General features: G+C 37.9%; 6 protein-coding genes and 2 long non-coding RNA genes across 9 annotated transcripts in view; 5 read left to right on the top strand and 3 right to left on the bottom strand.

Annotated features, from left to right (window-relative positions):
* Positions 1–17,780: 17,780 nt before the first annotated feature.
* LOC103445361 (probable glucan endo-1,3-beta-glucosidase A6) lies at positions 17,781–20,638 on the bottom strand. Its single transcript, XM_008384359.4, has 3 exons — positions 20,121–20,638; positions 18,736–20,034; positions 17,781–18,155 (listed from the first exon to the last, which is right to left on the bottom strand). Exons 1-3 carry the CDS (start codon positions 20,173–20,175, stop codon positions 18,118–18,120), a joined length of 1,392 nt encoding a protein of 463 aa, XP_008382581.3. The 5' UTR covers positions 20,176–20,638; the 3' UTR covers positions 17,781–18,117.
* A 3,623-nt stretch (positions 20,639–24,261) lies between these two features.
* On the top strand, positions 24,262–26,173 carry LOC103445362 (pentatricopeptide repeat-containing protein At3g25210, mitochondrial). Its single transcript, XM_008384360.4, has one exon. It carries the CDS (start codon positions 24,390–24,392, stop codon positions 25,578–25,580), a length of 1,191 nt encoding a protein of 396 aa, XP_008382582.3. The 5' UTR covers positions 24,262–24,389; the 3' UTR covers positions 25,581–26,173.
* A 978-nt stretch (positions 26,174–27,151) lies between these two features.
* LOC103445363 (peptidyl-prolyl cis-trans isomerase FKBP15-2) lies at positions 27,152–30,140 on the top strand. The gene is made up of 6 exons (XM_008384363.4): positions 27,152–27,424; positions 27,527–27,570; positions 28,172–28,234; positions 28,950–29,040; positions 29,604–29,708; positions 29,837–30,140. The coding sequence occupies exons 1-6, from the start codon at positions 27,376–27,378 to the stop codon at positions 29,914–29,916; spliced, it is 432 nt and encodes a 143-aa protein (XP_008382585.1). The 5' UTR covers positions 27,152–27,375; the 3' UTR covers positions 29,917–30,140.
* A 12,860-nt stretch (positions 30,141–43,000) lies between these two features.
* On the top strand, positions 43,001–46,670 carry LOC103445358 (peptidyl-prolyl cis-trans isomerase FKBP62). Its single transcript, XM_029109883.2, has 13 exons — positions 43,001–43,397; positions 43,500–43,586; positions 44,110–44,370; positions 44,465–44,539; positions 44,639–44,719; positions 44,811–45,005; positions 45,092–45,184; positions 45,264–45,439; positions 45,553–45,675; positions 45,761–45,907; positions 45,993–46,120; positions 46,215–46,335; positions 46,436–46,670. Exons 1-13 carry the CDS (start codon positions 43,217–43,219, stop codon positions 46,484–46,486), a joined length of 1,719 nt encoding a protein of 572 aa, XP_028965716.2. The 5' UTR covers positions 43,001–43,216; the 3' UTR covers positions 46,487–46,670.
* A 546-nt stretch (positions 46,671–47,216) lies between these two features.
* Positions 47,217–51,098, bottom strand: LOC103445357 (probable xyloglucan glycosyltransferase 6). The gene is made up of 5 exons (XM_008384354.4): positions 50,148–51,098; positions 49,533–49,841; positions 48,686–48,976; positions 48,493–48,606; positions 47,217–48,305 (listed from the first exon to the last, which is right to left on the bottom strand). The coding sequence occupies exons 1-5, from the start codon at positions 50,871–50,873 to the stop codon at positions 47,670–47,672; spliced, it is 2,076 nt and encodes a 691-aa protein (XP_008382576.1). The 5' UTR covers positions 50,874–51,098; the 3' UTR covers positions 47,217–47,669.
* A 9,189-nt stretch (positions 51,099–60,287) lies between these two features.
* LOC139188461 (uncharacterized) lies at positions 60,288–62,811 on the top strand. Its single transcript, XR_011571886.1, has 4 exons — positions 60,288–60,518; positions 60,695–60,832; positions 61,451–61,509; positions 62,392–62,811. It is a non-coding gene; the product is annotated as an uncharacterized lncRNA (long non-coding RNA).
* Positions 62,812–66,596: 3,785 nt separating this feature from the next.
* On the top strand, positions 66,597–68,769 carry LOC139188460 (uncharacterized). The gene is made up of 4 exons (XR_011571885.1): positions 66,597–66,831; positions 67,008–67,145; positions 67,764–67,822; positions 68,705–68,769. It is a non-coding gene; the product is annotated as an uncharacterized lncRNA (long non-coding RNA).
* A 1,005-nt stretch (positions 68,770–69,774) lies between these two features.
* Positions 69,775–70,908, bottom strand: part of LOC103445359 (transcription factor bHLH62) — a 3,595-nt gene continuing 2,461 nt past the window's right edge. Inside the window, exons 6-8 of one of the 2 annotated variants that reach the window (XM_008384358.4) lie at positions 70,679–70,882; positions 70,402–70,486; positions 69,775–70,300 (exon numbers count right to left, since the gene is read on the bottom strand). In XM_008384358.4, coding sequence (XP_008382580.3) covers positions 70,263–70,300; positions 70,402–70,486; positions 70,679–70,882 — 327 coding nt within the window. In that variant the 3' untranslated portion in view covers positions 69,775–70,262. Of the gene's footprint in view, positions 70,301–70,401; positions 70,883–70,908 lie in introns of those variants that run through there. The other variant, XM_070805915.1, reaches the window with a different exon arrangement.

The following is a 70,908-nucleotide window of genomic DNA, read 5'->3' as shown; positions in this document are numbered from 1 at the left end:
ATCCATGCTCAAGCTGCACGGCACCTTCTGCACAACCATCGCTGGGTGGCCGTGAAAATCTTGGGTTTATTCTTAAGGATTATAGGAATTACTTACGTTCTAAGCAAACAACTGAAATGATATTTGCAACAAATGCAATTGAATGACCCAATTTTTTTTTTTTTTTATGCAATACAAGTGGATGAAGGTGATCTAATAACAAATATTTTTGGGCAGATGCAAAAATGATGGTTGATTACGATTATTTAAGTGATGTGGTACGTTTTGATACAACCTATAGGAAAAATAAAGGAGGAAGACCTTTTGCTATGTTTGTTCGTGTGAATAATCATAAGCAAACAGTTATACTTGGTGCTGCATTGTTGTATGTTGAGATTGCCTCAACTTTCATGTGGTTGTTTGACATTTTTGGCAAGGTCATGTCAGGAAAGAGACCACAAACCATTCTTACCGACCAAGATGTTGCAATGGCTAAAGCGTTGCTTGAAACATGGTTAGAGACATGTCATCGATTATGCATTTAGCATATATATCAAAATGTTGCGAAGTACCTTAATAGTGTTTTTGAAGAGTTTAAGGATTTTTTGAAAGACTTTAGCCATTGCATATATGATTATGAAGAGGAATAAGAGTTTATAAATGCTTGGAGTAACATGCTTGAAAGATATAATCTCAAAAATGATGATTGGTTACGTGGAATGTTTCGCATAAAAGAGAAATGGACTTTGGTTTATGGGTGACATCATTTTTGTGCTGATATCAACACCACCCAACGTAGCGAAATCATGAATAGTTTTCTAAAGAGGTATACCAATTACAAACATGATTTGCTGCATTTTTTTAACCACTTTCAGAGACTAGTTGAGGATCACCATTATGAAGAATTAAAGGCCAACTTTAAAGCAAGTCAAAGTTCTCTAGTGTTGTCATTTCCTATTGAAGTCTTGAAGCATGCAGCTGGTGTTTACACACCAAAAATGTTTACTGGTAATGAGCTATGTAAAGCTCATGATTGTGTGTTGAACTTCTTGAGCAAGAGTGGTACAATGAGCGAATATGGACTTGCTCCTAATGGAAGGCATGTATACCATACTATCACATATAACTCAATCGACAACACCATATCTTGTAGTTGGAAGAAGTTCGAGTTTGCCAGAATGTTGTGTGCTCATGCTTTAGAGGTACACTCTACAAAAAATATCAAGAGCATTCATACTCAATACATTATGAAGAGATGGGCAAGAAATGTTAAGGATAAAAGTATGAAATGAAATCTACTTGCATGACTACAAGTGAAAGTGACCCAAAGTTAGAAATACCAAGGCGCTATAGAGAGATATGCCAGTTGAATATTCAACTAGCAACAAGGGTAGCAGAATCTCAACAAGCATATGAAATTGCTATAAGGGCACTTACAATCACATTGGCAGATGTTGATGCATCCTTCAAAGAACACAAAATTCAAAAGCTCCTCAAGTCCTTTACCCAGCCGTCAATAATGTGTCTCCGCTTGAAGAAAGTATTTATGTGGATGGCGATCATAACACTAGAGTAAGAGAAGTTAAAACTAAAGAAAGATTAGTTAGTGGATCTAGTAGGCCAAAATATGCTTTGGAAAAGGCCACAAAAAAGAAAAGTTCTAGAAAAAAAAAAGGCATTGCGTACATCAAGTGCTCCTGCCACACAAAGGGTTAAGGCTTCCACCCTCCCAATCCAACATGAATGTTTTATCTTTAATTTGTTGACATAATTTCATAAGGGTGCGTTAAAGTTAGTTACTTATTTGTATTAATCAACTACCATAAACAGATTGCTTGTAATTTAACCATGGGTGTGCCAATCCAAAATATGAATTAGTTACCTACAAACTTTGTTCAGGTATTCCTCAAGTTTCATTATCAATTTTTAACTTGTCTTTGCTTATTATTTCTTTTTCTCTTAAATTTTGAGTCAATTTTTTTATTTTGTCCAACCCATGCACTACATAGCTTCCTAATGGCAATAATTTAAACATGAGTTTTCCAATCCATGAGAAAAATGTAATGCCTCTTTAGACAACTATTTCAATTTGCTCAGGTATTATCACTTTAAAGTGTATTTAGTAATTCCCTTTATCATTATTCTAAGTATATTACCCGCTGAACTTATTTTTATTTATGTTGTTTGCCTTCTTATATATATGCCAACAAAACCACATGGGAGGTTATATTACCGTAGGCAATTATCGGCAATGTTTCTCGAACATGGCTACCTTATCATAGGTAATATAGTTCATCTAAAAACTTAAAACTATTTTATTTTGAGTAATCTGTACATAGACAATGATGCATTTTATTTCATTCCATGTTTTATGAATGCAGACACAACTGGAAGAAGAACTAGATTTGTTTGTATGTCAATTTACAAGCCAAGAAGAGTCATCAAACGGACGTGCAAGACAATAAGTAAGATGAGAGTAAAGAATGAGTGGAAATGGATTGTAGCATTGATGATTGTGTCCCTGTATTTTTCAAAGAGTCATGCTAATATGTTCTGGACGCATGCTAGAGTATGAGTGAGCAAAACTACTTAGGTTTAAAATCAGGATTTCACTCAATTCTTGTCATGGTCTTGTGATGCTTGTAAGCTGATAAGCACATGAATTGTTGCCATCAATTTATTAATGCAATTTCATGACCTTCTCAAGTATCCAATTTTGTTGCTACCAGAACTATTGGCATTTTCATCTATTATGGTTATATCAAGGTATTGTGATTTGTCAGTTTGTATTAACACGGATTAGTCGATATCAATTAGTAGTTAAGTTTCTTTGGATGAGACCATGACGTATTATGTGATAAAAACTCCAGAATTTGAACATACTGATGATGAGGATTTTTCAAAAGTTAACTCTATTGACAAGAAAACAACTAAGGCCCCGTTTGGGATTGAGGTGATTTTAAAAAAAGCCACTGTGAAAAAAAGCTGAGGGTCATTTTTGTGTTTGGTAAACTGAAAAAAAAGGGCTTATTTTGGAAGCTGCTGTGAGAATAAGCTGAAAATCAAAGGAAAAGCTGAAGCTGCTATTTGCTGCTTTGAAAAAAAGCCAGTTTTTTCAAAGCACACAGAGCTACAGTGCTCCTTTAATGAAAAGACACACTATCATCCTGCTTTTTTTTCCAAAAGCAATTTCACAAAAAAGTTTACCAAACACTCTACTGGCTTTATTTCACAGCCGCTTATTCTCACAGCACAGCCGCTTATTCTCACAGCAGCTTTTTTTCAAAGCACAGCAATACCAAACCAGCCCTAAAAGCCTCTTCATTCGTGGTTGTTCATCACACTTCAATTGTAATTGAATACCCATTTGTGCTCGATTAAAACCATGCACCACATCGAAGGTTTCGATGAACCTTTTCTTGGCGCTTCTATGAACTTGTACTCTACTTGGGCATTTGCAGGAGGAAGGTCAATATATGACTCTCTTTGCATGGGCTTTTTTGCCTCCATGGTCCAGCTTTTATTGTTATATGTCGTGCACCACACTTTGCACATGAATATTTCACTCCACGATACAATGCTTGGACATGGAAACTAAGAATTTGAAATGGAATTAAAGACCAAAATTTGGGCAAAGGCTAGCAATAAAAAAAAAAAAAAAACAGCCATCTCCGCTGACTAATTTATCTCAACCCGTTCACATGTCCCATTCACAAATAAAATCTAGGCAAAGGGCAGCAAGGAAAAAAAAACAAACAGCCATCTCTACTCTATGCATGGGATTTTTGGCTCCATGGTTCAATGCTTGGACATGGAAACAGATAACTTTGGAAGCCATAGTGAGGAAGAAGGATAGTTGTGCGATAGAGGGATACTTGGAAGAGTCCAAACGTCGTATGCCTTCTACAATTTCTGTTTCCAAAAATTTAGCAAATAATAGAAGTTAACAGAAGTTTAAGGATAACAAAAAAAATAACAGAGTTAGAATTAGTGAGTGGGTGGACACGTGTCACATATTTACAAGGGCCACAAAGGGGCCACATAGGCATTTGGGTGTAGAAAATATGGACTCCTCTTCATGTATGAAAAGACATTATTCATAAATTAATAATTACTTTTCAACTTGGTTTAGTGAAGAGTTTTTCTTCCTATCACTAAACTCTTTTCTCTATGGTGGATTCTTTAGAGTGGTAAGTTCTTTATCTATGAGTGTTCACTTATAGTTTCTCTTTGATCTCCATCATCCTGTGTCAAATTGGTATCAAAGCTTTAATTGATTCTTGGGTTATCATGTCTACTATCAGTTTTTGACGAAATCAATAATTTAGTCAATTGAAATTCCCTACCAATTTATAATGAATATGATAAAGATTACATGGTTGCGATTAAGGTGGCTAATAAAATTCAGTTTGTTCTGTAACTAGAAACTGATTGGGATTCCACCATGATTCTTGATGAATACAATGGTGATTTGGGTTTAATGGTTGAAGCACTAGCAGTAAAATTTGTTCTACATTTCCATAATGTTTATGATTAGGGTTTATATAAAAAATGGTTCCTGAAATTGATCTACATCATCAAGATGGTCCCTAAAATTGATCCACACCATTAAGATGACCCTTGAAATTGAAAATCGATCAATGTAATCTTTGAAAATAGGTGTCACAAATCAACATGGTCCTTCTATTACAATTTTGTCAAAAATTTTGTTATGTACTTATGTGACACATAAATGGGGGCCTAAAGATGTAAGAGTTTGGGTAAAGTACAAAAAACTACCTCAACTATTGGTGTCACGACACTTTTATACCTCATCTTTTATAATTGACAATATCATACCTCATCTTACGAATTTGTGCCAATGTTATACCTTCCGTTAGTTTGGCGGAAATTTCTAAGTTAAATGCTGACGTGGCTTGATCCGTGACCTATTTTTTATTAAAAATTAATAAAATATTATTAAAAACTAAAAAAAATTATTTAATATTTTTTAAATAATAAAAAAAGTTAAAAAAATTATTAAAAAAAACCCTGTTTCGTCCCTTCCCCCCTCTCTCTCTCTTCTCCCCCTTCATCTTCTTCCCCTACCTGCTTAATCTTCAATAGAAAAATAAAATAAAATAAAATTTGGAAACTTTTCAACCCCCCTGAAATCCATATCTGAACCCCCCACCCAAATCCCGTCACACCCCCCCCCCCCGCCCAGATCCCGTCAAACCCCATCCTCCCTTCCCCCTCTCTTTTCTCGCCAAACCCCCCCCCCCAGGCCCAAATTTGAAAACTCATCTTCTTCCCTTACCTGTTTTTTTTTTTTTTTCTTTCTTTTCTTCTCTCTTTTCTTCTTCTACTTCTTCTTCTTCTTCTGCAGGTTGGGTGGGTTGGGGGGCGAACGAACTGGGTTTTGGGTTTCCTTTTTTTTTTTTTCTTCTTCTCTTTCTTCTTCTTCTTCTTCTTCTGCAAGTTAGGTGGGGTGGGGGGAGAGGAACAGACGAAATGGGTTTTAGGTTTCCTTTTTTTTTTCTTCTTCTTATTCTTCTTCTTCTGCAAGTTGGGGGTGGGGGGTGGGGGGGACAGACGAACGAACTGGGCATTTTTATTTATTTTTTCTTTCTTTCTTCTTCTTCTTCTGTAGGTTGGGGGGTGGTGGATTTGGGTTGCAGGTGTGGGAGGGATCTGGGCGGGGGTGTTTAGGAATGGGGTTTCAGGGTTTATGGGTTTTCAATTTTTTTTATTTATTTTTTTGTTGAAGATTAAGCAGGTAGGGGAAGAAGATGAAAGGGGGAAGGGACGAAGGGGGGGGAAGGACGGATGAACCCTTCAACTGGGTTTCCTTTTTCTTTTTTTTTCTCTCTCTCTCTCTTCTTCTTCTTCAGGGGGTGGGGAGGGGAAAAACAAACTGAGGGTGGCTGAGGGGAAAGACAAATTTGTTTATTTTTTTTCTCTTCTTTTTTTCTAGATCACAAGAAGAGGGAATAAGATGAAGATGGGGGAGAAGAGATAGGGGGAACTAGGGAAGGGGACGAACTTGGGATTTTTTTTTTTTTTTTTTTTTTTTTTACTTTTCTTTTTTTTTGGGTTGCAAGAAGGGAGCTGGAATGGGGAAGAAGATGAAGATAGGGGAGAAGAAAGAGAAAATGTTAGGGGAAAGGGCACGAACAGAAGATTTTCCTTTTTTTTTATTACTTTTCTTTATTATTTTAATATTTAAAAATTATTAAATGATTTTTTTTAGTTTTTAATAATATTTTATTAATTTTTTAATAAAACGTGGGTTCTGGAGCAAGCCACGTCAACATTTAACTGAAAAGTAAACGGCCAAGTAACGGAAGGTATAACATTGGACTAAATTCTAAAGATAAGGTATGAGCCTGTCATTCTCTATGCAGAGCCTGTCATTCTCTACGCCACCAAGATCACTGATGGATCACCTAACAAGCTCTCCAAGATTAAGATTGTGAGGATGTCGATCACCCAAATGTTGATGGAGTCACAAAAGTCGTCACCAATCCAAGCCGTCTCGATCCTAGTCCAATTCAATGAAAGGTTCCAGGGGTGTAAAGATAGATGAGAATTTTATTTTAGAGAAGAGACGGCAAAGGCTACCACAGATGGAGGTAAGGGAGTATGGGTTGGGATCAGAATGATTGAGGGACTGAATTTATGGGTTGACAACTTTTTAATTAATTATTAAAATATTAGACCTATGTTTAAAATATTTTTTATTTAGTTAGACTTGTTGGTCCATTTACGTACAACATCAGCACAAAACAAATTTTTTTACAGAAACACGATGGAAGAATCACATTGATTTGAAATATCTATTTTAGGACTACATTGATCAATTTTCAATTTTAGAGACGATATTGATGGAATGGGTCAATTTCACTATTTGTGATAAAAAAAATTACTTGTGGGATCCATTTACGTGTAACATCAGCAAATAACAATTTTTTTTTTCTTTTTTATAGAATTATGATGGAATGACATCATTAATTTGCGACATCTATTTTCAGGGACTACATTGATCGACTTTTAATTTTAAAAATCATCTTAATAATGTGGGTCCATTTCAAGACCATTTGTAATATAAACCCATATGATTATGTATGAGATTCATTCATTGCATGTCACATCAGAATAAAATTGTCTCCTTTCTTGGGAAAGGTTTTCCATCAGAATAGTCTGTTTGGTTTCAAATAATTTTTCCAATGTCATAATCCAAAAAGCATTGAAAGGAACGTTGAATTGAAGAAATGGCAATTAATATTTGTCACATTCTTTGTTGTTGGACACTTGGACAAGAAGAAGACGTTCCTATATGCCGATATCAATTCGAGTATTCACCCAATTTTCAATAGGTAAATAATAAATTCACACTTTTTCTTATTTTTTTTTTGTATGTTTTTATTTAATTTTAACCGTTAAATTGTCAAAAATAAAAATAACTACCGGGGATTGGGAGAAGCATAAGGTGTATGGATATTATTTCCGTCTTTAGTGATAATTATAGCCTATTTTTATATCTACCACGTTGTAGGCCTAATTAACTAAACGATCTAAGGAATAGAGGGAGGGGCCGACGGCAACAAAAGAGAAAAAGAGAGATTTAATTTTGAAGTGTGTGTTGTATCACCTCATTATGCCTTTATTTATAATAGTAGGAAGGGTAAAATCCTTACCCTTATAGGATTACATATCTTAATAGGGAATCAACTCCTAATAGGTAACTACAAGATACTCTAGATATACTAGAATTTACACAATCACATTCCTAATCAAATAGGGCTGCAACACTCCCCCTTAAGTGTGTAAATACTCAAACAAAACGTAGCATCAGATCTTCAGTAGATGAGGTAAGTTGTCGACATAAAGGGTGAACGCGAGTCTCAAACACAGGTAACGTAAGTATGCATTGGTAGTAAAACTTACAAAACATCGCTATGGTAAAACCCAAGGCATAGGGAAAACTCATAGACTAAGGAGACAAGTGAGAAGTATGCATAATGTCTAAAACAAACGTCAAACAGGACAAAAGTAGTGAACTCAACGGAGTATGATCATCCCAGGATGGGTGCCTCATTAAAACCTCATTAGGTAGCAAAAATCCAGTGGGAAAAATACTCCTAATCATAGGAAAAAGAGTACATTAAGATCAAGTGAGTATGTTTCAGGATACTCCCCCTGAGTTAGACATAACTTGTGAATAAGACTACAAGTGATTCAATTCAGATAATTTACGCATACCAATTCCTTAGACGAACTTATGAAAAGTAGTCTTGGGTAGTGACTTCGTGAAGAGGTCGGCTAAGTTGTCCTACGAACAGATTTGCTTGACTTCAATGTTCTAATGTTGTTGTTGCTGGTGAGAGTAAAAGAACTTCGGCGTTATGTGCTTGGTGTTGTCTCCCTTGATGTATCTCTTCTTTAATTGCTCGATACATGATGCATTGTCTTCAAAGATCGTCGTAGGAAGGTAAACGACAAAAGAAAGACCACTAGTGTTTCGAATATATTCCATAACTGCTTTCAACCAAAAGCACTCTCGCGAGGCTTCATGCAGGGCGAGAATCTTAGCATGGTTCAAAGAAGTCACAACTAACGTTTGCTTGGTAAACCTCCAAGATATAGCGGTCTCTTTAATGGTAAAGACATAACCCGTTTGAGAACGTGCCCTATAAGGGGTCAGACAGATAACCAGCATCTGCGTAACCAACGAGGTAAGAATCAACCCGAGGACCTAAGGGGGATGCGGCTTTTTCGAGGATTCATGGGTGTAGAACAAGCCCAAATCCGCCATACCCTTGAGGTAGTGGAAAATGTATTTAATACCATTCCAGTGTCTGCGTGTAGGTGCGTTACTGTATCTAGCCAAAAGATTAATAGCAAAGGAAATGTCGAGTCTAGTGCATTGAGCTAAGTACAATAAAGCACCAATTGTACTTAGGTATGGAACTTCAAGCTCCAAAAGTTCTTCCTCATCCTCCTTCAGACGGAAGGGATCTTGTTTAGCTTCTAAAGTTTGAACGACCATAGAAATACTCAAAGGCTTCGCTTGATCCTCATTAAAATGACGCAACACCTTCTGGGTGTAGTTTGATTGATGTACTAGGATTCCCTCTAAACAATGTTTGATCTCTAGGCCGAGATAATATCAAGGTTTCTAAAGATCTTTCATCTCAAATTCCGATTTCAAGTACATGGCAATTTCCTCAAGCTATACGGGAGTTCCGATGAGGTTTATGTCGTCAACATAAACTGCAACGATCGCAAATCTGGAATGTGACTTCTTAATGAACATGCATGGGCATAGTTCGTTGTTCACATAACCCTGACTTGTCAAATATTCACTCAGACAGTTATACCACATCTGCCCAAATTGCTTCAATCTGTAAAGTGACCTCCTCAATCTAATCGAGAGATTGTTTCATGGTCTAGAACTATTTGAACCAGTCAATGGAAGTACTTTTGGAACTTTCATGTACATTTCCGTATCTGGATCCCTATAAAGATATGCAATTACCACGTCCATAAGCTGCATATTCAATTTTTCGAAAACTACCAAACTTATAAGGTAGCGGAACGTTATGATGTTGATTACGAGTGAATACGTCTCCTCATAATCAATCCCAAGGCGTTGAGAAAAGCCTTGCGCTAAGAGGCGTGCTTTGTATCGCACTTTTTCATTCTTCTCATTACACTTCCTCACAAAAACCCATTTGTAGCCCATGGGCTTCACATGTGGTAGAGTAGGAGCTACGAGCCCAAACACATTTCGTTTCGCGAGCGAATCAAGTTCAACCTGGATTACTTGTTTCCAGTTTTAATCCGTTCTACGTCAACATTCATCAACGAAATGTGGTTCAATGTCATCACTAAGCATGATATTGGAAGTAACAGTATATGCGAATGCATCATTGACTATCATCTCATTCTGATTCCAAACCTCATCCAAAATTGCGTAATGGACTGAAATCTCACAATTCTCGGAAGGCTGGCATGTTTCATCTGAAGCATCACCATAATCTAGAATAACCTCATAAGTTGGAATGGATGAGTAAGCAATGGTCAGATTCAGACTAGGTTCACTAGTTTGTGCCGTTTTCCTCTTTCGAGGTTGTGAATCCTTTGAACCAGAAAGCATGCCATGCTTCAAGGTAAGAGCAGGTGATTGGCCAGCCATCAGTGTACCATGTCATGTGGGAGGTACGGCCATCCCACCATCAGCGACGATTTGGCCTTCGACGATGGTGTTACGGCGTACGATCTATATGTCCATCCTTGCAGGTGCATTTGCAGCAGGTATATGCGATCTCGTCACCTTCACTAGATCAGTAAAAGCATCAAACATGCTTTGAGCAATGCTCTGAAGATCTAGAATGTGTCGCACTTCAGTTTCAAACTGAGTCATGTGGGGATCTAAATGAGAAATAGTGGAAGTAATCCACGACAATTCGCAACGTTCTATAGGAAAGTTAGTGATCTTATCTCCCTCTAACGACGGAAAGACTGTCTCATCGAAGTAACAATCTGCAAAATATGCGGTAAAGAGATCTCCTGTCAAGGGTTCTAAGTAGCGTATAATCGATGGGGAATCCTAACTGACATAGATTCTCATTTTTCTCTGATGACCCATTTTGATACGTAATGGTAGCGCTACTAGTACATAGATTATGCACCCAAACACACATAAATGAGAGACGCCAGGCTCGTATCCAGTAACCAACTGTAACGGTGAATGAGGTTGGGTAGCAGTGGGCCTTAAACGAACCAACATAGATGCGTGCAATATTGCGTGGCCCCAGGCAGATACCTGCAAGTTGGTTCTCATAACCAAAGTATGAGTTATTGTTTAAAGGCTCTTTATGAAAGCTTCTGCTAGGCCATTTTGGGTGTGAACATGGGGTACAAGATGTTCAACTTCAATCCCAACAGACATGCAATAATCGTTAAAGGTTTATGAAGTAAACTCTCCAACATTATCCAGTTGAATCGACTTAATCGGATAATCAGGGTGGTGAGCCCTAGGCTTAATGATTTGTGCCAAGAGTTTCTCAAATACAACATTATGTGTGGATAATAAGTAGACATGTGGCCATCGTGTCGATGCATTAACCAACATCATAAAGTATCTAAATGGTCCGCACGTTGGTTGGATAGGTCCACAAATATCCCCTTGAATCCTGTGAAGAAATTTAGAGGGGTCGTGAATAATCTTTGTAATTGAGGGTTGAATGTTCAACTTCCCTAAGGAACATGCTTTGCAAAGTGGATAGTCGGGATAAGATTTCAAGTAATGCCCATGAGATGCTTTGAGGATACAGCGCATCATATCTTGTCTGAGGTGTCTCATTTGATCATGCCAAACCAGCAAAGTGTCCTAGAACCGAGCACTAAGGCCGGCCATATGGTGTTTCTACAGCTCGAATAGTTGTTATGTACAACCCACTCGAGAAACGTTCCAGCTTCTCATGAATATGCTTCCGGCCATATTCGTAATAAGTGATACAAAGAAATTCAGAACCATTTTCTTCAGTGGTTTCAATATGATATTTATTATCTTGAATGTCTCTAAAACTCAGTAGCATTCTTTCAGAACCATTTTCTTCAGTGGTTTCAACATTATACGGGCTTTTCCGTATCCTTTTATCAGGTTGGATGGGCCTGAAAGGGTTGTCAGAGGTGCATTCTTAGGTACAAAGTTAGTAAAATAGTGTTTCTCAAGCAATATGGTGTGTGGAGTTGCACTATCTACTAGACAACTAACTTCCCCACTAGTCATACCTAGAACTAAATTAATTGAATCGATCACATGCATAAATATAATTTCATTCATTCCATTAGTCAATTCGAGAAATAATATCCGTAAAATAATATCCAAAGTTCAAAACAAACCAAACCAAACCAAACAAATAATTCCAAGGACTTAGAAAAATTGTCCAAAAATTAAACCATAAACCTAGAAAATAGGGAGGGGGTTCGGCACTAGGGGTGAAACGCCCTTAAAAAATGTCTAAATTTATTCTTCCATAGGAGCAGATGCCTCCTGAAAATTTGAAACCTTCAGAGTTGTAGTAGCCACTTCGAGGATTTCTACATGCGCAAAGTTGGACTCACGAAGGGAATGATACTTGGCAATGGTCTCAGGGGTAGCTCGGCATACACATGACCAATGATCCCTTGATCCATAGTGGTAGCACATGTCCAGTTCAGTGGAATCCGATTGAACATTAGTTTTTCCCTTGTTCTTGAAGTTTGAGGCCTTCGGGGCAAGGGTTTAACACTTTTGGGTTAAGTTTCCTACCTTGGATGGGCATATGTTCGGTGGACCTTAGGCCTGTGGTGGAGCTTCCCGCCCTTTCCCACGACCACGACGGTATCTCCGTCAATTATGGCTGTTCGAAGTTGTCGCATGCGCTTCAGGCGCAGCATTCGAGCCGATAGGTTGAGCTTGATGGTTCTTCATCAAAAATTGGTTCTGCTTTTCAACAAGAAGTAGAACAAATATCAAATCTGAAAATTTTGTGAACTTTTGTGCCCTATATTGTTGCGAGAGGACAATATTGGTGGCATTGAAAGTCCAACAGGTATTTTCCAGGAAATCTTGTTCGGTTAAGTCATCGTTACAGAACTTAAGCAGTGATTAGATTCTACAAACTTCAAAGTTGTACTCATTCACAGACTTAAAGTCTTGGAAGCGTAAATGATGCCAGTTGTGTTTTACTTCAGGTCAGAAGATGTCTTTCTGGTGATTGAAACGATTCGCTAGAGCGAGCCAGAAGGAACGAGGATCCTTCTCTGCAAGGTACTCGGTTTGCAATGCATCATGGATGTGTCTTCAGATGAAGATCATAGCAGTAGCTTTCTGAGCTTTGTCGACAGGTACATCGTCGGTTGGTTCCTCAATGGTAGCTCTAAGACTCTTTGCAATGAGATGGAATTTCACGTCTTGAACCCACTTCAGGTAGTTTCTTCTAGAGACTTCTAGAGCAGTGAAATCAAGCTTGTTCAAGTTCAACATGTCTCTAAGACAGAGGGTACACCAAAACTTGGTTAGTCGTATAGACATATATCGTAGAACATTCGAGTTCTATAGACATGTATTGGTTTAATTTATGCATGAAAGCTACAGGTTTCATGTGGTAAGTTTTGAATGAAAACTTCAGGTTTCAAAGGTACTAAATTCGAAACTACAGGTTCGATTTAGTTTATGAACGTTTAGTTCATATATAGGGGTACCTGAAAGAACACATAATACAATATACAATAAAGTGTAGTGGATTTGTGGATTGCTTCAGGAACCCAAGTGTGAGTGCTTCAGGACTACGAAAGATAATCAATTGTTCAATAGATTGAGACCATTCGGGGTCGATCATAGAAACAAAATAATTATAACATTAGGGTTAATATTATTTAGAATGCCAAAAATTAGCATTGGGTTCGAAAAACCATAGCCCAAGCATGGTGGGCATGGGTGCCGTGACTAGGGCAAGGCCCTATAAGGTTTATTGGGCTCGGGTTATGGCTGCAAAAGCAACCCACATGTGGCTGCAAGCCACGGGCCGAGAGACAGTAAGCCCAGCAGCAAGCTCGTACAGGGTGCCGATGCTCAGCCGCAAAAATTCCCAGTTTTTTCTTCTTCTTTTTTTCAAATTCTAGGGTTAAAACCCCTAATTGCTTCTAAATTGATTTCAATTCTTTGACTCACAATTCCACATATCATATATGCATGAACAATTATATATATTGACAAAATATATGAACATATATACGATATATATAATTAGAAGGAAAATATAAATATAAGGGGTTCATGCATCATGGGGAATGTTTTCATGCTTCAAGGTTTTTTCAAATATCTTAATTTATTTTAAAAGAACCTGATTGGCAGAAAACGATTGAGAGCCTTTGAATTTGTAGAAGATAATCTCCTCCTACGATGCATCAATTCCTCAACTCCTGGTAAGTGCGTGTTGATAACGTGTTGTAGGCCTAATTAACTGAGAGATCTAAGGAATAGAGAAAGGGGGGCCGACGACAACAAGAGAGAAAGAGAGAGATTTAATTTTGAGGTGTGTGTTGTATCACCCCCTTATGCCTTTATTTATAGTAATAGAAAAGGTAGAATCCTTACCCTTATAGGATTACATCTCTTAATAGGTAACCAACTCCTAATAGGTAACTACAAGATACTCCTAGATATACTAGGATTTACACAATCACATTCCTAATCCGATAGGACTGCAACATACCACAATTTCTTTATTTTTTTTGGTTTATGTTGATCTTTTAAAAAAAAAAATCTATTAATATAAAACTTGAAACCAATTATTAATCATCTAGAGTTTCATTCGAGAAAACCTATTATTGTTACGTAATGATGAGAATGAATCTCACATTTATGGAGAATGGATATTGCATAAACTTATAAGTAATTGAGCTATTTTCCATATTGTCAATTGGTTAATAGTGGATCCTCAACTTTTTTCATGGTCACATAGCAAGTTGTTCCATGTTTGAAGTCCAAGGGCGTTCGTGCTCCACCTCAGCTTCCTTAAGATATATTCCAAATAGAAAGAAAAAATAAACTAAAAATAGTTATGACAAATCTTTGAGAGATTTTAAAGATTCTAATTACATGTTTATTGCGTCGTGCATTGTATTCGAGCTGTCGATGAGATATTTGTTTAAGCTTTAACCATGTCGTTGACACAGAGATAACTGTTCAACCATTGACATGTAACTGTTGTTATACATATACTCTCAAGATCAACAATAAATATACCTGTAAAAAAACATAAAAATCCGTTAAAACCCAATGTCTCCGACTCGTCCGTGGAAAAAAACTCTTGTAAATTGACTATTCCATCTATTCCTTTTAATGAATACAAATACAAACTATTAGAGACATTGAAAATAACAATCATGGGCATTTCAAACATGAAGTCATTCATCCTCTGCTTCCTCCTCCTTGGCATGGTGGTGCTAAACTCTGGAGTTAAAACTGAAAGGAACCGCATTAACCTTGGATTCCTCGACACATGCAAAAGGCCAGGGGGCCACATCCTGGTTGTAACTAAGGATGGGCAACGGTTATGGCTGGCAGGTAACCACGATATTTATTTATAACCGTTTATTCTCATACCTGCATAACCGTTTAGTACCCGTTTACCTATTTATCATTTTTTAACCCGTTTATACTTTCTTTTTTTTTTACCATTTACTCATTTTTCACCCGTCTACATATTTTTTTAACAACTTGAAAATTAAAAAAAATGTCATAATTTTCTTTTTCTAACAATTAAACACCATGATACATTTCCGCATTTTAATTTTTTAAGTCCTTATATCATTCCAATAATTGAAATAAAAGTTTACGGACAATAATTTTAACTGTTAATAATGAAGGTAATATAAAATTTTCTAAGTATTCTTGGGTTATGAAAACTGTTAAAAGACAATATTCTTGGGTTATTTAACTCAGAATATAAAGTATTAACATAATATATATATATATATATATATATATATAATAGACCATGAAATTTAAAGTGGTTAAGAAAAACTATATTATATTAGCTACAGAAATCATGCAATATAGTCGATAGCATTAATTTAAGTTTTGTCAGATAGGGAACATGGTTTGTGTTAATTTTACATATATAAAATAAATAGGTAAACGATTACCCGTTTATAACCACGGTTAATACTCATAACCACCCATTTAAATTTCAAGAGTAAACGGTTATACCCATAACTGTTTATTTATCTAAATGGTTACCCATAACCATAACCGTGAAATTTAAATGGACGGGTAACCGTAGTTACCCATAACCGATGGGTATTTGTCCATTCCTAATTGTAATACTAACTCCAAAGTCCACCCCAACCCGCAAACCACTATAACCGCGGTTGCTAAAAAATAAAATCGGTGCCGCGATGGTAATTGATTAAGGGCCACCATCACAAGGGGTTAATGATGATAAAGGAGCTGCGTTAGGAGGGTGAAGATTGTAAGGGCCTTTCAGGGAGAAAATACCTTGGGGTGTATTATTTGTATACGAAAACGTTATAGAAAATTGAAAGAAAAGTATTCTACTTCCTATAATAATTTTATCTTGCCAGTTTGTATTTAACATGAATATTTTAGCCGTTGATTCAATTTTTTTCTAATACGGTTTAGATTTGTGAATCACCACCAATTTGTTCGTATTGGATGCAAAATCCTGAGTACAATGTTAATCTCAAATGTTGTCAGAATAATGTATCTTCAACTTTAATGATAAGACGAAATCTCTCTTGTTGCGATTGAACTCTATGAACTTTGTTTATGGAGGCCGAAGTATGTAAAACTCTATTGTATACTTAAAGGTAAAAGGATGTAGCCCGGAAGGCATTCACAGGAGACACAGGCTCCAAAAAGAAAAACGACTTTTCATCCCCTAGATTCTTTACCTTTTTTTATTCAATTATTTAAAGGTTTATACTAATCAAAATGTATTGAGCGATGACCATGTGGTAGACACAATCTTATGTCATCTCTGAAAGAGTTCCAATGTCATAATCCAAATAGCACTCAAAGGAACGTTAAATTGAAGAAGTGGCAATTAACATCGTGCAGCAGCAGAAATGCACTTTGGGTGAGCATTTATGATGTGTTGTGAAGAAACATAAAAGTGGGAGAGACGTATCTACATTGTGTACGCCACCACAACAATATTCGGAATTGATAAGTACTGCCATGTGTTTCAACTTTCTTACATAACGTTGCTTTGTAGATTTGGGACACCCCATAATAGCATACTCGGTTGCACCAGTAGAAGGTGGTACGCCTCCCTGCTGTAAAAGAGGGTTTAAAACCACAAGCCCTAGACTAAATTCTAGTCAAACTACAGATTGATCAAAATTGAACCAAAAATCAGGATAAGATTCGATTGCAACGGAGAAAAAGTGCTGGCTCTAGAGCTCAATTATCTGGTGTCGACAATACTAATCACGTGACGGATTAGTCAGGAACGACAGTTTTATGAACACAAAGAGATATATCTGTTGAAAAATTCAATATTATATTTATTATATTAAATTGATTAATTGAATGAAAATTAGAAGTGATGCCTTTTGGTAAAATATGTGTCTATCCTAATGAAGAGTTGTAGTTTTTTACTCTTCATGAATGATCACATGTTTTATAAAGAGATATCTCAAATTCTATAAATAGGGAAGCCCATAAACATAAGATAACTTTTCATTTTTTACATAATCATACATAGAGTGCACTTAATATTAGAGTCTTATCGAGTCCATATGAAAAACTATTCAACACAATCGTGGTTCATTGGAGCCTTGTGATTTGGAGTACTACTATTACAAGAACGTGATCGTTATACCTTGGAAGACAAACGGTCAACTATGAGAACCGTATTGGGACATAAACTTGTCTAAGGACAAAGTGTCCAACACTTACCTCGACCGTATTTTCAAATTTTCCTAATTCATTATGTCATGTTCATTTAATATTAGTTACTCATGTACATGCATTATTTTGATATATAATTACACGTATTATTTATTAATTTTTTATATAATTTAATATAACAATTAGACCCTGATTTTTTTAACGATTTCTGAATTACAGAGCGAGAAAATATTCTCTCTTTTTACAAAGGGGTCTCACATCCAGAAAAGGGGACGGAGCATATCACAGCATGACAAGCACTAGAGCTGCACACTCAGAGAAGGACAAGCAAAAAGTGTGAAAAAAAAGATAAAAGTAGGAATGGGACATCTCCATATAGCCGTTGCCGTTAAAAAATTGCAAATATATTAAGAACCATAAGGGAACGTACAAGGACAAAGAACGGCAATTGATCACAGAGGAACGAAACAATAGCCGTTGGATGGAAGCCTGCAGAAACTACAACTTCACTATATGGAATAGCATCAAAATGTGGATCAGTTGGGATGTTCTAAACTTCTAGTTACCGAAAAAGACCCTCTATAAATTTATTAAATCGCGAATAGATTGAATGTTAAGAATGGAGGGGGAGCCTAAAATAACTGTTCTGAGAAGAAAACCGCAGTTTATTCACCCTGTTATGGAGGAAATGAGAGGTGTGCGCGGGCGTTGCATACCTTCCTCACTCACAGTTTGGCACCGGGGAACTTGCAGGATCCATAACCTGAAAACAGAGACAGATAAAGATCCCATAAGGAGACGCGGAATGTAATTGCACCTCAAAGAACTTGTAATGATAATTGGTGTTCCTATCTCATATCCACTATCAAGCTATCCTATAAAAGCTAATGATGCCGCCATACTATAACAATCACTGAACAATGCTTATAGAGGGTCCTGAATTTGTTGACGGAGAGGTCCTGAATTTGAATCTCATGAATTATCGAACAACGCTTATATGCCTAACTATAAAACAAAGGTATTTTACAATGCGGGACAAATACCGCTAAATGTGAGCGTCTGGTCGATCAGTACAACACACCCGGTGAACCAAACACTCATATCCCTAAACTATCTCATATTGGAGAATTTCCACCACAAAACAATATTACGTCCAAGTTAGCTATAGCAATGTGCTCTTCCAATGAACTTAATTTCGAGTACCCCTCCATAATTTAGATTAGATTAGATTAGACTAGACTATCGTTCGATTTACAAGATAACAATTATGATAATAATTAACAATCAGATAACTAGAACAACTAATTAATGAAGCAAAAAATGAAAGGAGAAAATTGACTTACTTGGATCCTTGATGGTTTGAGTAGCGAGCCCGCCGAAGTAACAGCTCCCACCAGCCTTCCTAAACTGAGCCCAATACGCGCTAAACGCATAGCTCGCGTGCCAAGACAACGTATCCGGTTTAAAGCACTTCCCTCCGGGTTGAATCGGGTCACAGGTTTTATTCCCCTGCGAGCAGGCGTACGATAGAGCCGACGCCACCGCGCTCCTATTCGCTCCCTTCGCCACCATGCACCAAATCGGCCCCTTATATGGCTTGTTATTCTTCGCCGCCGGCAACGGCGGGTACTCCGACACGGGAGTCTTCCCGCTCAAGTCAATCGGGTACACATGCGACCCGTTCGGGTATAGCAACCCGAAATTCCGCTCCGTGCTTGGACCCGTTTTGGTGTTCTCGTTGAATAGAGCGAAGACGAAGCTGGGGAACACTACACCCGGTCGGGCCGGAGTCCCGACCGGCGGTTTGGCGTTGAATTTTTTTACAACGTTTCGGTTGTAAGTGGCGGCGTTACGGATGTTAGCGCCAATCTGATCGTAGTCGCCACCGCTGGGCCAGCCCGTTTCGGCGATCCAAATCCGAGTATCTGGGTACCCGAGTCTTTTCATCGCGAAAATCAAAGCGTCCACCATTTGATCGAAGAGGTTGTGGTAAGTTAAGCCGGAAACCGGGTCGGTGACTGTAATGTTCTTGGATTCGAACAAAGCGTAGCCCAAATCGATGTTGGTCGGGTCGGAGGACCAAGGGAAATACGTGTAGACATCGACGAAGAAGAAAGACTTGGTTTTGTTGATAAATTTCAACAAGGGTTTGAGGACCAAACCCGAAACATCGGACCGAAACGTGCCGTTCGACGGCGGAAACGACGATTCGAGGACGTCCATGGCCAATGGGGTTCCGACTTTCACTTTTGTGATTCGGTGGGTCTTCAGAGCGGCTTTGATTTTCCGCATTGCCGGCACGAGATTATACCAGATTTGTTTATCGGGTTGGCTGAGGATTTCGTTTCCAACAAGGAGGTATCGAATCAGAGTCTCCGGGTAAAAGGGGACGACGTTGGTGTGGACCCAATGGTCGGCGAGCGTCTGATTGGAGGAGATGTTGTTGATGAGCTCGTTGGGGACCATGATGGAGACCTGGAGGTCGGTGTTACGGAGGGCGGTGAGGATTTTGGGGTTGGCATCGTAGAGCTTGACTCGCTTGGCCTTGAGAGACTGGATGAGCTTCACCGACTGCGACGGCGGTGGGAGGTTGTTGCCCAGCTGGCCGTAGTTCACACCCACCTTGGGGGCGAGCTCCGCACCTGAAAAAATCAAAAGGGGTGAGAGAAAAATACCAAATGAACAAAACCCATGTCGCTATTTTTGAGATTTTGGGGAAGAAACTTACTGGAAATGGAAAATGAGAGGCAGATGATGAGCAGGGGGAGAAAACCCAGCTCCATTTTTTGTGGATTTTGAGCTGCCAGAGTAACTAAAAGATGAGCTTTTGCTAATTGTGTGGGCTTTGGAGCAGAAAGAAGTGATCTGGAGCTCAAAGATTGGATCTTTGAGGAAAAAATAAGAGATAAAATGAAGGAACTAGGACCCTTGTATAAAAGGAAGGAGTGAGATGTTGCAGTTGTTTGAGGAGTGAAAGAAGATTGGGAATAACTTTATAGAAAAGATAAAGAAAAGAAGAAAGGGATGAGAGAGAGAGAGTGAGCAGATGGAAGAATGGAAAGAAAGAGTAAAGGTTAGAGTAGCTGTGTTACTGTTTTTGGGGTTTATTATTAAGTTAATGAGGCTTACTATTTTGCTTGGTTTCCATGAAGGTGAGGAAAGGTGGAATCAAATGGTGACTCAGTCATGGCAAAAGGTCTAATTAGATACGGACGAAAAGTACAATTAGCCGTTCGAGTGTTGGCAGCTTCATAAATTTCCAGCTCAGAGGGCTTCTCCTCCTGCCACTTACAGCATATAGCTTACCAATGAAGAAAATTTTGGGTAGGGCTATAAGCTTTAATATCTCCCTTATCAAAACGTGCTAGCATTCCCCCACTCCCTATTCTCTTACTCCTTCATTCTCTCTTTTCACTTTTTTTTTTTCTTTTTCCTCTTTATTAAAAAATGAACATAGGTCGTCGATAAGATTTAATCGTAACTATTTAAATAAAAAGAAAGAGAAATTAAGAAAAAAGAGAATCATACTCCTATCAAAACATTATAATCACTTAATTGGAAAAGAAGACGTCTTGAACTTGCAGAGAGATCTCAAGAACGAGATAGGTTTAGGCTCTTCTATGCACTATTGCTCCTTGTTCACCAACTAATGGGGAATTCTAAGGTTGTGATATTGATAGCAGTATGTACAGGGACCTAAACCTTATATAGTGTGATATGGTAGTGTTATTTACACAAATTTTTTTACATTCCACACTTCTTGTTAATTTTACTTATTGATCTTCTTTATTCATTCCATCCAACAAACCCTAACAAGCCTATAACTAAAATATTATAATCCATAGGGTTACTTTCTTTACAAGAATCCCTTATTCCCTTGGTAATTAAAACCAATCATCACTATACTTGAGACACAAAAATAGCTTACCAAATAGAACTCCAACTCTAATCTTTTTCAGATATAACCATCTAAATGAATTAGGGTTGAGCTGTTTAATTCGAACATTCTCCCATTAAAAAGTTAAATTTTAAATTAATCAAGTCATTATCGAGTTTAAGGTCACGCAAAAATGTAAATTTATTGCATGCTTCAAAAACAAAGATTTATAACTGTACAAGACAATTATAACCTAAATTTTATAAGACAACATAATCAAAACGTTGTTGTATCCGTTTATATAAATTACTTACTATTTTCTCATTTTCTATTTGTATTTTCCCTATTACCCAAAAAAACAAAAAAAAAACAATGCCCGAGTCCAGTTTAGGTCACCAATGTCCAATTAATACTTCTTTTTAGGGCTCCAAATGGACTATTTAAAATATAAAATAATGAAGATATATCTTTACGATAAAAAGACTAGGCGACTTTGGTAAGAAAACTGGAACGCAACGTCGGGTATGTGGAACATGTTACTTGGGCATTGGATTCTTAGTCGAAAAGATATTCTAAACAGATTCTCGTGAATTTTTTTTTAATTTTTTGTTATCTCACCGTTTAATATTAATTTTTATATTAATATTATAAAATATTGTGTTAAAAATATGAAGTGTCAGAGAATTTATGAAGAGTCATTAGCATTTCTCTTCAATCAAAACCATTAGAACAGTCAAAAGTATAACTTTATGTTCATGATATTACGATTTAATGATAGGAAAGAGATCCTCTTCGGATCATTTCCTCCTAATCCATCAAATCAGGAGATCCGTGCCGTTGAAATTTAATCTAACGGCTATGTTGATGCACAAAACCGGAGGTCTTGGAACAACGTAAATCCTACCGTGAATCTACAAGGAAAGTAAATAACACAAGATGTATCGTGGTTCACCACACTGATATTGTATTTATCTGAGAGGTGAGGGAGAGAATGTTAGAGCCTCTGTAATGAGAGCGAGGCTCTGAGAGGGGGTGAGAGGGCCTAGGAATTGGCCTCCTCTAATTGTAAAGGTGAGGAGTCCTTTTATATAATAAGGGCTTCTCACTTATTACATATTTGCCCCTTCCTTTATTACATAATTACATTTAAGTCCCTCGAGTATTTGTACGAGATCTAAATACGAAGGCCCTAAGTATGATATAAACAATAGTCCCCCAAGTCTTCAGTCAAGAGAGTCTTTTGGCCGGAGACTTGAAATTCAGTCCATGTATGGGCCGAAGTAACTAGATGTTGTCTTGAACTAATGCTCGATATGAGACAGTGCTTAGTCTGACATGATGCTCAACTAGAAGTAGCACATGTTGTGAGGCTGCTCGACTCGTGACTTACGTTGCCTTAGTTGGCTCGGTTTGTGGCGTTGAAGGTGAATGAGTCCCTTTTATAGAATAAGGGCTAACTCCTCAATACATGAATGATGGGCTAGAGTTGATATTCTCTAATGATGGTGAGGGAGTCTCTTTTATAGAATAAGGACTCGCTCCTCAATACATAAATGATGGGCTAGAGTCCCCCAAGTATTTTTCATGAGTGCTCTCTAATGAAAGTGAGGGAGTCCCTTTTATAGAATAAGGGCTCGCTCCTCAATATATAAGTGATGGGCTAAGTCCCCCAAGTATTTTTCATGAGTGCTCTCTAATAAAAGTGATAGAGTCATTTTTATAAAAATAAGGGCTCGCTCCTCAATACATGAATAATGGGTTAAGTCCCCCGAGTATTTTTCATGAGGCCCAGTTGAGGCCTAATATATGGTACATAATGTAATCCGCCAAGTCTTCGGTCAATAGAGTATGTTGGCTTCAAATTGAATCCATGTATTTTTCATTTTTATAAATTACTTACTATTTTCTCATTTTCTATTTGTCTTTTCCCTATTACCCAAAAAAACAAAAAAAAAAAAACAATGCCTGAGTCCAGTTTAGGTTACCAATGTCCAATTAATACTTCTTTTTAGGGCTCCAAATGGACTATTTAAAATATAAAATAATGAAGAAATATCTTTACGATAAAAAGACTAGGCGACTTTGGTAAGAAAACTGGAACGCAAAGTCGGGTATGTGGAATATGTTGGTTGGGCATTGGATTCTTAGTCGAAAAGAAATTCTATTCTCGTGAATTTTTTTTTTTAAAATTTTTTGTTACCTCAGTTTAATATTAATTTTTATATTAATATTATAAAATATCGTGTTAAAAACATGAAAGAGCAGAAAATTTATGAAGAGTCGGGAATATCCTTAGCATTTCTTTTCAATCAAAACCATTATAACAGTCAAAAGTATAACTTTATGTTCTTGATATTACGATTTAATGATAGGAAAGAGATCATCTTCAGATCATTTCCTCCTAATCCAACAAATCAGGGGATGTGTGCCGTTAAAATTTAATCCAACGGCTACAAACGAGGGCCCACTTTAAAAGTTATAATAACTTCAGCCGTTTGGTCAAATTTCAACGGCACGGATCCCCTGATTTGGTGAATTAGAAGGAATGTATCCGAAGTGGATCCCTTTCCTTAATGATATTTTTATTATTGTACTTTTATGTGCAAGTGGAAGCAAATTTTAACAAAGTACTGTATATCAACGTCGTAAATTAAAGTAAAAAATCAAACAATTTCAAAATAAGAACATAAGATATTAATGCAGTTTAACGTAAAACACGTCCACGAGCGAACTATGGCGAGAAATTTCACTAAACAAACGAATATTACAAAAGAATGTTTAACTCTCACAATCCAAATTCTACTAATTACAAAACTCCAAACTAAACAAGTAGAGAACGCAAAACAAACAAATGAGATTCTCTCCAATTATTCTCTCTCAAAAACGCAAATTAACTCTCAAAGATTTGTACTCTAATAACCCACACCTGACCGGCCCGGTTCTACTCGCAGTCATTAATTTGATCCTAGTGGACATTCGACCCAGTCCAATACTACTCCGATTACATTAGCCCAGACCAAAAGCACTCTTTCTAGGTTCTAACCCAGTAGCTCGTCCCTGTTTCCCACCTTACTGAATAGTGAGTACTCCCCAACATTACACTTCCTCCCTCGCTCTATCATGATGCCGGTGACCTTACGCCGCCTTCTCACCGGCGTCACCGCCACTATCAGAAACCCTAATGTTCACCTTCTTCCACGCCCACCTCTCCCCTATCGCCACGTACATCCCTACCCCTCATTTCCGTCCTCACATCCGTCACTCTATCTCAACCACCGCCTCCTGTCCTCCTCACCCACAGAAAACCCTATCCCCCCGAACCCGCTCCGAACCCGAACCCCACTTGAAAAGCAATTCGAGACGTGGGTCCAGAAGCTCAAACCGGGGTTCGGGCCGCTCGAAGTGAACGAGGCCCTGAAAGCCCAATCGGACGCGGATCTCGCCCTCGACATTTTCCGATGGACCGCCCAGCAGCGGAACTACAAGCACAACCACGCCACCTACCTCACCATGATCAGAATCTTGCTCGACGGCAGACGCTACCGCCACGCCGAAACCCTAGTCGAAGAGGTAATCGCCGGAGCCTGTGAAATTAGCGTGCCCCTTTACAATTCCATGATTCGATTTTGCTGCGGAAGAAAGCTGCTTTTCAATCGTGCTTTTGATATTTATAAGAAAATGTTGAATTCCGAGAATTGCAAACCGAATCTTGAAACTTATGCATTGCTGCTGAACTCGTTGCTTAGGAGGTTTAATAATATGCATGTTTGCTATGTGTACTTGCGCGCCGTGCGGTCTTTGTCGAAGCAGATGAAGGCGTGCGGTGTGATTCCAGATACGTTTGTGTTGAATATGATCATAAAGGCGTATTCGAAGTGTTTGCAGGTTGATGATGCAATGCAGGTTTTTCGCGAAATGGGGTTGTACGGTTGTGAGCCAAATGCGTATACTTATGGCTACATAGCTAAGGGGTTGTGTGAGAAGGGGAGGGTTGCTCAGGGTTTAGGGTTTTACAAGGAAATGAGAGGAAAAGGGTTGGTGCCTAGCAGTAGTACGTATATGATTGTGATTTGCAGTCTCGCTATGGGACGGAAGTATGATGATGCAACTGAGGTTGTGCTTGATATGTTGAGTAATGCTATGTCTCCTGATTTGTTAACTTACAAAACGTTGTTGGAAGGGTTGTGCCGGGATGGAAAGGGTGTCGAGGCATTTGATTTACTAGAGGATTTCCGGAGGAAGGATAGTATGATGAATGAAAGGACTTACAAGACTTTGTTAAATGCTTTGCATTTTGTAAATGGAGAGTAGATCAATTCTTGTGCTGAGTTCAGCTCAAGACGTCTATGCCTTTTCCTTGGTTGGATTCGTACATGAGATAGGGAATCTCATATGGTCGATGCTGAGAGGATGTAGTAATGTGACCATGCCACTATCAGCCTGAAGATGTATAGCATGTATGTTCTGCTACACGACACACGTTTAGGCGATTCTTTTTCATTACTATTGAGGATGAGTTGGGATTGCTGAGAACATTAAGTTCTGCATTTCAAGGATACATTGGAGTTGAAGTGTAATTTGGAGGATAGCAGAGTTTACATGTATGCTGGAGCTGCATGGTAAACATGTCAAATTCCAAGGAGTCGGAACTAAGTGAACTCTTTCTCAGAGACTCGGAGGAAGTGATCTTGCAGACCGACGCTACCACGATTTGCGGGTTATGTTACATGGCTTGAACATATTGTTGTCCAGATTTGTCTCCCAGGAGAAGAAGCTTGCAAGTTTATTTCCGTTTTCTTATCTGACTGGATGAGTTATCAAAACAATGATATAGTGGATGTTAAACATGTAAACTGTTAACATTTTCAGCCATTTATTAATAAAATACATAGCATTCAATCAAAGCTTTTACTTGATCCTTATTGAGACTCGGCCATGGCAATCCCTACCTTGGGCGGATTCTTGGGTGTAGCTTTTACTTGATCTTTATTGACATTTGCCATTGTCTTGTAATTTAATTTCAAACTTTCAATGTTTGAAACTTTAGAAATGAGTTCCACACTGTTTGGTTTATCTTTTGTATAGATGATGATGTGTTAAATTGTGTTTTAAATAATTTTGATGTTATTTGGTTCAAAATTGAGATTTATTTACAAGATTGAACTTGATAAAGTTTGGCAAACTCGCATGAACCCAAACACAGACCAAACTCGAATTAGGAATGTAGGTTTAAAGTTGGGTTGGCGATCTAACTCGTCAAACCTGCCCAAGATGCACCTCTAGACTCATGTAAACGGTGAGTTCAATACCTAATAATTATGAAATGAGACGTAAAATGTGACTTCAGAAAATCAAAACATCTACCATCTTGAAAATAATGATTTGTCCCTGAAGATTACCATATGACGATTTTCTAGTATCACATAATAATAGCTATTTTATGATAACTAACTTTATACAAGTCATGATTTCTCTTGGAGAGATCAAATAAACTATAATTAGCCTTTATTTTATTTTATTTTTGATAAAACAAGGGGAAAAAACATAGACAACCTAACATAAACCCTCAAAACAAACATATCTCATTTTACAAACTCCAAGCACATCATCCCTTTTAGAGCAGACACAATCCAAGCAGGAGGATCATGGAAAACAAGGCTCTACTTCGTCTGATTAGCAACATGATTTCGCTTCCTGAAAACATAGTTCACCTGATATCTGACCAAACTATCCATCATTGTCTTACAATTAGTCACAATTATATAAAAAGAATGAAAGTTATTAGATAAATTTTGCTTGAGCAAAGTAACAGCAGACAAAGATTACATCTTAATAATGAGAGTAGTTATAATTAGCCTTTAAAAATGGAAAATGATTTTCAATTTTTCACACTAATTTTTTCATGTTCATTTTCAGAGAATCTATATAATCATTGTTGTGGTAAATGAATGAGTAAAAAAGGAAAAAATATTTACAAAGTGGACCATTGACTGCCACATAAGCCATATCGACGTATTCACAACCAATAGAAATCCATATTTGAGGCCCATTTATAACCCTGAGATCCCCTCCTCGGACACACTCGGACTGAGCGACCGCTGCTGCAATGAAACCCGTTGCCATTCTCTTCTTCTTCCTGTCTCTCTCCAGCTCCGGTAGGTCTTAAATCACTCACGGAATCCTACGAATTCCTGATTCCATTTGGGCTCAAAACTTTCAATTTCATTTGCTAACTTGTTTTTGCTTTCTAAATCTAGTTTTTGCGGCCAAGGAGGTCAAAGAGTTGCAGATTGGCGTCAAGGTAAATTTGCCCCTTTCGTTTTTTGTTTCATTGAACTGTTTTCCGAGTCCAATTTGTAATCGAAACGATGTGTTTATGTCGAAATTGTGGATGATTTGCGGGAGCTGATTGATTTGTGGTGATTTGTGTGTGGGGCAACTGCTTGGTTGAGTTTAAAGTTTCTTACTTGATGAGTCATTGAATTATGATCTTTTCTTTACAAAGCGGTATTCTAATCTACTCCAATCTGCGGATGTTTGCGCATCCTCGCCAACTGGCCTAACTCACATATGCAAGTTACGATCTTTTTTAATAGCATATTATGTTTAAGACCCTTGGGTTATTTTTCGCCCCCGTTATTTTCGTTGATCAGCTTGTTTGGATTTGGGTCATTTTCTTTGAAGGGTTGCTTGTTCCTATCATTATGCTATGAAGTGCTTTGATTTGCCGACTCTTGGGTTAGATTTTTTAAGATTTTTTAAGATTTTGTTGTTATTTCTTTGTTTTTCTCTGCTCGTGTATTTAACCTTGGACGAAGAGCGTTCTGCTAGAATTGGTTGGAAGTTGGAGCTCATCCTTCCTTCACCTTTATTGATACTTGGAACTTGCTTTTATTTTGCAGTATAAGCCGGAATCTTGTGAAATTAAGGCTCGTAAAGGTGATACAGTCAGGGTGCACTATCGGGTAAGTTGAATCTATGGAACAGCTGACGGTTTTATGTATGATGGTATATGCATATAAATACTTTCTTGTAATCAGAATCAGATTAGCATTTTGTTATTAAATGTGATTACCAAACATAGCATACTTTTTGTTTTGCTTAAGAAAGGTCAAACTTTGCAATCATATTCTTTGCTTTAGAAACCTGACAAATCAATTGTTATTTCATCATTTATTGGATCTATTCTTATGTAAATTATGCTGCCTATGTATCCGTTACTCGTCTTGTACATCTTTTTATATGTTCTGGTTAATAGAGAGCTCATACTCCGCTGAAGTGAAACCTAATAGCATCTGGTTGAGACTGATGTTAACGTCCGTTGTGGGTATTAGTTTGGTATTTTCCACCTGTCTATTCTATCAGTCAGATCCCCCCTACCCCTGCCCGTGTTCGGTGAGAATATGGGGTATACCAATTGATATCAGCAAATCTTCTGCAAGATCTCTTGAGAATGTTCAGGTTCTGACAGACTTTGTGTCACATGATACGCTTTGACATTCAACTTTCAGTTTCAGTTCATCAGAAGCTTTTTCTTAATTGCTTGTACTCTTTTTCATTCAATCTGAATTCTACCCGCGTTCATGTAGTTGTCTTACCATAAGTCAGATTTTTGAGCCAATTTCTCATCCTATAATGAAGACTGAAAAGACTAAAAGTTTTTGTCTTTAACCTTTGCAGGGGAAACTCACTGATGGAACTGTATTTGATTCTAGTTTTGAAAGGGGCGATCCAATCTCTTTTGAGCTTGGGACTGGTCAAGTTATAAAAGGTTCGTGGTGCACTATTTAATTCATGTCCATATTCAAATGTAGTTTTCTTACTCTTGTAAAAGTACCTTATGCTGGAATACATAACAGGTTGTAGGCAAACCCATAGCTTGACAATTGTTTGTATAGGAAGCGTTTGTTTATTCTATATATCTAAGCCTATGCATAAGTAACCAATTTCAGATAATTACATTCATTAGTTGTTTCTACTGGCTATAAGAGTTTAATGGACTTTTCAGCTTGTCAATATTCTAACCTGCTTCGTCTACTAATGACAGGCTTACTATGACTGTTTTCTAAACTTTACTGAATGTACTTTTGGATTAAACTATGTTCAACTCGTGGTCTTAATAACTTGGGTTCCTTTCAATTTTAAATTGGTGATGGGTTTGCTGCATGTAATGGCATTGTAGCCTTTTACTAGAACCATACATTTAGCATAACTGCGCTCTTAATATTTTGGTTAAGATCTCCAGAGGTGGACATACGTATTGATATTGAAAACTTGGTATAATATTACCTTCAGAATTCAATTTCAGCATATGAAAGGATTTCTTCTTTGCAGGATGGGACCAAGGATTGTTGGGAACGTGCGTAGGTGAGAAGCGGAAGTTGAAAATACCTGCAAAACTTGGTTATGGGGAGCAGGGTTCTCCACCAACCATCCCAGGTAATAAATTATTCCAATCCGCGTGTGTCCAGACCTCTTTTAATGTGAAACATGTGTAAAAGCAGTAAGATCCGCTATTTCGGAAATTAAAATCTCAAACGAGTGAGGTTGTTTTTTGAACGTTGCAGGTGGTGCAACACTGATATTCGAGACCGAGCTGGTGGAAATTCTGGGGAGAAATTCAAAAGCTGAAGATGAAGAGCTGTAGGTGGGGAATGATTCCTTTCTTAGTTTTGTTCAAGCAATTCCTTGTATCCACAACCCAGTGGAGCCAAAACGTTATTTTGGTTTATGTCTTTACTTTATAATCAGGGTATTTTGTCTGTGACATCACTATTGACCAAAAAACAGTGGCTTCACTTGTCAAGGCATGATACGTTGTAAGATTGTTAATGTTCATGCAAGCTTAAGAGAATTTTTTTTCATATTTCACTACCATGTTGTTAGGAAGATGATTTTTACACTCTTTCTAGCTTCTCACAAGCCCATCTTTAGTTTTGGACGTCGGATTGAGTAAATCAAACAAAAACAACGGTAAGGATTAAACATGAGTGTGAGAGGTTAAAAACGGTGTGTATTTCCCTATTGTTTGGTTCCATGTTGTAACCTGTTAATTATGCCCTATCAATTAAGAGAGAACAGAGGGAATAAATAATGGGTTACACGGTAGAACCTTTCCTAGGCAAGCTTTTGGCAAAGCCTGTCTCTTCAACCCAATTGCCTGTAGAGGTTTAAAGGACTTGCCCTCCCATTTCAGTACCCTCCCCGTGCCCTTTTGTTTTGTGTGGTCACGGTTAAGCCACGTCAACATTTTTTATTGTTTTTTTATAAAAATAATAAAACAAAAAGAAATAGTAATATAAAATATAAAATATTGACGTGGCTTAACCGTGACTACACAAACAGGAGGGCACGAGGAGGGCACTGAAATGGGAGGGCAGACAATCCAAGTCCGAGGTTTAAATGACTAGAAACAAGCCGATTGCTTAATTAGGTCCAGATGGTATTATTTGTGCTTAAGTTTCACTGAAGATTGATGTTTTCATTTAGTACTATGGTCTAGTAGTATTCCTCTTCACTTATAATTGAAAAGTCTTAAGTTTGATTCTCGTCAAAGGTGAATTTAAACCATATTATTACTAGCTCATTGTGTGACTAAGCCCACTCCCCCTCCCTCTTAGTATAAATAATATTGTTTGTTAAAAAATAAAATTAAAAACTCAAGATTGATATTAGCACTGAAAGGATTACAAAACCAAAAGAAAACCAATATTTTGAAATAATTGCATGATCCAACACTACTACAAAATGGGCTTATTGTGTCGGTGGTTGGTGTCGCTTCTATACAACGTAGTGGCGGATTAGACATTCCGACATCTACTTAACATGGTGTCGGAATTACTGTTGGTTATAAACGACATAAACTGTTAATGTCGCTTATAAACGACATAGATTTTAATATTTTTAATACTGGTGTCGCATTAAAAAAAAATTGTGTCGCTTTTAACCGTCATAACGTTAGCGTCGGTTAAAAGACAACTAGTGTTGCTTCTACCCGACACTAATGATAGTTTTTAAATATTTTCAAAGACAGTGTCGGTTGTAGCTGACATAGGTTTTAATTTTTATTAAATATTTTGAAACCCGGTGTCGGATTAAGGGGATTAACCGATGTCAATACCCTTTTCGTGACTCTAGCAGTGGTGTCGGTTCTTCTATCCGACATTGCATTATTTGACGTCGGATTTTTGGTAAAAATCCGACAGTAATTGGTGTTTCTTGTCTGTTTTACACCACCAGTGATAGCCTCTTTTGTAGTAGTGCAAAAATGATCATTCGTTTTGAAGGGATTATTCGTTTTGAGCTTTAATGATCCAATTTGTTTTTAGAACAACTATATATTTTATACGAACGGTAGGGGAACTTTGGTTAAGCCATACAAAATGATCCAAAAATTAGCTGGGAAGTCTAACTCGAACTGGTGGAGCTGTCTTTGCCTTTGCCTATCCAGTCAGGATGTTTGGTCGAATTTAGTATCCTTGTTATTCGATGGGGATTTTTCCTATCTTTGATCGGATCAAGACACCTTATCTAATCGGGATCGGGATTGGGATCATGAAATCAGAATTCGAACCAAGCCAAACTACTCAATTGCTTGTTATTTTTTGTCAAATGACCATTATAATTTCTTACCTATAAGCGCAAAAGAAGAAGCCAAAAACTCTAGTTCGTAGGTTTTTCTTTTCTCTTTTACTCTCTCGTATAGTACATCGATTTTCAATTGGAAAACTAGGAATGTTCAAGAAGAAGAGAAAGCCAGACGACATCAACAACCAAGGCCGTAGGCAGACACCACCTTTTGATATCATGAAGAATGTTGTACAGCGCCTGAACATAAGTGATCGGATTCGCTTATGCATCGTCTGCAAGTCTTGGAGCTCGATTGCTATGCAAAGAGACATCCGTAGTGGTCCACAATTCCCGTGGTTAGTACTCATTCAACAGAGTTCAGAATACTTAGACTTGTCCATCCCATCCGAGGGTAAGGTTATCAAGTTAGCGTTGCCAAAGAGAAATCGAGGGTGGTTCCATAGTTCCTCCAAAGGTTGGTAATTATGGTCAAGGAAAAGCGACTAAACTCTAAAGTATTTCTACTAAACCCTATTTCAGGAGCCAAACACAAGCTTCCATCCTTGATCGCAATTCCATCTTTCGTAGGCTTTGTGAAAGAGGATAAAACGCCACGACATGGAGAAGCTGACTATTTTGTTCAGAAAATTGCGTTATCTAGTTCAGATATCTCAGAATGCACAGTGGCAGCAATGTTCTCTTCGATGGAATTGGGATTGTGCAGGCCAGGAAAAAAAAGATGGACCATACTGAATTATAAAATTGACCAGCGTTTAGATATATTGTTTTCGTCGAGTGGCAAGCTATACACCTGGGTTAAAAATCATAAGATTGAGAATGAGAATGGCAGCGTTATAGCTCGCACCATAAGACTTCGAGATGGTTACCAGGTGGAACTGAAGTTGGTTTATGACAAAGAAGAAGAATGGCAACGTTTTAACGTGGATCCTTGCTATCAACGTTTTAGTATTGGTGTTTACTTCAAAAACAGACACGAGTCATATTTGATAGAGTCAACAACCCACAACAAAGTCGTGTTGATCCATCAGATGAAGGATTCTATCATATTTGGTCAGTATGATGCAAATAAATTTGTGAGAACTAGTGACTTTGTAGTTTACAAGATTGACATTGAGAATGGCGGCATCTTTCTCAGGGTACGAAGTTTGGGAAATGAAATATTGTTTCTTGCAAAACAAGGTTCTTCCTTGTCCTTCCCGGCGAATAGTTTCAAAGGGTTATAAGGGAATTGCATTTCTTTTGAAGCAAATGGAGTCCTTCAATTTAATTCTTCTATGCGTTTTGCAACTTACTATGAAGCTCTTAGATTGCCAACTGAATCGAACGAAAGCGATGTCTTCTACTTAGACGACGGGAAAATTGAAGGATCTTTCTCAACTGATGATGAAACGTCAAGATCAACGGAGTGTGGACTGAGTTGGTTCAGTCCAGGTTTATAGCTAGAGATATGAGTTGGTGAATGATTGCTTGAAAGTTTTGTTTGTAACTTATACTTTTCAATTTGTAGAAATATGAGACTTTTCCATCCCATCCGAGGGTAAAGTTTGCGCGGATGGAGTTGCCTGAGTGAAATAGAGGGCGGTTTCATAGCTGTTCTAAAGGTTGGTTGGTAATGGTCAAGGGAGAAAGACTAAGCACTGAAATATTTCTACTAAACCCTATCTCCGGAGCCAAACCAACTACCACCCTTTAGAACAATTCCGTCTTTCCAAAACCTTATCGAATCAAATGAATGTTTAAGTAATGAAGGAGGCCAATTCCCTTTCAAATTGGTACTATCTAGTTCAAATGCATTAGAATGTAAGATGGCAGCACAGTTCCGTGTGGGGAATAGGCGGTTTAAGCAGACCGGAAGAAAAAAGTTGGAATCCGTTTGGGCTCAAATTTACACCATCGGCCCGTGCAATCGAGGCCGTTGAGTGAGCATAGTTCTAAACCGTTGAATAAGAAAGTTAAGATAATTTTATTTTGTTAAGAGATAATGTTATGATAATAATTATCTTTTAATAAAATAAATCATCTTGATTTTCTTGTACAAAATAAATGGGATACAGCAAGCGAAATAGTCCGAATTAATTTGGAGTTGTTACCTTGTGGATTAGAGCAGCTCAGCTTAGGACTTTTATCATGTGGCATGGCTGAGATGTGGGTTATGATGGACTTCATCCTACGGATGGGATAACGAAATGGTGGTGTGATATGGCCAAAGGTTAGCTCACATGCATGAATGAAGGTGGGGCCGAATAAACCTTGGCATCCTGCCAAGAATCTAGTCAAACAAATTACATCAACTTTTGTGGGCTTTGAAAAAATGGAAAAGATGTGGTCAAGTTGCGTTGCATGCATGGATGCATCTGAGCAAAAGATAAAGGAGATGCCGCTGGCATATTCCAGTTGGAATTATCATGATGATAATCTGATGAATAGGTGATAGGATATGGCACGTGGTGCAGGAGAATTTGAGGTTAACAACAACTCTAAGTACGAGCCTTATCAAGTGACTAGTGTATCTAGTCTGGAAAGAAGGAAGGTACAATTGCCAACCCTCCCAAGATACCAAGATAACGGCAAGGGATTTTTTGTGATAACTATTTCAAAAATAGTGTTTTTCTTTCGACTGGAACTGCACGGGTTTGCTACTGGGCATGCAGGTCCCTATAAATACAGAGGCAGTACATCATTAAGAGCCCCCTCCAATTCAACACACAACTGCCCTGCGCAAACTCTCTCAACAACTTTGAGATTTTTATTTTCTCTTTTCGCTGACACATCTTCCGTTGGCATCAACAGCACTGCGGTGAGGGCGGTTGGTTACCTATCCAAGTCTCGGTCGAGAAGGATTTCTGAATCCTTATTGATCGAGGTCATCTTATTAACCTTCTCGGCGAAGTGAGGTGTTACAGCTTACTGAGCTCGGCGCATTGCACGTCGAGTTATTTTATGACCGAACCACGTTCATTATTAAGACTTATATCCACTTTGAGTATTTGTGCCCTTACACTTTCGTGTCGATTCGGTGTGAGTTTACTCTGACGAATACCATCATTGTGACCGAATCCAACGACGACGATTCGTGAACTTCGTAAGAATAGTAGCCTTGTCTTCAGGTTCGAGAACCCAAGATGCCGAGACGTGTTCCTTCCTCGGTCGCAATCACAAGACGCAGAAGTCAGCCGCGCACCCAACGTAACATCAACAAATCTTACTCTTTGGCCGAGCTCGGCCGACGAGTTGGCACGCCCCGCATTCAACCGAATGACATAGTTAGCTTATAGATTACTCGGCCTGCGCGCCACGTAGGCTTAGTAGTTTTTAGGGTCAACATGATCTTTTCCCAATTAATTATAAAGTTTACAATGATCATTTTGATATATTGTTTTCGTGTGGCATGCTATACGCATTGGTTGACAATGGTGATGCCGAGAGTGGAACGCACCTTAAGCTTTGGAGATGGTGATGAAGTGGAATTGAAGTTGGTTTACGACAAAGAAAAAGATTGGGACAGTTAACAAGATGAATATCATCCTGAATACACAGATGAAAACAATGTATATCATTATGACTATATGATCAGTTTGGGATGCAATTACTATTCGTATATTTTAGAATCAACAACCAACGATGAAGTCTTGTTGATACATCAGTTCAAGGATTTTTTCATGACCTTATATGAAAGATCATGGTCATGATGATTATGCGAGGACTAATGATTTTGTAGTTTACAAGATTGACCCGGAGAATGGCGCTCCGGCCTTAAGGTACAAAGTTTAGGGCACCAGATAGTGTTCATAGTTGTTGACCCTAAAAACTATCAAGTCTACGTGGCGCGCAAGCCGAGTAATTAGTAAGTTAACTACGTCCTTCGATTGTATGCGGGGCCTGCCAACTCGTCGGCCGAGCTCGGCCAAGGAGTAAAATTTATTGATGTTGCGTTGGGTGCGCTGCTGACTTCTGAATCTCGCGACTGCAGCCGAGGAAGGAACACTCTCGGCCTTCGGGTTCTAGAGCTTGAAGACAAGGCTGCTAGTTTTGCGAAGTTCAATATCAAATTCAGCTTTCAATATGCCGAATGTAATAACTTGTAACATCTCACTTCGCCGAAAAGGCTAATGAGATGACCTCTGCCAATAAGGATTCGAAAATCCTTCTCGACCGAGACTTGGATAGATAACTAATCGGCCCCGTCGCAGTGCTATCTATGCCGACCGAAGATGCTGCGAGACCAACTGGTTCTACGGTGACAGTGTTATCTATGCCGACTGAAGATATCACCGGTTGCTTTCACAGTGCTGTTGATGCCAACGGAAGATGTGTCAGCGAAAAAAGAAAATAAAAAATCTCAAGTTGTTGAGAGAGTTTGCGCATGGCAGTTGTGTGTTGAATTGGAAGGGCTTTTCTCGTTGTCATTGCATCTGTATTTATAGGATTGAAGTACTTGGCTTGCACGGTCAGATTCTCGAGTAGAGTCCTATTTCAAATTCTCATGTATCTGATGTGACTTGGATAACCTTCACCTAAACAACCACCAATTATATATATATATATATATATATATATAGCTTTTCCCACGACATGTTTGCCACATCCATCACCAAGTAAAACAAAAAGCCTAGTCTACCTAGGTTTCCTATGATTTAAACTCATCCATGCATGCATCTTGATGGGTGTCACTTAAATCCAATCCCATCCACACATTCACATGCCAGTCATGCCGTCATACTTCCAGATATATATATATATATATATATATATATCTCATCTTTCATAATAAATCATTATTAACAGATAACTACGATAAAAATCATAACTTTAAAAATCATTATCTTTTAATAATGACCTTTATTTCTTGATCCAACAGTCGGGATCTATGTTCACTCAACAGCCTCGATTGCACGGGCCAATGGTGTAATTTTAGGTCCAAACAATAGCAAAGAAAGGTTCTTCCTTGATCTTTCCGGCGAGGGAACTGGCATTTACTTTGAAGCAAATGGAATCCTCCATTTTGATTCTTCTCATCAACCTCTTGGAATACCGATTGTGTTAAATGAGAGCGGCATCATGCGGCAACATCAACAGAGTGCGGACTAGTTAAGTTGGTTCAGTCCAGGTTTATGGTAGCTTAACTAGATATGATGAGATGGTGAGGTATTTGCTAATTGAGAATTCATTGCTTTTGTTTTAGTACATGAAGTACTATTCATAAATCAGTTCCCTTTCTTTTTCTTTGTGAATGCTTCAAAAAGCATTTCCACCCATTTTGGTGGATTTGGATCTAGGACTATACTTATGGTAGTTATTATTTAAATAGTAAACTGTCATGATTGTTACCATTCACTCGCCGTTCATTGTGCAGAGTAACTGACATGACTGTTACTATTCATAATGATTTATTTTAATGTATAATTCAATTATTTAGTAATTATTAAACATATGAGATTGTTTTAGAATACAATTGGCGGTTGAAAGAAAATTACAGAGCTTGAATTTTCCTTTGGTTTATGCTTAGTTCATTGTTTTAGAATACAATTGGAGGTTGAAAGAAAATTACAGAGCTTGAATTTTCCTTTGGTTTATGCTTAGTTCAATTATGTTGTTTTTTTTAATGGTTTCTTGAATTATGTTGTTTTTACTAATGCTTTCTTGAGTTATGGTGCTAGGTTTTTTTCTTTGTTGAATTATGTTTAATAAAAACGCTTTGTTCAATTATGTTTCTTTTCATAAATGAATGGAATAATTAAAGTTAAATTTTATTCTCAAATTAAAGGGCAAGCCTTGTGGTACATCTGTAAAAGATTTATTCTCCTCATCAATTCCCTTTCGATGGTGCCTCCAAAAAGCTTGTGTGTTCGGAGATGCGTTATTATCAACCTTCACGGGCATGATTTTCTGATACTTTTATCAATTTCAAGTTGCACTGCATCCCCAACTCACTTTTATAAAATGCATCTCTCTCCTTGTCAGCCTCATCTCTTTAGCCTTTATCTCTCCATATTTCTCTCTCCTTGTATAACAATTTGTTCCAAGAATTTTGCACTTGAACTAGGGGGATTGTCACCCCTATTCCTTCTTGCTCTGGCTGCTTTTTCCCAATTGGCCTTGGTTGGGAAGTTTAGCCCAGTGACTCCACTTCAACTGGGGACCCCATTGGCAATTCTTCCCTAGTGAATCATGTAGCGGTGTCTTGTTTGAAATAACGTTGGAAGCACTCTTAATAATTCGGTATTTTGGGCAATTTTTCACAATTTACCAACATTTGTAATAGTTGAACCTCTGGTGGATTTGCTCAAAATTAAGTACCAACTGTTTACTTGCAAGTAAAACAAATAAAGTGGAAAAAAAATTATTCTTTTAAAAAATAAAATTATGTTCTAATAAAAAGAATTAGAAAATTGTTACCTCATCCCCAAGATTTGTGCCACTTTGACAATTTTCCGCCGCTTTCGTATGAGCGTCTCTCTATTTGCCTAATGCAAAACTCAAAACTTTCATCCTACAAGTAAGTGCACCTTCCTTAATCCTTACGACTAGTGCCATATCGACTGACATAATCTTCATGAGTTTTCTTCCATGTATGAGCACACCTTTGCTCATTGCCCGTAATTGGACAATGGGTAACGACTTTCCAACGCTCACACAAGAAAACATCTTCGGCGGTCGACCATGCGGTTCCGGCTTCGACTCCACCTTCGATGGAAATGCCATTTTTGTAAGCACAAACAAAATAGGAATGAGAAAATAAAAGATTGTATAGAATATGGTGTGGGAAGAGAAAAAATATTTAGTATTTATACAAAAAATTTACAAGTAACCGTTGGAAATTTTTTTTTTCTGATATTTTTTTTAAAACATTATTATTTTGGAAAATAGTAAAGTTAGAATTTGAAATGGATGTCCAAGATGTGGCCATGTGGCGTGTATCTGTTGAAGTAGCTGTTAGAAGCCCAACCAATCATTGTGGCGAGCCCCCGCCTGTCAGTTTCTATCGCGCCACTCTTCTAGGTGCGTGTGTGTAGCACAAAAAAAGTAAATAAAGTGGACTCGCTGACTTCATCATCATGGATTTGAGCTTGGCTTTGGGATGTAGCCATGGATTTGAGCTTGGCTGGTGAGCCTTGTCAACCCAAAAATGGGTGGAAGTGTGGTTTGGGTTGGATGTGGGATCTAGCCATGTCAGAAAACATAGGTGAAAATGCTCTAATACATTAGCCAAAGAGAAGACTTTGCTCCTTGAGATTGAGGAGAAGTTCCTTCTTAGGAAAATTTGTGACTAATTCAAGGAACTTTGTGACTAGCCACATCGACCCCAGCATAATCAGTTCAACATGGAGCGTTCTAATTAATTATGATGAGATTTTGTCCTTTAAATTTTATTGAAACATCGATTTTCTTCATTGCGAAGTGTTTTAGAAAGTGCAAACCGACGAAAGAGTTTATATTATTGTTACAACTTTGCAATAATTAGTGTGAAGTTTTCTCAGTTTTATGGATTCTTCTTCACTATAGCGTATCATTGAATGATATAATAGAGAAAATGAGGGTCTGTTAGGTAACCTATTTAAATTTTTTATCATTTCTCAAAACATTTCTTAAAAATATTTCTTGAAAACAATTTTCTTTAAAATTCAAAAACTTAATTGGTTTGCGATTTAAATTTTAAATCTTATGACTTAAACTAGACAAAGAGATCTAAAAAGAGGGGTCGTAAGAGAGGGAGAGAGAGGAGAGAGGAGAGAGGAGGAAAGAAAATAAAAGATGATTGAAGGAAAGAAAAAGAAGAGAGATGATCAGACGAGATAGAGATGAAGAGAAGTGAGAGAAACAACCGAGAGAATGAAGAGAGTGGATTGGAGGAGAGATGAAAAAGGTCAAAAAAAAAAAAAAAAAAGAGGAGAGAGAAAGAAGAAAAGAAAGAGACATAGATTTGGAGTGAGAAGGGAGGAGGGAGAGGAAAAAAATAAGTGAGTTTAAGTTTAAAATTTCTAAAAACTCAATTTTTATGTTTTTAGAAAATAGACTATATTTTTTAGTTAGTCTTAAGTTCAGTTTTTTAAAATAATCCTACCAAACAAATTTTTAAGGCCTTAAACCTGAAAATTATTTTTTAGTTTAAAAGTTGAACTCAAGTAGAGTATCAAACAGACTCTGAATGATTACAAATAAAAGTAGAAGATTTAAACAATTCTGAAAATTAAAGGGGTGTGTCCTTTCTACGTCTCACACATCTTTTTAATTTTTTGATTGTTAGATTGAATGAATTAAAGAAAATCAAATGACAAAAATTAATAAAAACTATGTGAGAAGTAAAAAAAGATGTGTGAAGTAACACTTAAATGCAAGGCACTCAGAAAAATCTATCCCATAAGGCCATCTCCAACCGAAGGGTCCAGAGGGCCAGAGAACCGAAAATAGCCCGAAAAATGTTTCCAACTGAGGGCTAGGCCAGAGGGTTGTGGAATCTGAAAGGGCCCCACAAAATTGGAAAGGGCCAAAGAGCTAGAGGGCTGACCACTTCCAGCCAGCCAGCCCCAAGCTGGCCAAATTTTTTTTTAATGTGTTGGATTTCCTGTCGGTGATAACCGACAAGAATACATTTATATTATTTAGTATAAATGTATTACGGTTTAGGGTTTCTTAAGAAAAAATTCAAATGCAACGGCTAGTGCTAGCCGTTGCATTTGAATTTTTTTTTTATATAGTTTTATTATTATTTTTATTTACAAAATTTTTCATATAACTTATATTTTTTCCTATAACTTTTATTTTACAAAATTTGTTTCATATTTTTTTTAAATTTCATTTTTTCCTATAACTTTTATTTCACAAAGTTTGTTTCATTTTATTTTAAATTCTTTTTTTCCTATAACTTCCTAAGTCATTATATAATATTAAATTAAATTAAGTAACATTAAACAATATGAAACAACATTAAACAATATGAAACAACATTAAATAACATTAACCAACATACAAATTATACAACATAAAAAAATATTTAACAACATGAAACTTAAAAAACATTTTTAAAAATAAATTATGTTTGGCCTTATGGCCATTTGGCCATCGGTTGGAGACGGTTTTTTGTGACAGGGCTAAAACGAGCCCTCTGGCCCTCTGACCTTCGGTTGGAGACGGAGGCAAATATGACCATGTACTGTTCATTAAAATATTAATATCTTGGAGGATCTTAGAGGGCCAGAGGGCTAAAACGAGCCATTTGGCCAGCCATCAGTTGGAGATGGCCTAACATTTTAATGAACAGTATAGGGCCATATTTGCCTCCGTCTCCAACCGAGGGCTAAAGGGCCAAACATAATTTATTATTTAAATTTAAAAACTACAACAACTTAAATTCAAATCCAACAATAGCCGGGGTGTGCTATCCACACACCCTTTGTTAATTTCTGTCCGTTGATCTTCTTCAATTCATCCGATCAGACGGCCGAAAACTAAAAAGGTGTGGGAGAAGTAAAAAGAGGTGTGTGGATATCACACCCCTAACTTAAATTTAAAAACTACAACTTATATTTAAAAACTACAACTTAAATTTAAAACGACGAATTAAATTTAAAAACTACAAATTAAATTGAAAAACTACAAATAAAATTTAAAAACAACATTAACTTGAATTTAAAAACTATAACAACTTAAATTTAATATCCATAATCAACATCATCTTCATCATCCGCCATTGTAGGAGTATAGTCAGAGAAAAACAATTGCCGCCGGTCATAATTTCTTTTTTTTTTCTTCCTATCAACATAGGCCTTACTCATTGGAGTGTAATTCGAAGTGTTCATTTCCATATTCTTATCATCCATTTCTTGTTGTATTTGTTTGGCCCATTCTTCATGCCGACTTTTCTTTTCTTCCACCTCAAGGGCATTTTGCTCCACCATTTATCGCAATGAGGCCGCCACTTCATGTTGAGCGGTGTAATCATCATTTGCCTTGCCATTTTCCTTCAACCTTCGCGCCTTGTTTCGTCCCATAGCCCTAGGTATGGAACCTTCACCCGAAGATGGATTTTCTACCCTTATTTGTTGAATGGTTGGAGATCCATCTTCATCCATATCTGCAGCTGAGGATGCAGTTCCAAACACCGGCGTAGGAGCTCTATGTGGTGGATCTTTAAATAACACCCACCCTTTACAAATTTCCAAACAACTATGAAACTGAAAGGCTTTCGAGCTGCTCTTCATATACAATTCCTTTGCTTGGTGTACCTAGAAAAAAAATTAAAGAAAATTAATTTATAAAATTAAATGTAATATAATAAATATTTAAAATAAATTGTGAAAACACTTACTTCGTCGTAGTAATTAGTGTTGCTTTCATATCTACTTGCGGCTACTAACAATGCTTGATGCCATTTGTTCAAACTTGGCTAAAGATGTTTCTTCCATCTTGAAGAACAACTCTCGTGGTTTCGAATATTCATTGGAGTGGTGCATTCATAGAACTCTAAGTATTTTTTGGACACACAAGTCCAAACACCGTCATTTGTTTGACAATTCCCCCTCTCACTATCTTCTGACACCCATCTATAAGCCTTGCAAAGAGCTTCATCTTCTTTTCGGGTCCAAGCCCTACCTTTTATCGCAGACGAGGCCATTTGAAAATTATTGAAAAAATTGAAGGATAGATTTTTGAAAGAGGAAAGAAAATATGAGAATTGAAATGGTGTAGGAATGGTGAAAATTTTGTAAGGAATGGTGAATGAATGGTTTAGCTATTTATAGGAAAAAAATTAGAATTTTTGAGTTTTTTTTTTTTTAAAAAGGCCCCAATAACCTAAAAAGAAAAAAAGAAAAAAAATTGAATCCAACGGTAACTAGCGCCAGTTAGCCGTTGGATTCAAATTTCTCTTTTAGAATTTCTGTCGGTTATAACCAATAGGATTAACCATTTTTCTAGCCATAACCGACATGATTAATCATTTTTCTGGCTAGCCTTTCAACCTTTTCAGATTCCGTGGGGCCCTCTCAGATTCCACGAGCCCATTGACTTAACCCTCAATTGGAGATGGTTTTTGGGCTATTTTCGGCCCTCTAACCCTCTAGACCTTTTGGTTGGAGATGACCTAAATGGGAGGACATGTCGTCTACGCTGAATGATTAATCCGAGCCGTCAGATTAAACCCCGGAGCACGATTAGCAACAAATCGACAAAGCACCAAATCATCTCGCAAGTCTCGCGCTGCGACCCAAAACCCTTGCAGAAGGCTCTAGAACTCGAAAAGTTCACACCATAAAAGCCTCGTCTTCCTCACTCTCACACTCACCCAATTTTCTTCAATCTCAGAATCTCTTAATACGCATTCGAAACCGTTGAATTTATCATCTCGCTTTCTCGATAAAATGGACGAGGACTTCGACATGCCGGCGGCGGAGGAGATGAACGAGGACTTCGATCTCCCCGGTGAGGGGCCGGCACTCAAGGTCGGCGAGGAGAAGGGGATCGGCACCCAGGGCTTGAAGAAGAAGCTCCTCAAGGAAGGCGAAGGCTGGGACAACCCCAAGAATGGCGACGAGGTCGAAGGTTGGCGCTTTTATCTGTTTATTTTTTGGAAATTTTGAATTTTTGGAATTGTTTTTGGTGCCTTTGGATTGGGATTGATTGGGGGGTTTTTGTGGGTTGTAGTTCATTATACTGGGACATTGCTGGACGGGACTAAGTTTGATTCGAGCCGGGACAGGGGGACTCCGTTCAAGTTCACTCTCGGACAAGGTGAGGGCTTTTTGGTACTGTTTCAGCTTCAATCTGATGAAATTTATGAACTTGATTAAGTTTTTGGTTGATTCAGATTAGTTGGTGTGTTAGTTTTGCTCAAATGTACAGTTTCTTTGCACTTGAATTTTATTGTTAGCATATACCGATGCAATTTTGGTAGAAGTGATGACAAGTACAGGCATATCTTTCATTGGGGAAAACTTTCATGCAACGGGGTTTTCACTGTGATGGTATCTCAAACTAATCACTCAATGTCATGTGCAAAAGTTAAAGCATGTGGCATTGCGTGATCAGTATGGGATACAATTACAGTGGCATCCCCGTTACAGGTCCCTCCTTTTTAATCTGTTAAAAATATGGAATTGTGTTTCAGTAGTAGCATTGATCTTCAATATGATGTTCTTTTTAAGCTTGCTTTATCAATTTTTTTTTTTTTTTTTTTGGATCTTATGATATTATAAGATCATCGTTCAGGGTAAGCACTCTCTTACTGAGTCAATCTTGTGATGGTGTGGTGCAGGGCAAGTGATTAAGGGATGGGATGAAGGTATTAGAACGATGAAGAAGGGCGAGGATGCCCTTTTTACCATTCCCCCTGAGTTGGCTTATGGCGAGTCTGGATCACCTCCAAAGATCCCTCCCAGCGCTACATTGCAATTTGATGTTGAATTGCTATCGTGGACCAGTATCAATGACATAAGCAAGGATGGTGGTATAATCAAGAAGATCCTGAAAGAGGGAGAAAAGTGGGAGAACCCAAAAGACCTCGATGAAGTTATAGGTAAAAGCTTATCTTTGACGTTTGTTGTTGTTGGCTTGTGCACTATCTGTTGCCTTTGTCTGTTAACTTTGTTCCCTCCCTGTTTGTTATGCAGTTAATTTTGAGGCGCAGCTTGAAGATAAAACACTTGTTGCAAAATATCAAGCTGTGGAATTCACCGTCAAAGACGGTATCCTTTCTGTTTTTATATATCAATTCATTTGTTTTATTTTTTAGTAGAGATTTTGGCTGTTTAATGGACTTATAATCTACTAATTATTGTAATTAGGTTACTTCTGTCCTGCAATATCAAAGGCTGTTAAAACAATGAAGAAGGGGGAGAAGGTACTATTAACGGTGAAACCACAATGTGAGTTGCCTTGAGCCATCATACTTATTTTATTGAAATTCGAAAATAACAATAGTTAAAAACGTATATCTTACCTTTATGTTGGTTACAGATGGATTTGGGGACAAGGGAAAGCCTGCCTCTGGCTCTGAGGGTGCAGTTCCTCCAAACACAACTCTTCATATCACTTTAGAGTTGGTATCATGGAGAACCGTGTCTGAAGTGACAGATGATAAGAAGGTTATTAAGAAGATCTTGAAAGAAGGGGAGGGATATGAGCGTCCAAATGAAGGGGCTGTTGTTAAATGTAAGTGTTTGTTCATTGGGATGAGTACCTTGCAATCTATAGCACGTTAGAATTTTATTAAATCGTTCTTTGATTTTGTCTGGTAGTGAAATTGACTGGGAAGCTGCAAGATGGAAAGGAATTTTTGAAGAAAGGTCATGTTGAAGGAGAAGACCTGTTTGAGTTTAAGACAGATGAAGGTATACTTGTGTGCTTTTGTTTACATTTCTTTGTGTATTTGGCCGTCAGTGGTGCTGAACCATTGTTTGTATTGGACAGAGCAAGTGATTGATGGGCTTGATAGAGCTGTACAGACAATGAAGAAGGGTGAGGTAGCACTCCTGACTATTGCACCAGAGTATGCATTTGGCTCTGTGGAGTTCCAGCAGGAGTTGGCTGTGGTACCTCCTAATTCAACTGTCAACTATGAGGTTGAGCTTGTATCTTTTGAGAAGGTAGGTTGATAATGCCGCTCAGATTACATTGTGCACCATGTATGCCTTGGTATCAAATTATTGCGATAGTGTGTTTCGTTTTCTAACAATTTTTTAGTCTTTACGACCCTCAGGATAAGGAATCATGGGATATGAATACTGAGGAAAAAATTGAAGCTGCGGGTAAGAAGAAGGAAGAAGGGAATGCTTTGTTTAAGGCGGGTAAATATGCAAGAGCTTCCAAGAGATATGAGAAGGTAGGATGAAAAACATATTGGCTCAAGAATCTGATGGTTTGTCATTTGTTCTTGTGCTTACTGAAGCTTACCTTATTCCATGCAGGCTGTGAAGTACATCGACTACGATACCAGCTTTGGTGAAGAGGAGAAAAAACAGGCCAAGGTGTTGAAGGTTGCTTGCAATCTTAACGATGCAGCTTGCAAGCTGAAGCTGAAAGATTATAAACAGGCTGAAAAATTGTGCACCAAGGTTTGGAATATGAATTTATGAAATGCTGGCAACTCCCCTGTTTATTGTTGGCTTTTACAGTGACCAACCGTCGATATGTACACAGGTGTTGGAACTTGAGGGTAGAAATGTGAAGGCTCTGTACCGAAGGGCTCAGGCATATATTCAGCTGGCAGATTTGGATTTGGCTGAGCTTGACATCAAGAAAGCTCTTGAAATAGACCCTAACAACAGGTTTGTGCACCTTATGTCTGGATTCTCATTCCCGCGCTCAATTTGTTTCATTGAGAAGTGAAAATGCTTACGCATTGTTTCTTTGTTGAAACAGGGATGTGAAGCTGGAGTACAAGACACTGAAGGAGAAGATGAAAGAATACAATAAAAAAGAGGCCAAGTTCTACGGCAACATGTTTGCCAAATTGACTAAGTCGGACTCTCCCGATACCAATGTAAGCATCCTTTTGGTCACCTAGTGGTGTTTTTTTTTTCATGCTTTCGGGGTTTAAACGTCTGATGTCGTTTGGTGGTTCATTGTTTTTGGCTCCGCAGAAAGAAGCTGCTAAAGATGCCGAACCCATGAGCGTAGACAGCAAGGCATAAGGGGATTGCATAATCGGCCCTCGACTTCATATTGTGTCATTAAGGAGTAAATCCCTAGTTTTTTGAGCTGTAGGACTACTCGGTATTGGCACAAAGTTGTAATTGACTTGCTTTCTTCACCTGGATTGTGAACATGGGATTTTATTGGTAATTTTCAGGAGTATTAAGGGCATTCTCCCCCAAATTGAGCACCTTCTCTAACTTATATTGCTTCGGATAGAATCTATTATTTTAGCTCGTAACATTTTTCCGGGAGATTTTACATAATTACGTTGAACGTGATGAAATTTGACATGCTTTGTCCATCCGCGTCTCGTTCTCTGTCCCAGAGTGGCATGTACAAAGAGGGTAGTACTTTGCTTGGAAGAATGCCGGTCACCAAGCGGCATCAGTCGATCGGGAAATGAGTAGGTCAGATGTTTGATTGTGCCTCCATTACCGGAATTCTTTGCCTCCGGTGTTACCGGAATTCCAAATGAAAGGAATTTGGTCATCAGAAATTGTGGGTGGGGGGGGTTAGTAGATGAGTAGATTAGATGTTCGATTACCTCACCGGAGGTGGAGAAAAACGGAGTTGAGGTCGTTTTAAGAGCCATACAACATACACTGAGATGATGCGTGGCGCAATTCGCGACATTGGCATTGCGCCATTGATTAGAAAGCCTGAGGTGGTAGCATTTTGATTGAGTGTATCACACTGGAAGTAGTACAAGAAAGTCTGGAAACAAAATTTCAAACAGATAAAGCAACGTCTATTATATCATACATAATTTGTTTACAAGAAAAATAAAGAATAACAAATGTGATGATCTAACAATTTGCCTACAAATCGGACGAGCCAATGAATCCAATGAATCCACTCCTACAAACTATATTGAGGGTCTTTTCCCCTTGCCTAAATCAATGAGACAACTTTCAATAAATGTCGCTTCACAAGAGCAACAATGGTACATACAGTCTTGCATTGGGAAACTGTGGTTATGATCTACAACACGTGTATGAACCAACGGGGTTGCTTACATTTGGGGAGCCGACCGCCAGAAACAGCAGGGTGCTAAAAGTGACAGCACTTTCATCAGTGTGCCCGAGAAAGACTTCAAAGCTCCGATCAAAATGACCTGCACGCACCCCATTGGACATTCCGGGGAAGAGCTCAACACTACTCAAAAGCATTGCTCGGAAGTTAACTCACCTGCTCTCCTATCAAATCAAGACCAACAACTAGAAAGGTGATCCCTTGAAACAGTAGGAAGTAGAAGTGAATTCCTTGGGCAGAGAGCAAGCTTCTTGCTGAAGCAGTCAACAGTACAAAGGCAATTACAAGTTCTTTTCTGTATAAACGGTTTCTTCTCTTTTTCCCACTTTTTTTAGTTGTCTCTAGCTTAGTCAGCTCCTCAAGCCCCGATTCTGAGGCCGACCTATGAAGACCGGTAGTTGGCACCAGAGGCACAGACTCCCTTTCAAAGGCAATTAGATCTGTTTCCGATGATCTTCCCAGTTTCTTTGTCACTATCCACTCATAAGAACTCCCAAACTGAAACAATCCTGATATCATTGCATTAAATTTCGTCACTGACATGGTATTCTCAAACAGAAGGTAGGGGACGATAAATGGGAATGAACGTGGTGCAGGAAGAATATTCAAGACAGACATAATTCCAGGAACATAACAAACAACCCATGCTGGTAGCTGAGCTTCTGGCAGGAACATTGTCAGTGGAAGAATGATGCAAAATAGAGTGAATGAATAAAACGGCAGTATGAGCTTCCGCAGGAGGAAGAAGAGAAATATCAAATTCGCTTTCTTGGTCACACTCACCTGGAATATGAAAATACCAAAGGTTACATTCATGTGTACTTAAATTGGAAAGAACCCTTATATTAAACAGCCAAATAGATCCTGACGAGATTTAGATGACCACACGAGTCTCTTTTTGTTATAATTCCAAGGTCTCTTTTTTCATACTGTTCTAATAAAATAATTAACAGAAAATGAACTTCTATACCTTTGAACGGAGTATGTCAAAGAAACACATGCGGAATAACTGCATTGGACCAGAATGCCAGCGATGTTGCTGTTTCTTGTATGCACCATAGGACTCTGGAAGTTCACAAACGCACTGCAAAAGCAGCAAGTTCAGCAAACAATGCAAGGTTCATATTGTGCAAAGAAACTCCGACCGTGAAAACTACACACACCTTGACATCATTCAGATATATGAACTTCCACCCACAAAGATGAGCGCGAACTGCAACATCCATGTCTTCGACGGTCGTTCGTTCCAACCAACCACCGCACTCCTCAAGGGCCTTAATCCTCCACACACCAGCTGTACCGTTAAAACCAAAGAAGTTGATAAACACACCATTGACCTGTTGTTCAACCTCAAAGTGGAAAGACAAGTTTATATTCTGCAGTCTAGTAAGCAAGTTCTCATCCTTGTTTACAAAAGACCACCTTGTCTGGACCAATCCTAGATCATCATTCCCCTTCAAGACAAATATAAAACCAATTTTCAGTCCAGTAAACAAGAAGCATAGGCGACGAAATTGAAAACTACATAATCCCAGGTCAAGAGGTAGTTAGTATTCCCACTGCCCCACATTGGCGACATTATTACAAGAAGAGCTAAGTTGGACATAAACTGATATTTTTGCTTACAGTTGTGGTGTATGAAAATGAGATACGGATCAGGTTATTAAAAAAACATATGATATGCATATGCCATGTGTGTGATTGAAATATTCAGGCAACCCAGATATGATGACCAATACCAAAGTGTCAAACAAAGTATGAGCCTGAGAATGATGGCGAGCTCCTAATTGCACACTTTAGACATCATTAAAGAAGATTGTAAACCATGACTTAGTGGATGCGGAAAACATACATATATATACACTGTTTTTTCAAGTATTGTGAGCATAATCATTTACATAAGCTGAGATGTAATGAATGGTCCCATTCTACGTACGTAAACCCTATATTTATCCGAAACATTCAACTGTTTATCAGAATAGTGTGGTCTAGTAGGGATTGAAAAGTTACCTTGAAATAAGGAATGGTTTTCTTCAAGAATTCAGGTTCCGGCTGAAAATCTGAATCAAATATGGCCACAAATTCATAATTTTTAACATAATCGCAGCTCATAGCAGATTTCAGATTCCCTGCCTTATACCCTGTGCGTATAAGCCGATGTCTGTACAATATGGGGACACCCCGTTGTTGCCACTTGTTTACTTCTGCCTTAATAAGTTGTTGAACCTCTATATCATCAGAATCGTCCAAAACCTGTACAAGCATTCTCTCATTCGGCCAGTCCTGAATACAAACCGCGGCAATTGATTGATGGTAAACCTGTTCATCACCCGATTCGAGCACATATCAGTACTCAAATGAGTGACAAAGGGGTTTCTATGAAGAGCATGTGAAATACTTTTTGCCTATCAATGCAGCATTATATCTGAAACGGTAACAAATGATGCCAGGCTCTTACTTTTAACATCTAACAATATGAAGGGACTTTCTAGCTCATGAATTGTATCATAAAAGGATAAAAATTGAAGCTTGATTCTAACTTGCATAGCTAAAAACACAACTGAAGCACAACAAAGAAAATCGAAACGGTGTCGTTTCAGGGATGAGAAACCTACATCATCTTACCTCCCTCTCATTGCACATAGGAATCTGCAGCAACACCATCGGATAATCCTCCAAATTCACTTTCTCAGCATTTCCCTCCTCCACATTGGACGACGAAGGCGACGACGTCGTTTTGTACTCCATGACCGCCTTGGGCTTGACTCTCCGAAACTTGATCCAGAAGCATCCGAGCACCAAAACGACGCGATCCACCGACTGAATCAGGAAGAGCACGATGCAGACATTGGTGAAGCTCTGCAGCGGCGGCGCCAGGTAATTGACTCGAACGTGGAGCCAATTGGCGTACACGAGCTCCGCCAGCTCCCCCGATCTCACGGACGGCGGACTGAAATGCCATCCCTTGAAGTAAGCCACGAGCTCAAAGCAGAGCAGCAGCAGCACGACGACCAGGAAAACCTTGATCGCGCGGTAGAGGCGGGAGGAGGCCGAGTCGGCGGGCGAATCGGGGGAGGTGACGCGGCGATTGGCGGTCAGGAGAAGGACGAGGAAGGAGTTGGCCACGGAGGCGAGGGAGGCGGCGATTTGCTGGAATTTGAGGCGGCAGACCCAGGACAACTGGCGGGCGCTCCGGGACCGGTCTTTTCCGACCGTACGATCGGGGCGGGGGCTGTGGATATCGACGGTGAGGAGGTGGCTGGATTCGTCGGAGGAGAGGAGGAGGTCGTGGTTGGTCTGTCTCTGCTTGTTCCACCATTCTTGAAACTCGTGGTTTTGAGCTCGAGACATTAATTTAATTAGTTTAAATTAAATAAATAATTAATATAAATATATATACTTCTTCTTCTTCTTCTTCTTCTTCTTCGCCGTCGTCGTCTTCTCAGATCTCTGTAATTTTTGTGTGTGTGTAAAATTGTGACTCTCTGATGTGTGTGGCGCCGAAGGAGGAGCGGGAGCTTTTTTGAGCTAAATTTAGTAAGGGACTTTCTGCTCGGACATTTTTGTTTGATTTTTCCTACTTCGCACGTTTTTGTATTTTATATTTGCCTAAATTTAAAAAGTAAATTGTAGTAATGGTTTCTTAATTTAAATTCAATTGAAGCAATGGTAATTCAACTAAAAATTTATTATTATTGATTCATTAACTCATCAAAACATCCAGTTATGGTTCCTCAACTAAAAATTTATTACCAATTGTCCCTCAACTTTAATCCAGCTGGAGAAATGATCCCTCAACTTTAACCCAATTGAAGAAACTGTCTCTCAATCTTAACCTAATTGTAGCAATGGTCCTTCCAACATAACTCATTTTGATAAAATTCTAACGAAGTTGACGAAAATAATCATAGCTATACGTTTTAATGAGTTAAAGGACTAATGGTAATAAATTTTTAATTTACAGACTATTACTCTAATTTGATTAAAGTTGAAGAATTATTATTATAATTTACTCAAATTTAAAAGCTTGTGGTGTATTGTTTGTTGCGAGTGTAAGTAAGCCAACGTGACTCTGCACTTTTATTTTCATATCCACATATTTGCTTATTGGAAGCAAACTCGGGACCTCGACTATAAAATTGAATGGTGAATTTTTAACATTGTCACGCTCTATCGTTATCGTTGGTGCTAGTAACCCAACATTTTTATGCCACCTTGATAGCAACTATCAAATGCAAGTGATTAAGTGAAGCCCAAAAAAAAAAAGGTGATTAAGTGAAGCTTACATATTCACGCAAGTTTTACTTGTAGCAGAGAGGTGATATATCATGTGATGATGTTTACTAAAATAGCTCCATCATTAAGGGTGGGTTCAAAAAACTGAAAATTGAAAAAAATGGGACCAAACACTTAACTAAAACTGAAAACCGAAATAAAAACCGAACTGAAAAAGAAAAAATCGAACCGAACCAAACCAAATCCCTTAACACTTTATGAATGTATGCCCATGATGTTTCTTTTGTGAAACTTTGTTGTCAAGTTTGAAACTAAATCTAGAGCTTTTTTTAGAGCCGGCCCTGAGGGTATGCAAAAAGTGCCACCGCATAGGGGCCCCAATTCAAAAGGGCCCCCAAATTTTCATTACATGTATACAGATGCATATAAAATAAATTAGATGCAAAAGATAATCATATATGTGGTTCTAATTGTAGCGGTTTAGCTCTTCTACCTTATAGCTCATGTGTTGGGTTTGAATCCCTGTGATAATGCTTTGCTATTTTTAAGTTTTTGCAAATTTGTAAACTTAAAAAGTAGATAACAAAAACGCTTCCAACGTGTATCGAACTCAGGACCTTTGAAGGTAAGGAAAAAAACATGGCCAATCAAACAACTTATTTTTATTGCAGTAACTTGTAATATTTTAGTTTTATAGATGAAAAGATTGAAAAAAAAAACAAAAGAAATATAACATTAAAAAAATGAAGGGCCTTTATCTAAGTTTTGCACATGACCCCTAAATACTCAAGGCCAGCCCTGGCTTTTTTAAGGAGCATACTTGGTTCAATTGAGGATATTTGATTGGTTATAAAGGAAAGTTTTGAAAGGCTCTGGAACTTAGAAGAGCTTCTCTATTTGTTTGGTTTTGAATGGATATGGTGATCATTTTTCTTTGCAATTGAGGTTGTTGATAAAATATGATTAGTTTATAGATACAACTACCTTCCCACTTTCCCACTTTTCCCATTTTCTTATTATTAGTCTACTAATGCAAGCCTCCTTTCTAAATTCCATATTAAAAAAGATCAAGTTTTATAAAATAAAATAAAATATCCGAAACCGTATCGAAACCAAATGAACAAAACTAAACAAAAAAAAAAACCGAAAGAAAATTGAACCGAACCAAAGTTTTGGTTTGATTTCAATTTTGGCAAAAAATCAAACCGAATGAAACCGAACCCACCCTACCCACCACACCTTCTCCTCCCATATTCTCCTCTTCCTCCCATAAACTGCGCCACCCCTCCGCCTTTCTCCCCCACCCCGGCTCTCTCCCTTAGCACCCCCATGCCTTTTTTTCTTCCACTCCATTTTGCTTACGTTCTCCTCCTTCTCACCTCTCTCCCGTTTTGCCACCTTTTTCTCTTTCCCGTTTTTCCCTTTGAACTGGGTTTTTGTGCCCCATCTCTCACACGATGGTAGCGTATCGCATCTTTCTAAAGATGGCGGCCTCCTCTGTCTCTCCTCAGATGGTGTTTCGGGAGCTTGATTTCCCACTTTTGGTTATCCTCCAATTTCTCCATCTTGCTATTGTGTACCAGATTTCTTTTGCCTCAAATAAACCTCAATGCCCTAACCCATTCTATACATCCAGACCCCAAGATTGTCCTTTGTGGTCAATTTGCCCACTTTCAATTGAGAAGTCTGACCGAGCTTCTATGTCTACTGTCCACCATGAGAGCAAATCGCCCTTATTTAGTTGAAGGTGTGTGAAACTAAACACTTAGGGTTTGCGTGTGGAGCTTTGCCTTGCCTCATTCTTTGGTTCTAAATTCATGTCCTACTTCACTGGCATTGGAACTGTGTTCTTGCTGGTCCCCAGGCAGTGGTTATAACTGTGAGGTTTGGCTGCTACTTTCGATTTACAGGTTTATTAGTGATAATTTTGAATTTTGTTTTAAGTTTTATGATGTTGCTGGTATGTGGTTTAGCATTGTTTTTTTTTTTTTTTTTTTTTTTTTTTGGATTGGGGTTTTGTAAGTTTGTATATGACACGATGTAGGGGTGAACAATTGTTGTTTTGTGGTGCAAAATTGGCGATGTGGGTGTCAGCCGCTTCTGGTTTCTAGGTAGCTGCAGCGGGTCATCCCTCACCTAGGCTTTTAGGCCTTTCTCTATTAGCTAGCTACCTTTGGGCCCCTACTGCTTGTGCCCTTGTGGAGTATTTGTTTTTGGGTCAAAACTATTTTATGTTTTTTACCTTTATGTACTATTTGTAATTGTTGCAATGGGAACCTTTATTTATGCTTTGTTTGCATAAGTGGCGTCTTCTTTATGTATGTCGGTTCGTTCTAATGCTACGTACGATGTAATATGTCCGTTTGGACTTTATTTTATAAATGTTCTCTAACTTCTGACCAAAAAGAGAGGTGATACAGTACAAAAATGTTGTCATCTTAATATCATATGTTCTTAATAGTATACCTAATGTGAAAACTTATAATCCAGTCATATTATGACATAAATTATTAATGGAAGCAAGTTAGGCACTCTACTTTAGACATAACACAAAGGCTAAAAAAAAGAGTATTTGAAGGGTTAAAATTAGTATGACTAGCCTAGGGATGGGCAATGGTTATGGCGGGCGGGTAACCGCGATTATTTACCTATAACCATTTATGTTCATACTCGCATAACCATTTACCCGTTGGGTAATTACATAAATGATTATACCCATAACCATAACAGTTTATAAACGGTTATCCATACCCATAACCGTGTATCCATTTACCCATAACCATTTACCCATTTAACCATAACCATAACCATTTACCCATTTAACCATAACCATAACCATTTACCCATTTACCCATTTTTTCGCCCGTTTATCCTTTTTTAACCCATTTACCCTCTTTTTTTTTGCCCGTCTACATTATTTTTTTAACAATTTGAAAATTACAAAAGAAAAATTTGTCATAATTTTTATTTTCTGACAATTAAACACCGTTATAAATACATTTTAGCTACCCATTACATACAATCGGGACTGAGGAAGTTGGAAGTTCCAACTTGGTAAACGTGGGATAGAAAACTGAGACTGATTTAAAATACCAAACAGATGCTATTGATAAGATTGTACACAAAGGTTGATAATCTACAACCCCACAAATTAATTCTATCAAAAACAAGTTCGATAGAAAAACTCATGTCAAACAAAGGCCGATGATTTATAATCCCACGACTTAATTCCATTGAACAAAGAAGTTTGATATCAGAACAAGTTCGATAAAAAAACTCATACTAAAATTTAAACAATACCAAGCAGAAGCAATCGATAAAAACCCAAACTTTTGTTTTATAAAATTGAAAAGACATAAACTTTTATCTGCAAATCATCCTTCAATCCAAAAGGGCCACAATCCATAATTCAGGTGTTCAAGAACAAGACATCAAAAACTACAATCAGCCAATTAAAAGAAACCAAAACAGGCATATGGGCATTCCAGAAACCATACAAATAACCCAACAAAATTAAAAATTAAAAGCATACCCAGAGTATGTTCAAGCTTGAACGAGCTTTTGGCCATGGTGGAATTCTCACTGCGATTGAGCGAGGTCGCCGAGGTGTGGTCGAGTCGAAGTCGAGAGGCGCAGAGAGAGAGCGACAGAGAGAGAGAGCGAGCGACGGAGAGAAAGGCGCAAAGAGAGAGCGACGGAGAGAGAGAGTGACGGAAAGAGAGAGCGACGGAGAGAGCGACAGAAAGAGAGAGCGACAGAGAGAGAGAGCGTCGGAGATAGAGAGTGACGAAGTCGAGAGGCGGAGAAAGAGAGTGACGGATTTGTAACTCTGAGGGTTTTTACTTTTTTTTTTAATTTTACATATATTAAATTAAATGGGTAAATGGATACCCGTTATAACCATGAATATTATCCATAACCGATGGATACCCGTTATAACCACGGATAATACCCATAACCGCCCATTTAAATTTCATGGATAAACGGTTATACTCATAACCGTTTATTTGTTTAAACGGTTACCCATAACCATAACCATCAACTTTAAATGGGCGGGTAATCGTGATTACCCATACCCATGAATATTTTGCCCATCCCTAGACTAGCCCATTGTGTGACTTAACTAAAATTTCTCGTCTCTTATTGTAAATATATATTATTGTCTAAAAAACAATTAAAATCGCTGGCCTTTCTAACACCACGTAAAGGCATTAATGTAAATTACTAGCACCGTTATCATCATTCTTAGAAATCTCTCAAAATTTTGATGGTTGTAAACGTATTGTTTTTCCTTTTCTCTTAATCGATTGGAAATAGTTTGCTTTAGGGGTCGTTTGATAACCATTTTGTTTTCACTTTTTTTTTTTAATTGAAGCTTGAAATCTTATTTAGTAACTACTTTTAGTTACAGTTTTAAAAAGAATTAAAAACTGAAAACTGCTTTCTTAAGTTTTTTAAATTTGGCCTTGAGTAGCCACTTAGTAGTACGGTCTAGTGGTATTCCTCTTCACTTGTAAGTGAGAGGTCTTAGGTTCGATTCTTGCCAAAAGCAAATTTAAACCACATTATTGATAGCCGATTGTGAGGCTAAGCCTACCCCTCCCCCTTAGTGTAAATAATATTGGATGTTCAAAAAAAAAAATTGGCCTTGAGTTTTCACTTTTTTTATTATTTTTTTATTTTTTTACAAATTGAAAGTAGTTACCAAATATGATTTTAATTTTTCAATTTTCAAAAAAAAAAAACCAAAAATTGAAAACGAGATGATTATAAAACGGTCTCATAGTGAATGAACTAGTTGTTTTTGTTTGTGCTTTTCTTCCCCAAAGTTTTGTTTGGTTGTTGTTATTAGTTGTTATTTAGGTGAAAGGTGGAAACTTTCTTGTCCTGGAATGGTTTGTCTGCTTTGAAAATCATTTTCTGCCTTTTCACTTTTAAAATTTTAGGAAGTTGTTGGAAAATAAAATCAATCATTTGTCCAATTGTGCTCTGTCCATTTGGTTCGATTCACTAATTGACCAACTGATGTCTTATCTAGTTACGAATTATGTGTCTGCTTAATTGTTTGAACAAATAATATGTCATTTGTCTCTTTGACAACAATGGCTCCGTATTAGAATGCGTAACTCATAAAGAAATTGATCTACTTCATAGGGCGGGAAGCGAATACAGATGAAGATGCACAGTTTGATGCGTCTCTCATCTTGATTAAAAAGTGGTGAATTTACTGTGCTCCTCATTGAATCTACACTGTTATAGTAGTTTTACTTTTAAATATCGTTTCATTTAAAAAAAAAAAAACTAATGAAAAGGGTTTGAAACTTTTAGTTTTAACTATAATGACAAAATAAAGGATAAAATGAATAGTACCAGAATTGACTTTTTAGTGTAAAAATATAATTTTTTATTTAAAATAAACTATATCAAGAAGTTTTCGTTAAAGTTTAATTTAAAAAAAAATCTACATTGGGCATAAAGCACAAGTTACTAAGCTAAAACCAAGACCCAGATAAGCTTTGTTTATTCACATGTACTAAATGAACTCACTAGTTGACTTACAATGCTCAAGTCTGATCGAATTGGGCCTGAGCCCTAAATGAAGTATCTGACGTGATTCATAGGCCAGGCCGAACTTGTTTGGGTTTGTCAGCCCAACTAGACATTAGTTGCAACCTTATAACCCAACTTCTGATAGGGCCTAAATTTCAGATTTGTTTTTGAGTTGTTCATTTGGGTAATGCCTGCCTAACCATAACTGGGATGAATGCAATGAGTCCCACAGTATATGATTTCTACTACTTACAATCTTCAATTTAAAGTTGGAATTCAGTTAGGATTGCAATGAGATTGTTTTACTTGATTCGTTATATAGGGTTTTAATTTGGATTTGTGTTAACAAGTTAGAGCTAGTTACGCACCCACAATAAGAGTTTGACTCTCGCTCCTCTCTTCTCTTCTCTTAAATCACTACATATTGTTAAGAGTTTGACGTTCACTCTTCTCTTCTCCTCTCGTCTTTGTAAACTGAGTTATATGCTAGTTGGTTAGTTCAGTGTGCCCATCTCGTTGCACTCAAATTCAAAGCTCTTTTGCATAAATTAGAGTATATTAGAATATCGCATTTGCTAACAATTTTTTTGTAGAAGTGCCAAGGAAAGTAAAATATTTTTACAAACACACAAAGTAAAAGCAAGTAAAAAAGTTGATAACATAAGTCGGACAAGAAAAGGAAGTCAATGGTATTTTTTTGTTTAAAAAAAAAGTTTGAAGTTGTCCAAGAGTTTCTTGTTTGACATTTGGGGCTCAACACTTTGCCCATGACAAAAAAATCTGTCTACCATTAAGAGAAGGAAAATGAGGTGCGATTGTGACACTTAAATCTATATACTTTCCGAGCTAGATTTTATGCAAAGGAAATGGCATAAGATGCTTTTGATTTCGTTGATTAATGTGTAATTTGCAACAAGAAGCAATAACCTCTGTAGAATGCATGGTAAAAAAAAAAGAGACAAACACGCTTACAGTTGGAGAGCATGAAATTATAATGCATATGCAAGTGTTTGGTGAAGCAAATGATGACTGTCAATTTCTTTCTTTCTTTCTCCCAAAAAAAAAAAGCAAAAACAACACAACCAAACCAAAGGTAAAAAACCCTAATGAGAAATGAGTGATTTTAATAGTGACAACTTGGTTAGTAGGGCACCTACCCTAATACTTATGGGTCACCCTGCATAATTGACCTTAAGCCACCCACTGTCCTTGAGACTTGAAATCTCTCCAAACATTCTTTCTAGCTCTAGGTGAGGAGTTAGCTGGGTGGGGTCTCTCATTTCTCTTTGGTTTGGTTGCAATTTGCAAAATCCAAAGGGTAAGCTAGATGTATCTCGCGGAGACCCGAAGCCTTTCCCTTCCATTATGGACATAGATTTGGGGATTTGATTATGACATACCACCCATATATTTTTTCCAACAACGAGCTTAGTACAAATATTGTGAGATTTACTTGCAATAACAATTGACAACTAATTATGCATGTGTGTGCAAGAGACGTGTTAGTGACACTCGACTATCTACATGGACAAAAACATATGCACAACACACATGTGGATGGCAGTTAATCGTTGATGTATTGTGAGACTCACTGATATCAACTAAGAAATAGTTTCAACGACGTCATTCATTCAATTGATGTTTATCACGTATTTAGAAAATAAACTTTATGTCTAATAAATACTTAATCACGTGGTGAATTGATGAATTATATGAGATCTACTTGTATCAACAATTAACAACCAACCATACATGTGTAGGCTCACTAGGCTGCTCGTTATAGAACGAAGTCCCAAGCCTAAAAAATAACAATAACAATGTGCGAGTGACATTTAGGGCTTTTGAGAACTACTTACATTAATGTTTGACAGTCAACTAAGCCTGCATGTACAGAAATGCAAGAGTTATTTTAGTGACACTCACTCACATGTGTATAAGTGACTGTCAACTGTTGATTTATGAAACTTACATAGATTAATTGATAACCAACTCCAAATTCATACATGAGAATATCTTCTTAGCACTTCTCATACAACAAAACTAAGTGCGACTTTTGCATGGGATCGTACTTCACAAACATTGAACCAAGCAATTGTCAAGGTTTAGAATTCTAAAGTTTCTTTTTTAGAATTCAAAGTTCCTTTTAGAATGCTAAGTCTTAACATTAAGAACATTGAAATTGGGTGCCAGTGCAGCCTAAACTGGCCAAGTCCATGTCAATTTAAGTCCTTTTTTTCTTCTCATTTTCTGAGTTGTCTATCTCAACCTCATTAGCAAAACATGAGGAACAAAAGATTAATCAGAAAACACACCACAAGCAAAGCAAGCATCCGAAGAAACAACTCCAAAAGTGGATCAATGAAACTGACAAAGAAAAATGCAAAAAGATAACAAAAACAAATATCAATCGCATACACGTCTCCATGCAATTGGCCTTGAATTTCATGGAGACAAAACTGTCAGGCTATAATTTTCTAATTGTAATTATTTATTTGCCTATCATTGCAAATTATATATAATATGTCATGTAACTGTTCAGAATGCTATGCACCAGAAACCACCAAAGCATCTTTTTCATCTGGTAATTATATTACACTAATCTTGTGACAGCCCGTCCCTAATTTTAAGAATTTTTAAAGTTTTAATAAAGGATTTTACAAAAATGCCCTTCGAGGCACGCACATCATTCGAGGTTAATCGTTGTGTCGTGCCATCTAAGATTTGTTTTCTTGACATATCCTCGTAGTACTCGTCGTTACGGACGTGTGGGCGCAGACGGTTCGTGATTTGGAGTTATATCGAAGAAGTTATTAACGTTTGAAATTTGGAATTTTAAGGAATTATAATTTTAGTAAAATATAGAAATTCTTTTATGAAATTGGACGGCCCAGATTTATTGATGAATGAAATGGATGGCTGGGATGAGGGAAAGGTTTTTGGTGTGTGTATGTGTATGAGAAGAAGAAACAGAAAACAGAAAAGAAGAAGAGACTGGGCAGAAATGCCCAATCGGAGAAGAAGAAGGTGAGAGCAAACCAGAAGAAGGGAGAGGAAGAAGCTGACCAATCAGGGGACGGAAAGGAGGGAAAGGAGGGAGAGTGGTGCGCGGGGGAACAGGAGGAATGGGTCACCCTTGACCCGCGCGACCCAAGCTTCCAAATCGGCGGGTTTTCGCCATTTCCGTCCAAATTTCCAACGAATTGAGTCAAGGTACCACTCCTAATCATCATCTAGGCCTTCCCTCTTTACGTTTCACCCCAAGAATCATTGAATTTCGTTGTGATTTCGCGAAGAACACCCCTACGGGTGCCGCGACCCTTTTGTTTAAATTCTCCAAATTTTGAAATGTTTTCTTTCAATTACTAACACCTTTAGCATTCCTTTAGGACCTAGAACAAAGCCCAAGAGGTAATTGAGGCGTTGGAACAAGTTTGAAGGTCGAATTGGAAACACCCAAATTCTAGGGTTCTTCACGGTTTTGGTGAAATTGAAGCACTTCCAGGCCAAATTGGCCTTGGTCTCAGGTATGAAAGTTGTTCTACTCATTGAGATCTTCAAATCTGCAAATTTTGGTAATTTTTGGAAATAGTTGAATTTTCCGGCGAGCCGGGGGCGGCCAACCGCCACCCGCGGCGGCCCGCGCGGCGGCGCGTGGCCAATGGCCGCCAATGTCATTATTAGCTTGTGATTAAGGTTCTAGGTTCTGTTTTGATAATTGATGGACGTAAATTGAATAATTGAACCTAAGTTGGTTACGATTCGGGGTTAGGTGAAAATGTGAATTGACGATCCGACCGTTGGATCGTCATCAAACTTTGATACGTTGTAATACGTAATATTTGAGGATTATAGGAACTTACGGATTGGGAATCCGATTTACGGATATTCCGGAATTAGAATTGTAAGTTCATAAAATAGAATGTTAACCGTCACTTAGTTTTGGAAATTGACGGAGATCCGACCGTTGGATGGTAACGAAATTTTAGGATGTTGTCCTAGAGGTATATTGTGGACCTCTGGAAGTTTCGGATTTGAAATCTGAATTGCAGATCATCCGGATCGAACTACGTAGTGACGTGTCTTATATAAGTTATGTATTCTATCGGCAGGATTTCTGAGGTTGGGTTTGATTATTGTTCTAGGCGCTAATCTTCATGACGCCTTGATGTGTGGTGCTAGGGAGTTGTTGAGCGAACTCCAGGTGAGTGGGCAGTTTTGTTTTCGTATTACCTTTATACTATAAATTTTTCCCAGAAGATGAATTTATATGAAAATATGTTTTAAAAATGCCATGCATAGAATTATTTGGAAAAGGTGAATTTCACATGAGTTATATGATTGATATATGATGCATACATGTTGCATGGTGCTGTGGAGGCACAGGTAAGTCAGGTGAGTTCATTTATTCATTGAATTGTTGTTGTTGAGATGTGTTGAGCTCATAATCTGCACCCTAGGTGTTAGTGCTTATATTATTCACCACACCGCACGCTCGTCTTGGATCCAAGTAGGTGGATGTCGTACAGACCATGTGAGGGTTCCGACATGCTAGTCGTATAGATCACTAGGCGTGATTCCGACTAGTGGGTGATCTTAGTTATGCGCGCTGATGATTGATGAGAGAAGCACTAGAGCGTATTTTTACACCTTTCATCGTACAGACTACCTTACGTAGTTCCGAGTGATGTGCAGAGTAGGGCCGTATAGGTCACTGTGGTGACTCCGGCTTAGTGAGATATTGAGCTATTGAATTAATCGTATAGGACCAACTGCAGGGTCTCCGATTGATTCCTTATTTCACCTGATTTATATTTTGATTTATGGCATGGCATGTTTTTCTTGAAAAATGTTAAAGATTTGGGATTCAAGTTTTGAGATTTCATATGGTTATATATATATATTTTTCTGAAAAGTGTTAAAGGTTTGAGATTTGAGATTTTTGCTTATATATATGTTTATATATATGCTATTTTCTGGGAAAGTATACAGGTTTTACGGTGAGGGGTTAGAAATATTTTAAATGAAAAGTTTTCGAAAAACTTTGTTTTACTGACCCACTCAATTTTGTTTTGCGCCCCTCCAGGTTCAAGTTAGCAGAGCTTTGGTGGCCACGAGGAATCCAACGGTGTTCTGACAGAATTCACAAAAGTAGGACTCACCCTCGGGTGTGTCATCTTAGTAATTGGAAATTTTTTTTAAAGCTTCTGAACTATGTAAATGGTTACGTCACTCTCACGTGACGGCCAGCACGCCCTCCTTCGGGACGGGGTGTGTCAGTTGGTATCAGAGCCTAGGTTGCAATTCTGGACATCTTGAGAATTTCCTAGTGTCTTCTGTCAGAACTATACCGCCTCATAGCGAGCCACGTAGTTCGGATGAGCCTAAATTCCCTGATATAGTAGTTTGGGGGGAAATTATTGTCACTATGATTCAGTCTATTATCTAAAGGAACCTTTGAGACTGATTATAAGTTAAATTTGAATACAGACTTGCCTTGTTTCCATTCGGATGTTGTTACTAATCCGGTCGAGGTGTTATGTCGTTTTTGGCGGGATAATAAGAAGAAGTGACGTTCTTTGGCGACCACAATCCATTGTACTTTTTACCAGGAGTTTACGAGATGTTGTTGGGCTTTGAGGACTTTGAGAATATGATCAGCGAGAGTAAAGAAGAATAAGAAAAGAATGGTAATTAGAGGAAAGGTGAGAAAGTTAAAGATCCGTCATATCAAGGACGTCGAAAGACTCAGAGCTTCAAAAGAAGTGAAGTTAGAACTAATTCTTCCAACTGAGGTTTTAGTGCCACTGGTCCGAGGCGAAGTGATAGATTTACGGGTGATCCCAGATCTTAAAGACAAGGTGACTCGAGTAAGGGAAATGTACCTTTGTGCCATAGGTATAATATTAGACACTTTGGAGAGTGTGGGAATCAGTGAATGTGTTCATGTGGACGGATGGGACATAGAGGTATGAATTGTCCCTGGAATCAGTTGTTACCCAATAGTCTTCCTTAACATATCACTTGGAAATATTGACGAGTAAGTCGTACAGGTCACTATATGTGACTCCGACTTATGTGCTAGCATGGATGGTCGAGTTGTAGACTCAGTCGTACAGGTCATTCTAGCTGACTCCGGCTGATATATTTCTTATTATGGTCGATGTTGCCAAAGAAAGTAATGTTGGAGCACGATCGAGGCGTATTTATGTATTTCTAAGGAAGAACAAGATGATAATATTACACCCCTCAGGAATTGTTACTTAGTTATCGAGACAACAGTGAGTTATTTGTATTGCGGGCTGCAGACCGTAATATTTATAACTTATTTGTTGGATTCGTTAAGTAAGTAAACAAGTAAGGCACTTTATGTTGATTTGGTTTATTAAGGGTGTCCAGTGATGGTGAAAAATGTCATGTCAGTGAATTTTATTCCGTTGGATATTATGGATTTTGAGGTGATTTTTTTGGCACCAGTGGGTGCAGTATAATTGTGTCAAGCTAGATTGCTATGGGGAATCAGTTAATTTTTGTCGACCTGGATGACCAGAGGTTACTTTTAGGGGTAAGTAAAGTGGAGTGAGTTATGCCATTATTCCTGTTGAGAGAGCAAAGAAGATTGTTATCAAAAGGCTGCCAAGATATTGAGTTCATATGGTGCTAAATGATGTTGATCCTAATAGTATGGAAGATGTAAAGATGGTTAGACATTTTCCTGGTGTATTCCCAGATGACTTACCTAGATTGCCGCCAGGCAGAGATGTGGGTTCCATTATTGAATTGTTTTTAGGTACAAATCCTATGTTAGAAATTGGTTCAGGTTGAGTTAAAAGTTCCATTCAACTTATTATATCACATTGGAAAAGCTCCGGTTTATTTGTGAGGAAGAAAGTGGACATTAAGGCTAGGCATTGATATTAGGTAATTGAATCGGGTAACGATTGAGAGCTGTTATCCATTGTTGTGTATTAATGATTATTTGATCAGCTCTGAGGCGCCTGGGTACTTTCTGAGATTGACTTGAGGTCTGAATGATATTAGTTGAAGATTAACAGTGGGGATGTCCATAAGACTGAATCCAGGACTCGTTATGGTCATTTCAAGTTGGGATGCCATACGGAGTGACGAATGCACCTGCTACTTTTATGAGCTTACTGAAGGAAGTATTCCAGTGATATCTAGATCGGTTTGTTGTTGTTGCCATTGACGAGATTGATAAGATTAGAGCAGTGCATGCTAGATATTTAAAGTTGGTGTTGCAAAGATTGAAGGAACGTTGATGTATGCTAAGTTTAGCAAATGCTAATGTTGGATAAATTAATTATATCTACTTAAGGTATTCAAGTGGATTCTTAAAAGAGTAGCAACGATTGAGAATTTGGAACAATTGCGAACCGTGACTGAGGTTCAGAGTTTTCTCGGATTAGCAGGATATTGTCGATAGTTCGTCCAAGATTTTAATTATTGCTTCGCCCTTGGCGAGATTGATGAGAAAAGAGGTTAAGTTTGAGTGGGATGAAAAATTGTGAGTAGAGCTTCAGCAAGTAAAGTATTCCCTCACTCATGCATCTGTTTTCGCACTCCCAAACGATAGTGGTAATTACGTGGTCTATAGTAATACTTCTTTGAATGTTCTTGAATGCGCGTTGATGCAACATGGTAGGATGATTGCCTATGCTTCATGGCCATTGGGATCTCATAAGATGAATTACCCTAATTATAATTTGGAATTAGCAGCTATCATCTTTGCTTTGAGAATTTGGAGACATTGTCTTTATGGGAAGAAAAGTGCATGATTGTTACAAATCAAAAGAGTACCCAATATCTGTTTATTCAGAGGTATCTTAATCTTAGGCAACAAAGGTGGAATGAGTTGCTTAGTGATTATGATTGTGTGACGAGGGTGGTCAAGCTAATGTTGTGGCTGATGCATTTAGTAGGAAGACCCCAGTGAGAATTAATGCTTGGTATGCTTGCTATGTTCATCTTCTTGTGGATTTGAAATCGACTGGAGTAAAGTTGAGTATCAAAAATCGAGAAGAAGCCTTACTTGCTAATTTCTAAGTTGGACCCATTTGGTAGATCGTACTCGATACTCAAGCGTTTGACGAAGAAATTTAAGAATTTATTTAAAGCAAGGAATAACGGGATAAAGAAGGACCTTAGAGTTAGAGAATCAGATGGCAAGCTTATGCAAGGGAACAAGGTGTTTATGCCTAATGGTGTGGAATTAAATAAAGCAATTTTGACGATGTACATTATTCCACTTCTACAATGCATCCCAAAAGTACTAAGATTTATCATACCATTCGTTCATGTACTATTGACGGGTATGAAAAGAGGAATGGCGAAGTATGTTAGTAGGCGTATCATCAGTCATCAGGTTAAAGCAGAAAGAAATAAGTCTTTTGGAATAATGTAGTCATTTCCCATTCCACGGCGGAAATGGGAGAATATTACTATGGATTTCATGGACAAGCTTCCTCGTATACCAAATAGTTAGGTTGGAGTTTGAATAATAATTGATTGACTTGTGACGTCAGCGCATGTTACTTCAGTATGAGAACATCAACCTTTCCAGATAAGCGCAACAGTCATTTATTTGTTTTATGGAAAAAGGAGATTGGGATCTGTTAAACTTCTTGGGTATGTTGGTTCCTTCAGTTTGTTCCCTAGAGTAACGCCATAAGGCCGTGGAAAGCTATGTCTTGTGTTTCGAAATTGTTAGAATTGGGGACGGATGATATTCAAGACTCTGAGTTTGGTGAAAATTTATGGAGGAATCTTTCAGTGGAAGAAACTACTTGAAAGTCAAAGAATCGAATGAGAGAGATGTGTTTCGGGCTGTTTCATGGATATTGATGGATTGTAAAGATTGTGTAAATTTCGAGGACGAAATTTCTGTAAGGTGGGTAGATTGTGACAGCCCGTCCCTAATTTTAAGAATTTTTAAAGTTTTAATAAAGGATTTTACAAAAATGCCCTTCGAGGCACGCACATCATTCGAGGTTAATCGTTGTGTCGTGCCATCTAAGATTTGTTTTCTTGACATATCCTCGTAGTACTCGTCGTTACGGACGTGTGGGCGCAGACGGTTCGTGATTTGGAGTTATATCGAAGAAGTTATTAACGTTTGAAATTTGGAATTTTAAGGAATTATAATTTTAGTAAAATATAGAAATTCTTTTATGAAATTGGACGGCCCAGATTTATTGATGAATGAAATGGATGGCTGGGATGAGGGAAAGGTTTTTGGTGTGTGTATGTGTATGAGAAGAAGAAACAGAAAACAGAAAAGAAGAAGAGACTGGGCAGAAATGCCCAATCGGAGAAGAAGAAGGTGAGAGCAAACCAGAAGAAGGGAGAGGAAGAAGCTGACCAATCAGGGGACGGAAAGGAGGGAAAGGAGGGAGAGTGGTGCGCGGGGGAACAGGAGGAATGGGTCACCCTTGACCCGCGCGACCCAAGCTTCCAAATCGGCGGGTTTTCGCCATTTCCGTCCAAATTTCCAACGAATTGAGTCAAGGTACCACTCCTAATCATCATCTAGGCCTTCCCTCTTTACGTTTCACCCCAAGAATCATTGAATTTCGTTGTGATTTCGCGAAGAACACCCCTACGGGTGCCGCGACCCTTTTGTTTAAATTCTCCAAATTTTGAAATGTTTTCTTTCAATTACTAACACCTTTAGCATTCCTTTAGGACCTAGAACAAAGCCCAAGAGGTAATTGAGGCGTTGGAACAAGTTTGAAGGTCGAATTGGAAACACCCAAATTCTAGGGTTCTTCACGGTTTTGGTGAAATTGAAGCACTTCCAGGCCAAATTGGCCTTGGTCTCAGGTATGAAAGTTGTTCTACTCATTGAGATCTTCAAATCTGCAAATTTTGGTAATTTTTGGAAATAGTTGAATTTTCCGGCGAGCCGGGGGCGGCCAACCGCCACCCGCGGCGGCCCGCGCGGCGGCGCGTGGCCAATGGCCGCCAATGTCATTATTAGCTTGTGATTAAGGTTCTAGGTTCTGTTTTGATAATTGATGGACGTAAATTGAATAATTGAACCTAAGTTGGTTACGATTCGGGGTTAGGTGAAAATGTGAATTGACGATCCGACCGTTGGATCGTCATCAAACTTTGATACGTTGTAATACGTAATATTTGAGGATTATAGGAACTTACGGATTGGGAATCCGATTTACGGATATTCCGGAATTAGAATTGTAAGTTCATAAAATAGAATGTTAACCGTCACTTAGTTTTGGAAATTGACGGAGATCCGACCGTTGGATGGTAACGAAATTTTAGGATGTTGTCCTAGAGGTATATTGTGGACCTCTGGAAGTTTCGGATTTGAAATCTGAATTGCAGATCATCCGGATCGAACTACGTAGTGACGTGTCTTATATAAGTTATGTATTCTATCGGCAGGATTTCTGAGGTTGGGTTTGATTATTGTTCTAGGCGCTAATCTTCATGACGCCTTGATGTGTGGTGCTAGGGAGTTGTTGAGCGAACTCCAGGTGAGTGGGCAGTTTTGTTTTCGTATTACCTTTATACTATAAATTTTTCCCAGAAGATGAATTTATATGAAAATATGTTTTAAAAATGCCATGCATAGAATTATTTGGAAAAGGTGAATTTCACATGAGTTATATGATTGATATATGATGCATACATGTTGCATGGTGCTGTGGAGGCACAGGTAAGTCAGGTGAGTTCATTTATTCATTGAATTGTTGTTGTTGAGATGTGTTGAGCTCATAATCTGCACCCTAGGTGTTAGTGCTTATATTATTCACCACACCGCACGCTCGTCTTGGATCCAAGTAGGTGGATGTCGTACAGACCATGTGAGGGTTCCGACATGCTAGTCGTATAGATCACTAGGCGTGATTCCGACTAGTGGGTGATCTTAGTTATGCGCGCTGATGATTGATGAGAGAAGCACTAGAGCGTATTTTTACACCTTTCATCGTACAGACTACCTTACGTAGTTCCGAGTGATGTGCAGAGTAGGGCCGTATAGGTCACTGTGGTGACTCCGGCTTAGTGAGATATTGAGCTATTGAATTAATCGTATAGGACCAACTGCAGGGTCTCCGATTGATTCCTTATTTCACCTGATTTATATTTTGATTTATGGCATGGCATGTTTTTCTTGAAAAATGTTAAAGATTTGGGATTCAAGTTTTGAGATTTCATATGGTTATATATATATATTTTTCTGAAAAGTGTTAAAGGTTTGAGATTTGAGATTTTTGCTTATATATATGTTTATATATATGCTATTTTCTGGGAAAGTATACAGGTTTTACGGTGAGGGGTTAGAAATATTTTAAATGAAAAGTTTTCGAAAAACTTTGTTTTACTGACCCACTCAATTTTGTTTTGCGCCCCTCCAGGTTCAAGTTAGCAGAGCTTTGGTGGCCACGAGGAATCCAACGGTGTTCTGACAGAATTCACAAAAGTAGGACTCACCCTCGGGTGTGTCATCTTAGTAATTGGAAATTTTTTTTAAAGCTTCTGAACTATGTAAATGGTTACGTCACTCTCACGTGACGGCCAGCACGCCCTCCTTCGGGACGGGGTGTGTCAAATCTGCAGACAAATAATAGACCCCTCAATTAAAATAAATGATTAAGGCTGCAATGCACAGATCTTTTGCTCAACCCTAAACTTGGTTTTTTACTAACCACCTCTTAGAGAAGAAAGATTAGGATAATTTTAAAGGGCATCTTTCCAAACCTGAACTCCACTACACAACCCTTTTCTTTATTTTTTAATTACACAATAAATTTAAAAAGTGGGTGAAGATTATAAAGCTCCTTTGGTTCATTGGGCCTAGTCAGAATCTCACCACTGCCAACCTGGGATTCTTTTGATGTTCTTTGTATTGTTGTGTATTGTTAAAAAAAAAAAAATCTAAACAATTTTTAATGAAGTGGTTCTAACTTGTAAGTTCTAACCTCTCTGCTCATTTTTTTTATTTTTATTTTTTTATTCAGAGCAATAAAAAGGGAACAGAAGCTTCTGTTTTTGGATAATCTGTGAAAATTACAGGAGCACAAAATGTGGCAGAAATTATGGCTGACCCCAGCTCAAGATTATAACCAATTGTCTTAATCATTCAAATTAGACTTTCTTAGAGAGCAAGTGACCCCACTCCTACAGCTAGTTGCAACCCAAGTTTAATTAGAATCAAATCCAAAAGATTATGCAAATTTCACTGTGATCAATTGACATGACTTTTGTGGAAAATTACAAAATTCTCATTGAAATGACGACAAAGCTCTTCCCTCTAATTAATTAATTAATTAGCATTGTTATCTTACAGAAATTGCTTCTGGGATTTTACAGTGGATAAAACAGCTCTCCCCAAAAGAGGAAAAAAATTGGAACAAGAAATTACATTGAGTAAACGAAGATGAAAGTCAATTGACTTTTGTGGAAAATTACAAAATTCTCATTGAAATGATGACAAAGCTCTTCCCTCTAATTAATTAATTAGCGTTGTTATCTTACAGAAATTGCTTCTGGGATTTTACAGTGGATAAAATAGCTCTCCCCAAAAGAGGAAAAAAATTGGAACAAGAAATTACATTGAGTAAACGAAGATGAAAGGAAGGCAGAAAAATTAATGGCTCTCCAATAGGAGAAAATCTTGTGCAGGGATGCGTGACCACTTCATCTTTAAGACATCTCTCATAAAAGTATGAGATTTTCTTATATGAAATTCCATCTGACTCCAAGCGATCCCAATCACTGTGAAAGCTGCTCTAATCATGCAGCCCTACCAATATCTTTCTTTGAATAGAATAGACGTCAAGGGTTTGGTACCAAGCAAAGGATAAAAGGCTCGGTATCAGCACAGTGCATGCAAATCTTCAATTTTTTTTTTATATCTTGTATTTACAACAACATCCCCTCTGTCCACATTATTATGGACTGACAAAATGGTGATCAGAGCTCAATTTTCATGTGCGATACTTGATTTGAACCTGCATCATGTATAAAAGAAAAATTGCCATCATATGAATTTGTGTTTTACAATTTTATATGGAGGAATGTGAGGAAGTATTTTTAGTTTATTTTTCCTTACCAAGCAATTCTGATTCTCTGGTTGGATTTTGGCCAAAACCCATCTGAACAATGGTATGCAGATCATCTTCACCAAATGCTGGAAACTGGTAAAAGTAAACCAGAAAGAATCAGATAATTTTTTTTTACCCGACAATTAATATATTTCTTAAACAACCTAACCTGTAGAAGGGAGAACTCGAACTTATGTGTAAAAGGATAATCAACTGATCTAACCAACTAACCGAACCCTCAATAAACTTAAAATATTGTGGAAGTAAAACAGTAAAATTAATTACGTGAGGAATGCCTTCACTACTAAAACCACTGAGAGGAGGTAATTGCATCCCAAGGCTTTGACACGGTGAGGTATTATCCAAGGGGTCCACTGCCCCATTAGAAAGTACTGGATTTTGCTGGCGTTGGTGTCCATAAATGGCTTGTGCCGAGGAATCTGATGGGAATATTGGATGCTGTGGCAAACCATGGTTTTGTTGAAATATCTAAAACCAAAAGGGAAAGAAAAACA

The sequence above is a fragment of the Malus domestica genome, chromosome 10 (assembly GCF_042453785.1).
Source record: "Malus domestica chromosome 10, GDT2T_hap1".
NCBI lineage: Eukaryota > Viridiplantae > Streptophyta > Magnoliopsida > Rosales > Rosaceae > Malus > Malus domestica.
Note: the sequence above shows the minus strand (reverse complement) of the source record. Positions and strands in the feature narration are given on the sequence as shown.

Coding starts and splice junctions, on each gene's coding strand:
- LOC103445363 (XM_008384363.4), top strand. CDS start 27,376: ATGAAACCCGTTGCCATTCTCTTCTTCTTCCTGTCTCTCTCCAGCTCC. Junction 27,571..28,171: donor AGTTGCAGATTGGCGTCAAG/GTAAATTTGCCC, acceptor TTTATTTTGCAG/TATAAGCCGGAATCTTGTGA. Junction 29,709..29,836: donor TTCTCCACCAACCATCCCAG/GTAATAAATTAT, acceptor TGAACGTTGCAG/GTGGTGCAACACTGATATTC.
- LOC103445362 (XM_008384360.4), top strand. CDS start 24,390: ATGATGCCGGTGACCTTACGCCGCCTTCTCACCGGCGTCACCGCCACT.
- LOC103445357 (XM_008384354.4), bottom strand. CDS start 50,873: ATGTCTCGAGCTCAAAACCACGAGTTTCAAGAATGGTGGAACAAGCAG. Junction 49,842..50,147: donor CTATGTGCAATGAGAGGGAG/GTAAGATGATGT, acceptor GGTGATGAACAG/GTTTACCATCAATCAATTGC. Junction 48,977..49,532: donor AAACCATTCCTTATTTCAAG/GTAACTTTTCAA, acceptor TTTGTCTTGAAG/GGGAATGATGATCTAGGATT.
- LOC103445361 (XM_008384359.4), bottom strand. CDS start 20,175: ATGGAGCTGGGTTTTCTCCCCCTGCTCATCATCTGCCTCTCATTTTCC. Junction 20,035..20,120: donor CCTCTCATTTTCCATTTCCA/GTAAGTTTCTTC, acceptor TGATTTTTTCAG/GTGCGGAGCTCGCCCCCAAG. Junction 18,156..18,735: donor TCAAACCATCAAGGATCCAA/GTAAGTCAATTT, acceptor CTCTGTTTTCAG/GTTATGGATCCTGCAAGTTC.
- LOC103445358 (XM_029109883.2), top strand. CDS start 43,217: ATGGACGAGGACTTCGACATGCCGGCGGCGGAGGAGATGAACGAGGAC. Junction 44,540..44,638: donor GGAATTCACCGTCAAAGACG/GTATCCTTTCTG, acceptor TATTGTAATTAG/GTTACTTCTGTCCTGCAATA. Junction 45,185..45,263: donor TGAGTTTAAGACAGATGAAG/GTATACTTGTGT, acceptor TGTATTGGACAG/AGCAAGTGATTGATGGGCTT.